At 42.0% G+C, this 70,605-nt stretch overlaps 4 protein-coding genes across 9 annotated transcripts in view; 2 read left to right on the forward strand and 2 right to left on the reverse strand.

The window, feature by feature from the left end:
• Window positions 1-2,118: 2,118 nt before the first annotated feature.
• On the reverse strand, window positions 2,119-17,198 carry pxmp2 (peroxisomal membrane protein 2). 5 transcript variants are annotated; one of them, XR_001966005.1, is made up of 7 exons: window positions 16,766-17,198; window positions 15,766-15,888; window positions 15,469-15,631; window positions 14,441-14,560; window positions 11,978-12,063; window positions 10,238-10,286; window positions 2,119-2,294 (listed from the first exon to the last, which is right to left on the reverse strand). XR_001966005.1 is itself a non-coding variant. In XM_018748955.1 (5 exons), exons 1-5 carry the CDS (start codon window positions 16,876-16,878, stop codon window positions 12,049-12,051), a joined length of 534 nt encoding a protein of 177 aa, XP_018604471.1. In that variant the 5' UTR covers window positions 16,879-17,198; the 3' UTR covers window positions 11,930-12,048. The 5 variants fall into 5 exon arrangements, 2 of the variants coding, with proteins under 2 accessions (XP_018604471.1, XP_018604469.1); XR_001966004.2 differs by lacking the exon at window positions 2,119-2,294 and adding an exon at window positions 8,429-8,541; XR_001966006.1 differs by lacking the exon at window positions 2,119-2,294 and having other exon boundaries at window positions 10,151-10,286.
• Window positions 17,199-17,345: 147 nt separating this feature from the next.
• Window positions 17,346-49,439, forward strand: pole (polymerase (DNA directed), epsilon). The gene is made up of 49 exons (XM_029246397.1): window positions 17,346-17,684; window positions 19,310-19,445; window positions 19,565-19,645; window positions 19,745-19,789; window positions 20,031-20,123; window positions 20,257-20,411; window positions 21,142-21,286; window positions 21,394-21,474; window positions 21,572-21,679; window positions 21,789-21,899; window positions 21,993-22,078; window positions 22,738-22,857; window positions 22,967-23,099; window positions 23,616-23,729; window positions 24,147-24,359; window positions 24,452-24,559; window positions 25,383-25,511; window positions 25,597-25,699; window positions 25,788-25,934; window positions 26,053-26,198; window positions 26,872-27,020; window positions 27,200-27,292; window positions 27,479-27,623; window positions 27,949-28,106; window positions 29,476-29,671; window positions 29,767-29,981; window positions 30,211-30,313; window positions 30,475-30,555; window positions 30,653-30,775; window positions 30,958-31,191; window positions 31,396-31,604; window positions 33,552-33,711; window positions 34,485-34,625; window positions 34,716-34,869; window positions 35,011-35,117; window positions 35,267-35,443; window positions 36,528-36,751; window positions 36,841-37,061; window positions 37,203-37,407; window positions 37,847-38,020; window positions 38,262-38,387; window positions 42,263-42,395; window positions 42,611-42,815; window positions 42,911-43,042; window positions 44,849-45,042; window positions 45,161-45,361; window positions 45,638-45,763; window positions 47,010-47,099; window positions 48,940-49,439. The coding sequence occupies exons 1-49, from the start codon at window positions 17,620-17,622 to the stop codon at window positions 49,057-49,059; spliced, it is 6,915 nt and encodes a 2,304-aa protein (XP_029102230.1). The 5' UTR covers window positions 17,346-17,619; the 3' UTR covers window positions 49,060-49,439.
• Window positions 49,440-52,995: 3,556 nt separating this feature from the next.
• Window positions 52,996-60,330, reverse strand: p2rx2 (purinergic receptor P2X, ligand-gated ion channel, 2). The gene is made up of 12 exons (XM_018749001.1): window positions 60,191-60,330; window positions 58,888-59,023; window positions 57,225-57,296; window positions 55,792-55,867; window positions 55,519-55,615; window positions 55,235-55,315; window positions 54,469-54,607; window positions 54,000-54,130; window positions 53,722-53,812; window positions 53,541-53,606; window positions 53,362-53,439; window positions 52,996-53,091 (listed from the first exon to the last, which is right to left on the reverse strand). Exons 1-12 carry the CDS (start codon window positions 60,328-60,330, stop codon window positions 52,996-52,998), a joined length of 1,203 nt encoding a protein of 400 aa, XP_018604517.1.
• A 1,478-nt stretch (window positions 60,331-61,808) lies between these two features.
• Window positions 61,809-70,605, forward strand: part of pes (pescadillo) — a 15,824-nt gene continuing 7,027 nt past the window's right edge. For both annotated transcript variants that reach the window (XM_018749155.2, XM_018749154.2), the window contains exons 1-9: window positions 61,809-61,936; window positions 62,121-62,200; window positions 62,305-62,458; window positions 63,015-63,124; window positions 64,204-64,375; window positions 67,437-67,526; window positions 68,648-68,764; window positions 69,137-69,214; window positions 69,498-69,587. In XM_018749155.2, the coding sequence (XP_018604671.1) occupies window positions 61,913-61,936; window positions 62,121-62,200; window positions 62,305-62,458; window positions 63,015-63,124; window positions 64,204-64,375; window positions 67,437-67,526; window positions 68,648-68,764; window positions 69,137-69,214; window positions 69,498-69,587 (915 nt within the window). In that variant the 5' untranslated portion in view covers window positions 61,809-61,912. The remainder of the gene's footprint in view (window positions 61,937-62,120; window positions 62,201-62,304; window positions 62,459-63,014; window positions 63,125-64,203; window positions 64,376-67,436; window positions 67,527-68,647; window positions 68,765-69,136; window positions 69,215-69,497; window positions 69,588-70,605) is intronic.

Raw genomic sequence — 70,605 nt, forward strand, 5'->3', positions numbered from 1 at the left:
GCTTCCAGGATTGTCTCTGGACCACCACTGGCCATTAAGTAAAGGGTTATAGATAATGAATGAATAAATGAATGATTTAGAGTAGGAAAGAAAATTATTTAAAAAAATAATGCTTAGCAGTCAAAGTCAGTTTGGAGTTGATTACCGGCTTCTGGTCCCATTAGTGTTTGTAGGATGAAGAGCCAATGTACATATATTAAGGTGATATTTTTTTGCTGTTATAATTACTGATAGTTATTACTTTATGCTCGGCTTACTTTAATTATAACTGAAGTATACTTAAATAGCGAATTATGAATTTAATGCATGTCTTCCCCAGCTAAGAACAAATTATCAGGGAAAGAAACAATAGCAGATCAAAGAGTGAAGGAGCTCCCTTTTGTTCCACATGAGCATCAACACCATCTCAGTAGAGAGTTCAGTACGTGTTATTCACAAAAGCCTTTACATCTTGTAAGTATTAGTATAATTTGTTATTTGATCTTCAGGCTGCTCCATTGGATGAACTGACTGCATCATATGATTCTTATTTTAATGTGTTTGTTAATATATTAAAAACTAGAAGTTTTTTCCCCTTGGTGTATAGATATAATTTTGAAATTTGTATCTTTAATATCCCAGGAGGAAGTAATGGAAGGGCAGAGGAATTTCAATGGAATTGTAGATATGATTGTCACTGAGGTTGTTGATGAAGAGTTGAGCAGTTTATCATCCATTGCTCCACTTTCTTCTTGCTGTAAGACTGGAACATTTTTCTCCTTTCTTCATTTTTATATATTTATTCTTAAGGTGAATTTTTTTGCAAAACTTGTATCAGTGGCAAACAATTTTAACCAATGTGACTGTTTGTGTGCAACTTACTGAGGTTTGTGACAAAGAGAAATTATAAATAAAAAGCTATATTATGTCTGCCAGTTATGAAAAGGGTACTGCCAAAAACAGGAGACCACACTCTAGCAAATGAGATCCATTTCCACTCACATGAGCATCAACACCAGCTCAGTGGAGAGGTGGGTGATTTGTTATTTTTTTAAACAATAGTGTTTACTTCTAAAACCAATGCACATCTAAATATTTACTTTATGCATAGCCAAAATTAATTTATTCTTATTTTTACTTTATTTTTTTATCCTCAGAATACTCTTAACTGCATCTATGGGATATATTTCTTACTTTATCTAAATGCTTGTAACAACTACAGATAATAATTTTTTCCTCCAAAAAATAAAGTATACATAACAGTTTGAATATACTAGATAAGTATTTATCTCTGAAATACTCCAGCATGAGATCATGGAAGGACAGCACAGTTTCAGTGGGATGGTGGATATGTTTGTCTCAGCCATAGTGGAGGAGCAGTTGAACAGTTTATCTGAAAACTGCGATTCCACCATTGAGCCACTTTCTTGGTATAATGAAGGTGAGACTTTTTCATTTGTTTATTATGAAATGTACCTCAGTAACTATAAAGCAGATTTTAAAAAATACACTGGCTTCCTGAGTTACAAAGTGATGAGTTGCAAACTTGGAAATACATGAACATGTTCCAATTTACGTATTTATAATCCTGTTGTTTTATCTATTTTCTAAAAAATTCTGTTCGTTGGAGAAACATGTGGACTGTAGTTACATTACCAGCAAATAGCTACTACTAAAGCACATTGAAATTAAACACGCTGTATTATACTTGGGGGTGCAGTGGCACGGTGGGTTGGGCCACAGTCCTGCTCTCTGGTGGGTCTGGGGTTCGAGTCCTGCTTGGGGTACCTTGCGATGGACTGGTGTCCCGTCATGGGTGTATCCCCTCCGGCCTTCTGCCCTGTGTTACTGGGTAGGCTCTGGTTCCCTGTGACCCTGTATGGGACAAGCAGTTCTGAAAGGGTGTGTGTGTGTGTGTGTTACACTTGCTTCCATAATACATTGAAACTCTGCTGTAGGAGGGGCCAAAACAAATTCAAGCATGTAAAAAGTGGGTTGTGTTGATTAATGGAAAATAAAATTTTTCAGTTGGTCTTCTACTTAGTGTGTGAAAAAGGGAAACGTCGTCAGGAACGAGGACTGGACGCAGGTAAGTTTGTGGACCCAATTGCGGGTTGGACTTTAATCTTATAGAACAGGTTCAAGGGACAAGGCAAGGTCAGAGTCAAGAACAGACAAGGGTCAAGACACGAGAGCAAGCTAGGAAGAGATGCTGAAACTGCAAAGGCACAGAGCAATTGCAAGAATCTGCACCCAAGTGTGGACGCGGAGCCTCTTTTATCCCTGGTTTTCTCGAGTGGGCGCAGGTGTCTCTGCTTTGCTCGTTCCCGGGGGCGTGACAAACATGTAGAAAACAGACCGATTATTACAAACAAAACATGCACATGACAAATTTGATTCTAATAGTAATACTAATAGAATAAAATAATGAGAGCCAAGTCCCCATTGCGTTATATTCGAATTTGCGTTATCTCTGGGTTTCGTAGTCTATAGGACTGGGGCACAGAGTGTGCATGTGCATTCGGGATTACAGAGATCGTGCATAAAGAGTATTTTGAAACAGCTATATTGTATTATTTTTTTTTTTTGGGGTGCGGTGGCGCAGTGGGTTGCACCACAGTCCTGCTCTCCGGTGGGTCTGGGGTTCGAGTCCTGCTTGGGGTGCCTTGAGATGGACTGGCGTCCCGTCCTGGGTGTGTCCCCTCCCCCTCCGGCCTTGCGCCCTGTGTTACCGGGTAGGCTCCGGTTCCCCGTGACCCCGTATGGAACAAGCGGTTCTGATTGTGTGTGTGTGTGTGTGTATTTTTTTTTTTTATGGCATGCTAGTCTAAAGTTATAAGTAGTAATACTTGTATTTTATGGAGTTATTTTGTTTTATAAGGTGCGGTGTGATATGTGGAGATTTGCTGGATGAATATGATTGAAGTCTGTGGTATGTTCTTTTTTGGTATTTACATTTATTCATTTAGCAGACACTTTCCTCCAAAGCAATTTACATCTTTCCACTATATGAACCAATGTTTATCACATGAGTAGCTGCATAAAACTTTATCAGAATATCCATGACTCCTGCTCACCTTGCTAGTATGTTTTTTTATTTAACTTTGGAATCTGCGGTTTGTGTTGAATGTTTATTACTAGTGCTTCTGCTGGTTGTTACACTACTGTGATCTCCTGTATTATCTTTTCCAGAACACACCATAGCCTCTGCACTGCCAGCTGCTCATCTTCATGGTTTTACTTTTATGACTAACCAGCTAGCTAATAAATGTGTTTCGCAAAGACAGACATACTGGGATCTAAACGGTCACTCTCTCTCTTAAGCAAGGCTCCCTTTTTGTAAGTTTGGATTTTTTTTTTTTTTCCCTCATGCTAAGCAGCCCTGTCACTTTGCTGGAAAGCCATCCATCCATCCATCTTCCTCCGCTTTATCCGGGGCCGGGTCGCGGGGGCAGCAGTCCGAGCAGAGTACTCCAGACCTCCCTCTCCCCGCACACCTCCTCCAGTTCCTCTGGGGGAACCCCAAGGCGTTCCCAGGCCAGCCGGGAGACATAGTCTCTCCAACGTGTCCTGGGTCTGCCCCGAGGCCTCCTCCCAGTGGGACAAGCCCGGAGCACCTCCCCAGGGAGGCGTCCAGGAGGCATCCGGAACAGATGCCCGAGCCACCTCAACTGGCTCCTCTCGATGCGGAGGAGCAGCGGCTCTACTCCGAGCTCCGCCCGGGTGACTGAGCTCCTCACCCTATCCCTAAGGGTGCGCCCAGCCACTCTGCGGAGGAAACTCATTTCTGCCGCTTGTATCCGCGATCTCATTCTTTCGGTCATGATCCAGAGTTCATGACCATAGGTGAGGGTAGGAACGTAGATCGACCGGTAAATTGAGAGCTTCGCCTTACGACTCAGCTCCCTCTTCACCACAACAGACCGGTACAATGACTGCATTACTGCGGACGCCGCACCGATCCGTCTGTCGACCTGCCGCTCCATTCTTCCCCTCACTCGTGAACAAGACCCCAAGATACTTAAACTCCTCCACTTGAGGGAGCAACTCCCCCCTAACCCGGAGGGAGCAATCCACCTTTTTCCGACTGAGAACCATGGCCTCGGATTTGGAGGTGCTGATTCTCATCCCCGCCCCTTCGCACTCGGCTGCAAACCTCCCCAGTGCACGCTGCAAGTCTTGACTTGATGAAGCCAACAGGACCACATCGTCCGCAAAAAGCAGAGACGAGATCTCGCGGCCACCAAAACAGACACCCTCCGTTCCCTGACTGCGCCTAGAAATTCTGTCCATAAAAATAATGAACAGAATCGGTGACAAAGGGCAGCCCTGGCGGAGTCCAACATGCACCGGGAACAGGTCTGACTTACTGCCGGCAATGCGAACCAAGCTCCTGCTCCGGTCATACAGGGAACGAACAGCCCGTAGCAACGAGCCCCGAACCCCATAATCCCGAAGCACCCCCCACAGGATGCCACGAGGGACACGGTTGAATGCCTTCTCCAGGTCCACAAAACACATATGGACTGGTTGGGCAAACTCCCACGAACCCTCCAACACCCTAGTGAGGGTATAGAGCTGGTCCAGTGTTCCACGGCCAGGGCGAAAACCGCATTGCTCCTCCTGAATCCGAGGTTCGACTATCGGTCGGATTCTCCTTTCCAGTACCCTGGCATAGACTTTCCCAGGGAGGCTAAGGAGTGTGATCCCCCTGTAGTTGGAACACAATCTCCGGTCCCCCTTCTTAAAAAGAGGGACCACCACCCCGGTCTGCCAGTCCAGAGGCACCGTTCCCGAACTCCACGCGATGCTGCAGAGGCGTGTCAGCCAAGACAGCCCCACAACATCCAGAGACTTGAGAAACTCGGGGCGGATCTCATCCACCCCCGGAGCCTTGCCACCGAGGAGTTTTTTGACTACCTCAGCAACTTCAGCCAGGGTAATGGACGAGTCCCCCTCCGAGTCCCCAGCCTCAGCTTCCTCTACGGAAGGCGTGTCGGAGGGATTGAGGAGATCCTCAAAGTACTCCTTCCACCGCCCGAGAACATCCTCAGCTGAGGTCAGCAGCGCACCACCTCCACTGTAAACAGTGTTCGTGGAACACCGCTTCCCCCCTCTGAGTCGCCGGACGGTTTGCCAGAATCTCTTTGAGGCCGACCGAAAGTCTTCCTCCATGGCCTCACCGAACTCCTCCCAAGCCCGAGTTTTTGCCGCGGCGACTGCCAGAGCCGCGCTCCGTTTGGCCCGCCGGTACCCGTCAGCTGCTTCAGGAGTCCCATGAGCCAGCCAGGCCCGATAGAACTCCTTCTTCAGCTTGACGGCATCCCTTACTTCCGGTGTCCACCACCGTGTTCGGGGATTGCCGCCGCGACAGGCACCGGAGACCTTATGGCCGCAGCTCCGAACAGCCGCACCGACAATGGAGGAGCGGAACATAGTCCATTCAGACTCAATGTCCCCCACCTCCCTCGGGACCTGGTTGAAGCTCTGTCGGAGGTGGGAGTTGAAGACCTCTCTGACAGGTGCCTCCGCCAAACGTTCCCAACAGACCCTCACTATGCGTTTGGGCCTGCCAGGTCTGTCCAGCTTTTTCCCCTGCCATCGAATCCAACTCACCACCAGGTGGTGATCAGTTGACAGCTCAGCCCCTCTCTTCACCCGAGTGTCCAAGACATATGGCCGAAGGTCAGAAGAAACGACTACAAAGTCGATCATCGACCTCCGACCTAGGGTGTCCTGGTGCCAAGTGCACTGGTGGACACCCTTATGCATGAACATGGTGTTCGTTATGGATAAACCGCGACTAGCACAGAAATCCAATAACAACTCACCGCTCGGGTTCAGATCAGGGAGGCCGTTCCTCCCAATCACGCCCCTCCAGGTATCACTGTCGCTGCCCACGTGGGCGTTAAAGTCCCCCAGTAGAACGACAGAGTCCCCAATGGGAGCGCTTTCCAGCACGCCCCCCAGGGACTCTAAAAAGGCCGGGTACTCTACACTGCCGCTAGGCGCATAAGCACAAACGACAGTGAGAGACCGTTCCCTGACCCGAAGGCGTAGGGAGATGACCCTCTCATTCACCGGGGTAGACTCCAACACATGGCGGCTGAACTGGGGGGCTATTAATAAGCCCACACCCGCCCGCCGCCTCTCACCTTGGGCAACGCCAGAATAGTGGAGAGTCCACCCTCGATCGAGTAGAGTGGTTCCAGAACCCAAGCTGTGAGTGGAAGTGAGCCCGACTATATCTAGACGGTATCTCTCAACTTCCTGCACCAGCTCAGGCTCCTTCCCCGCCAGTGAGGTGACATTCCAAGTCCCAAAAACCAGAGTTGGCGCCCGAGGTTTGGGTCGGCCAGGCACTCGGCCCCGACCACCGCCCAAATCACAACGCACCGGCCCCTTACGGTTTCTCCGGCAGGTGGTGAGCCCACCGAAGAGCGGCTCCACGTTGTGGCTTCGGGCTGAGCCCGACCAGGCCCCGTGGGCATAGACCTGGCCACCAGGCGCTCGCATGCGAGCCCCCCCCCCAGGCCTGGCTCCAGGGTGGGGCCCCGGTGACCCCATACCGGGCGGGGTAAACGGACGCCTTGATTTTTTCGTCATAAGGGGTTTTTGAACCGCGCTTTGTCTCGTCTGTCATCCAGGACCTGTCTGCCATGGGAGACCCTACCAGGGGCATGTAGCCCCAGACAACATAGCTCCTGGACTCATTCAGGCACTCAAACCCCTCCACCACGATAAGGTGGCGGTTCACGGAGGAGTTGCTGGAAAGCTCTGGTTTTATTTGTTATGAGTTAAACTTTAAGTTAAAGTGACTTTGTAATTCACTCATTGTGTGTTATCTTACATGTGTACCTGGTTGGACACCAGTCTAGTCAATCACCCCCTACACACACACACACACACACACACACACACACACACACACTTTTGTGGGTGTGCAAAGTCGATGGAAGGAGCCGTGTGTCATCGGTCACTATTTTTGAGAGGATCACGTGTGTGTGTAGCTGCACTATTTGACCTGTGCACGGCAGAGTCCCACGGGTTTTCACAAGCGCAGGACAAAAACCTCTTGGACAAAACCCCTTCTTTTGAAACACTATCTTCTCAGGTAAAGGGTAAAGTAGGAAAAAACCTTCTTAATTAGATTTAAAAAAAAAAAAAGCTCTTAAAAATAATAAACCTTAACACTCAATGTTTTTAATATTGCTTTTTTATTTTTTAAAGATACAATATGATGTTCTTTAAATTATGTTTTTATGATTGTACAAATTTTATGTTGTAAAACAGTGCACTGTAAACATAATACAATGTTTATAATTCCTTCCTTATTGCTGTCTCATTATATAAGAAATTTTGCATTTAATACCTACCTTATTGCTGTCTCATTCTATAACAAATTCAGTATTTTACAATTCAGAGACGTGCTCAGAAACTACAAACCACAACCACTCCAAAACTACAGACCAGTCTCCCTCGTCTCCTTCCTGTTTAAAATTCTAGAGCGGGCGGCCTGTGATCAACTATCTGAATTCCTCATCTGGAACCACACACACACACACACACACACATTTTCAGAACTGCTTGTCCCATACAGGGTCGCGGGGAACCGGAGCCTACCCGGCAACACAGGGCGTAAGGCCGGAGGGGGAGGGGACACACCCAGGACGGGACGCCAGTCCGTCACAAGGCACCCCAAGCGGGACTCGAACCCTAGACCCACCGGAGAGCAGGACTGTGGTCCAACCCACTGCGCCACCGCACCCCCATCATCTGGAACCATCTCGATGGATATCAGTTTGGTTTCGAAGTTGGTCCACTCCATGAAGACGGCCCTCCTGCTGGTGTCTGATGCTGTCCAGTCGGCTAGAGCCGCCACCCCTCTCCTCGATCCTTATCGTCCTCGATCTGTCTGCAGCATTTGACACTGTCAACCACCGGATTATACTTTCCTCTCTTAGTCAGTTTTGGATCAAAGGAGCAGCACTAAGATGGTTTGAGTCCTACCTTTCTAACAGATCCTATCAAGTGGTCTGTGTGGCTCCCGTTCTTCTCCTCTGCCTCTCTCAACCAGCGTCCGGCAGGGCTTAGTACTGGGTCCTGTTCTCTTCTCGATTTACACCTCCTCCCTCAGGCCGGTCATAGCCTCCCATGGATTCAAATACCACTGCTATGCTGATGATACCCACCTCTTCCTCTCCTTTCCACCTGGAGCATTACACATTTCCACATGCATTGCTGCCTGCCTGTCAGACATCTCTGCATGGATGTCTAATCACCACCTCCAACTCAACCCCTCCAAAATGGAGATTCTTCACCTCCCAGCTGGCCTGTCCTCCTGTCATGTGATCTTTTGATCAAACTGAACAACTGAGTGATGACTGACTCAAGGCTATCTTTCTCTCAGCACATCGAAGCCAGCATAATAGCTACACGATCCATCCTTACCTCACAACTGACTCTGCCCAACTTCTTGTCCAGGCCATGGTGACATCCCGTCTGGACTACTACAATGGTCTCTTGCGTGGGCTTCCTACTGCTGCCATGAAACCTCTGTAGCTGATACAGAATGCTGTTTCAAGAGTTGTTTTTGACTTGCCAAAGTGTTTCCATGTACAGTGCTGTGAAAAAGTATTTGCCCCCTCCCTGATCTTTTATTTTTTTGCATATTTGTCACAGTTAAATGATTGAGATCAAACAAATTTTAATATTACACAAAGATAACCCGAGTAAATACAAAATGCAGTTTTTAAATGATGATTTCATTTATTAAGGGAAAAAAGCTGTCCAAACCTACCTGGCCCTATGTGAAAAAGTAATCTCCCCCCCCTTGTTAAATCATGAATGAACTGTGATTAACCACATTTTTTTGGAAAGCTGAGTTAAATTTCACTTGCCACACCCAGGCCTGATTACTGCCAGACCTGTTGAATCAAGAAATCACTTAAACAGAACCTGTCTGACAAAGTGAAGCATGCTAAAAGATCTCAAAAAGCAACACATTATGCTGCAATCTAAAGAAATTCAAGAACAGATGAGAAACAAAGTAATTGACATGTATCAGTCTGGAAAGGGTTACAAAACCATTTCTACAGCTGTGGGATTCCAGCAAACCATGCCTACAAATGCATCAATAGAACTTGGAACAGTAGTGAACCTTCCCAGGAGTGGCCAGCCTACCAAAATTACTCCAAGAGCGCAACGACGACTCATCTAGGAGCTCATAAAAGAACCCAGAACAACATCTAAAGAACTGCAGGCCTCACTTGCCTCAGTTGAGGTCAATGTTCATGACTCAACAATAAGAAAGAGACTGGGCAAAAATGGCATCCACAGGAGACTTCCAAGGCGAAAGCCACTGCTAACCAAAAAGAACACAAAGGCTCATCTCACATTTGCCAAAAAACATCTTGATTATCCCCAAGACTTTTGGGCAAATATTTAAGTGACAAATATTCAAAAAAATAAAATCAGGGAGGGGGCAAATACTTTTTCACAGCACTGTCTCTCTACTCGTTTCTTTGCACTGGCTTGCTATAGCTGCCCCTATCAAATTTAAGACCCTGGTTATTGCCTACAAATGTATGACTAGAACTGCTCCCAGCTATTTACAAGACTTGATCAACCGCTACACCCCAACCAGAATGCTTCGTTCATCTACTTCTGCCGGCTTGGTGGTCCCACGCACGAAAGGTAAAGCACAGAGGTTTTCAATTCTGGCTCCGTTGTGGTGGAATAACTGCACCTTCTCACTCAAAACTGCTGAAATTCTGTCTACATTCAAGAAGGGTCTGAAAACTCAGATTTTCACTTTGCCCAAGATCTCTCAAGCTCATGTATGGTGTAAATGTTCATGCACTGTAACTTTATGATCATGCCCCGATAAGCCTTTACACAGCCACTACTTCTGTATTGTATGTAAATGTTTGTGCTTCCTACAATTTTTTTTTTTTTTTTTTAATCAGGATTCGTCTAATTTTTGAGTTTTATGCACCTACTTGTACAATGAACATCGGTACATAAAGCGGAAAGAAAGTTTACTTAAGAATCACGTCTGCAACTATATGTCTCTTTCTCCTAATGTAATGTATAAATTGTATTTCTCTGAGATGTCCATCACTTTGGAGAAAAGCATCTGCTAAATGAACAGATGTAAAATGGTATACTTTTAAAATTTACTTTTAGGCTTTTTCTTTTTTTAAGAGCACAGTGTATTTTATCACGAAGTGGAAACGATGCATAAAAAATGCCATACCTGTCATGCCTCCTGTCAAACTTGAATTCAGTTATTGTATTTTTTTTTCCTGTACATGAAGTAAAATGCAGTCTTTAGTTTTGTGTTATGCAATTATCTTACAGCTGTCAAAATATACACTGCTCAAAAAAATTAAAGGAACACTTTGAAAACACATCAGATCTCAAAGGAGAAAAAAATCATGCTGGATATCTATATTGATATGGACCGGGTAATGTGTTAGGAATGAAAGGATGCCACATCGTTTGATGGAAATGAAAATTATCAACCTACAGAGGGCTGAATTCAAGGACACCCCGAAAATCAAAGTGAAAAAAATGATGCGGCAGGCTAGTCCATTTTTGCTGAAATTTCATTGCAGCAACTCAAAAATGGTACTCAGTTTGTATGGCCCCCACGTGCTTGTATGCATGCCTGACAATGTCGGGGCATGCTCCTAATGAGACGACGGATGGTGTCCTGGGGTATTCCCTCCCAGATCTGGACCAGGGCATCACTGAGCTCCTGGACAGTCTGAGGTGCAACCTGGCGGCGTCGGATGGACCGAAACATAATGTCCCAGAGGTGTTCTATTGAATTTAGGTCAGGCGAGAGTGGGTGCCATTCAATGGTATCAATTCCTTCATCTCCAGGAACTGCCTGCATACTCTCGCCATATGAGGCCGGGCATTGTCGTGCACCCGGAGGAACCCAGGACCCACTGCACCGACGTAGGGTCTGACAATGGGTCCGACAATGGGTCCAAGGATTTCATCCCGATACCTAATGGCAGTCAGGGTGCCATTGTCTAGCCTGTAGAGGTCTGTGCGTCCCTCCATGGATATGCCTCCCCAGACCATAACTGACTCACCACCAAGGCGATCATGCCGAACGATGTTATAGGCAGCATAACGTTCTCCACGGCTTCTCCAGACCCTTTCACATCTGTCACACGTGCTCAGGGTGAACCTGCTCTCATCTGTGAAAAGCACAGGGCGCCAGTGGCGGACCTGCCAATTCTGGTGTTCTATGGCAAATGCCAATCGAGCTCCACGGTGCGGGCAGTGAGCACAGGGCCCACTAGAGGATGTCGGGCCCTCAGGCCACCCTCACAAATTCTGTTTCTGATCGTTTGGTCAGAGACATTCACACCAGTGGCCTGCTGGAGGTAATTTTGTAGGGCTCTGGCAGTGCTCATCCTGTTCCTCCTTGCACAAAGGAGCAGATACCGGTCCTGCTAATGGGTTAAGGACCTTCTACGGCCCTGTCCAGCTCTCCTAGAGTAACTGCCTGTCTCCTGGAATCTCCTCCATGCTCTTGAGACTATGCTGGGAGACACAGCAAACCTTCTGGCAATGGCACATATTGATGTGCCATCCAGGAGGAGTTGGACTGCCTGTGCAACCTCTGTAGGGTCCAGGTATTGCCTCATGCTACCAGTAGTGACACTGACCCTAGCCAAATGCAAAACTAGTGAAAAACAGTCAGAAAAGATGAGGAGGGAAAAAATGTCAGTGGCTTCCACCTGTAAAAACCACTCCTGTTTTGGGGGTCGTCTCATTGTTGCCCCTCTAGTGCACCTGTTGTTAATTTCATTAACACCAAAGCAGCTGAAACTGATTAACAACCCCTCTGCTACCTAAGTGACCAGATCAATATCCCAGGAGTTTAATTGACTTGATGCTATACTCTGATTAAAAAGTGTTCCTTTAATTTTTTTTGGAGTGTATATTAATTTATTCAGATAATTTAACAATGTACCTTTTTCCCTTTCCAGGTTTTCCTCTCCGTCAAGGGTATTTATTACCAAGCAGATGTTCTTGGTCAGCTAGTTACTTGGCTTGTCCCTAAGTTAATAAATGAAAATGTACAAATGATCAGAAGAATAAAAATTTTGCTACTTACTTGTCCTAAGGGGGTTTTTGTCCGGGGGATGACCTAGGGGGGTTCTATTCCAGAATGTCCTTTTTGGTCCACGTGAGCAGCAACACCAGCTCAGTAAAAACGTGGCTACTTGTTCTTTACAAAAGTCATCACAACTTTCAAGTATCTGGTCCTGCAAATAGTGTAATGGTTATTACTGCCTCTTTCAGATCTGAAAGTTGTAGGTTTGAATTTTGCCTACTGCCGTAGCGTCCTTCAGCAAGCCAATTATTGTAAATTGCTCCAGTAAAAAAATAACATCTATCAATTTAGCCAATATTTTTATCCAAAGGGACTTAGTGTTAAGCTACCTACAATTGCGCATGTATACAGCTACTTCCCCTATCACCCACACAATTTCTTGTTGCAGTGAAGGTGGGATATACCTCTTCTCATTCTATAGAACCCTTGAGCAAGGTACTTAGCCTAAATTGCTCCAATAACTCAGCTGTATAAATGGGCAAATAATTGTAAGAAGCTTAACATTGTAAGTCGCTTTGGAAAAAAGCATGAAGACATGTAACTTTGGTGCACCCTTCTCTCTCACAGCTATGGATAAAATATGAGCTGCAAACAAAAGCAGAACTGTTGCCTCACTTAAGCACTAGCACCATCACAGTGGAGAATCAGCCTTTTTCAGCTCATAACCTCGCCTCAATCTTGTCACATCATACACAAATTTCTCAGGATACAAAGCAGAAAATGAGACCCACCCTAGTGTGAAGCCTCAAACCCACAAGCCATGTGGCAGCCAGGCACTGTGGGTCTACCAAAAAAACCTGTCATGTCTATTTACGAAGTCCTCTGAGATCAAATCTATATGCTTTGGAATCTTCTCACAAAGCATGATTTCCTGTTTTCCGCCCCATGAGGAGAAGAAATTTCTATGTTTTATCATACCTCCACACTGACACAACAGTTTTGAACACCCTTGCCATAATGGTACATTCCTCAACAGGGGTAGGTACTTCCCATGAGACACTATAAAGCCAGTTCAAACCTATTGCTTTCGTTTGTCAGTGAGAAAACAAACAATAAGCTATAGGCCACAGAGGCAGGCTGTCGAATCAACTGAACCGGTGTATTAGAAACGTACATGGGTATTGAACCAGCAGTTAAACTTTTTACCTAACTACTGAAAAATTAAATCTGTTAACATTAGCAACATGGCCTGATGCTGTTTGTGTGCACACCCACAGCCACAATGTTGAGATCTTGTTGCCATTATTGTGAGAATGGTTCTGTGTTCCTAGAGGTATATGTAAGTGGTGATATTGGGACAGCTTACTATGTCACAAATAGCTATTATTGAACAGATACAGAACAAAAACTAATGGGGCACACATGATGGAATTTTTATTTTAGTTTTTTTCTAGGTATATCAAACTAATCAGGTAGAGGATAGGGATTGTGAATGGCAGGTCTTACTAACATGGGTACAAGTACACAGTTTTGACCTTAGCAAAAAAATTACTACTGTAATGAAGATCTAAACTATCATGCTTACTACAGAAGTGTACTAAATACGGATAGGAGTGATGTTCAGGCTTCCTAAACATGCTTGTGTACATATTTCAGAACTGACAGGTGAAATGAAAAATACATTATCAAAATGAAAAGTGTAAAGAAACAACACACCAACAGGTGAATTAAAGACTAACTGTGTATCTGAAAACATACAATGCACATATAACAATATTGCACTGATTTATAAAATCAAAAGAAATGCAGACTTTTGTTATGGTTAGCGATTTCAGTTCAGTACATGATACTCCACTTGCATGGAATACCTAAAATCCTGCTAAATCCTTGAATTAAAAAACATTTTGTCTCAATTTAACATAAATACATTCAGCAATATACCATACAACTTCCATTTTGATGTGTTACAACTTTACAACACCTTAAATTCCCAAGTTGTTTCTTTTTCACAAATCCAATACAAGTTGCACTTTGAAAGGATGAGAAATTTTATCATCCAAAGCAGAGCAGAATCACACTACCTGACAAACAGGTTCTGTTACTTCAATATTTACTTAGTACTGACAAGCTTTGTTAATGACAAACTTGGTGTTAAGGACACATTCTTAATATGGCTTCCAGTGGTCACCAGAGATGGTCCGTTTCAGGATCCTTCAGGAGGGTTTACTTCCTCACAGAGGCAAGGTAAGCATACCAGAACAGTGCCACCAGGTTAGCAAAAAGCACCCGAAACTGGGAAAACAGCCACATTTGACATGGTTATGAGTCAACTGAAACTCATTGTTACCAAAACCCTCACTGGCCACTCAGCCTTCTTACCTGCACAGGGACAAAGTTGATATTGATAAACTGGAACGGAGTCCATACTTTCCAGTTCATGATCAGGGCTGGCCAGTAACTGACTCTCAGTTTAGCTTGTAAAGCTGGCCACTTGTTTCCCTATAAATACATCAAGTTACATGACTGGATTTTACAAACTGCTGAAAACTGTAAATATTACTTAAATTCGTGAATTCCAGTGCAATCTTATTTCTAATAAACACAGAAACAGTCTTGCCCTGATGAACAGAAGGTCATATTACAAGAACACACTTAAGCAGTCTGTGTTGTAAAATCTGTATAAGAATCAGTTTGTAAATTTGCTAAATAATCTGTTCACACTTACAATGAACTCAGAACAACAGAAATTTCAGTTAAAAATAAAATTACCCTTCGTAAAACTGAGCACCATAAAAGACGAGTGGCCTCCTCATTTAAGCGTGAATTGGCTTTTCTTGTCGACCTTTAATATTGAAGCTGTGTGCGCACTCACTAGTCTCGCAGAAGTTTTCCATTCTTTTCAAAGGCTGCCGAATTACAATTGTCTTATGATGTGACTTTATTTATTTATTCCATGTGATGCTACAAATAGCTCAGCTGGGGCTAACAAGTGTTTACAGTAACTATAGGACTGCCTCTCTAGGTAGTGTTCTGATATTCTGGACTTGGCTGTGAATTTGATTTTCTCTGTTTGAAAGGCAGGAATTTGCATTTTTGGTAAAAACATTGGATAGCCTTTTGTGGCTCAGGAATGCATTCTTTTAGAGTTTGTTTTACAACAATTCATCTTACAAGCAGATTTTCAGGAGCAAATTATGAGAAAAGGTTTTTTTTTGCAGGGGAAATCTACATCAGAATCAGAATCAGAATCAGAACGAGCTTTATTGCCAAGTATGTTCGCACATACAAGGAATTTGACAGGAACCACCACATTGTGTACGTATTTACTGAAATAACAGAAAATTAATTTCTACAGTGACTTTGAGGACTACAAAACATAGACAACCTACTTCAGAAAAGTTTCTTACCTCCAAAATGTTCATGACAACAAAAAAGAGTAGGAGGAAGGCTGGGGCAAAGACCAAACGATCCAAAAGTAACCGTTTTACCATGCAGCATGGAGCACTTGATGGCACCAGCAGCTCCAGCAGTTGATAGAAGTAATGGCTTATAGGACCTGTAACACAAACTCTAGAGGAAAACAAAAAACACAAGCTAAAAAGGTTGTGTTAAGGCACACAGAATAATAAATAAAGTAATGTGACCAAGGAACTGACAATTATCCTGGAAAAATATACAAAAGTGAAGACTACTGCATTACATACCCATAAACTGCAAAGCGAGCAATCCCGAAAGTGTCAATGTCCTTTGCTTGGCAGCCGCGTTTAGCCTTTGCTCTCTTTTCTAACACTTGAGAGAGCAAGTTTCCCAAGGCTGACAGAATTCCACTGAAAAATTAAATATTACCAATTATTACACTGGATGGCATGGTGGCACAGTAGGTAGTACTGCCATCTCACAGCACCTGGGGTGTTTGGGTGTAGGCTTGGTGCTCTGATTTCCTCCCACATTCCAAAAACATGCAGTTGAGGTGAATTGGGTTAGGGTTTGGGTTAGGCTACCCTGCGATGGACTGGCATCCTGTCCATGATGTACCCCACCCCCCACAACAGCTTTTACCCACCGATTCAGTTAATGAAAATGAATGAATACATACATTGCTAGCATCAATAAGCTGACCATTCTAGCAATTATATTTTAGTTTACAGAGTAATAGAGCACAGGGTGTAGTGGACAAGGTTGAAAGGGAACCAGTGACTAGCAGTGCAGGGTACAAGAAAAAAGACACTGCTGAAGAGATCAGAGTCTAAAAGTTTAATTCACGGAAAACAACTTGCTGACATTTCTGCTAAAACAAAGCTTACACCAAACCACTACAAATAATTCATACTATTTTTATTGTTTTATGACATAACTATCCTAAAATTATGCTATAAATTAAACTTTTCTTCAGTACAACCAGGTAAAAATATATAATCAGTGTCATAATGACTGTTATTTGAAAAAGAACTTTCAGTATTTTCCCCAAATATTGTACACTGTGTGTGTTGCAATTCGTAAAATTCTATAATACATCATGACAGAAAAGAGCTATGCTATGTATGCTATGCTGAAAATGACGACAAATGGAACAAAACTGCAGCCGACTGCTAGTAGTAGTAATTAGCCCAGTTACTCATGCGCTTTTCATAAGGCATACTTTTGAACAGAAAAATCAAGAGTCAGAGAAGAAGAGAGAAGAGTAGCTGAGTAGCACTCACCGACCTAGTGAAAGATTTGGTTAGAATAGGGTATCTCTTTAATAAATACAAGTACTGCTGCAACAATAGCCGCGAATGGAAGGCTGGGTCTCGGATAACAACGCTTTGCACAGGCATTATCGAACGGAATTATATTTCCCAAAAGCACACCGACACGAAACTGTCAAGAATCCTGATAACGAGGGGTTTTGTCCTTGTGCCGCGCACGCCGCAAGGAGTCTGAAAACCCCGCCCTCTCTACGTTTTACAGACATACAGTACCACCTCAAAGTGAAGTTCCTAAAAAATGTTCAACGTCGAATTTGAAAATGTACTTTCAAATGCTGATTGTGTAAACTTTTGCAGAGATCTTTTTTTTATCAAATTCTAACATAGAAATTAGTTTAATCTATAAGCATGAAACTGACTTTGAACCAAATAAATTCCTGAATTCCTCATACAAGAAGAACAAAGAAAGGAAAAAGGGGGCGATTCTCTATCGCTTCGCCTTCATTGGCGGAAACATAAAACTTGTGGTTTTGGGGCGGGGCGTTATAGGACTCCCGCGTGTTCTCGCGAGGTTATACGTAGCGCGCCAAATTCTGTCAGACGAAGAGAGGCTGGGTGGTGGATTGTTCTGTTTTCGGTTTTATAATTTTGCGATATTTGGTCTTAAACTGACCATATTTGGCCATATATATACCCGTACAAATATAATCTTTCGATAAAAGAGTCTTTGCGTTTTGTCAGTAGTTCGTACTTCAGGGAACAGCATGATGATATAATCTTTGTGGATCGTCAGACTAGTAGCTAGCTAAAATTTTAGGCCGAAAATCAGAAATCAGTTTTGGGAAATTCAAGACTTGTTATTTGATCACAATGGTTCTTCAAAACAGTGGAAGATATAAGGCGAATCGGGAGCATGCAGGAGACCCCGATCAGCAGTAAGTTATTGATCCTAGATCGATATGTTAGCCTACTAGTCGAAGCACACATCATAATTCACGTATGCCACTGGGCCTTAGTTTTAAGTTTAGTTGTGTTAATATTCTCAATGTGGCTCTGCAACATAGATTTTCCCTCTCTATACAAAATTTACAGTGCAGAGTTACACACTGACTTTTCCAGGATGATGTAGAGTTTTTTTCACGTTTCGTTTTCTTGGCCCATTGTTGATTGTTATACTAGAGGTGCTTTTTTTATTTCATGTTTCCTTTAAAGATTTTAAAGGAATGACTCATGGAAAGACAAATCATTGTGTATTTTGCAATTTTATTCAAAGCATACCACTATCCTGCAACCTACCCAGGATATAATAAACAAACAGTAATCAACTAAATGAAAACATAGATGGACAGAGCACAGATAGACAGTTCAGTGATAAATAAATAAATAAATACCAATTAATCAGTTAAAAATAGGCACAAATCAAAATGAGAACATTCAGCCAAAGTACATTCTTGGTTATTGTTTTAGAAATCATAAGGATCTCCAGGGTCAGGTAAAGCTGTTTTTTCAGTCTGTGAGGACAGACATTTCTGAGTACCAGGAAACCACACAGAGAAGTTCCGCACTGCTTCAGAAAATGTGTCAGGTCCCTGACCGATGCACAGAAGCAGGGGGGACACTAACTCCAAACTGAGGACAGCTGGTAGTGTAGTGGTTAAAACTATTGCCTTTGGGCCTAAAGTTTGAATCCCACTGCCAGCTGTAGTACCTTTGAGCAAGGTACTTGTCCTAAAAAAAATGCTTCACTAGAATAACCTAGCTGTGTAAATGGGTAAATAATGTCAGGTAGATTAGCATTGTTAGCTGCTTTGGAAAAAAAGCATTAGCTAAATGAAAACAATGGGGGTGTGGTGGTGCAGTGGGTTGGACCAGGGCCTGCTCTCTGGTGGGTCTGGGGTTCAAGTCCCACTTGGGGTGCCTTGTGATGGACTGGTGTCCCCTCCCCCTCCAGTCTTCTGCCCTGTGTTGCCGGGTTAGGCTCCGGCTCCCCGTGACCCCATATGGGGCAAGTGGTTTCAGGTGATGAAAACATGTAACTTGGATGAGATGAGATGCCATGTTTGCAGTGAGTCATAGATGTTCCACCAGGAAAGATACTAAAAACTGCTTTCAGTGGTGTGAGTGGAACTGTCATGGTAGTAGACAGAGTGGCAAATACTGAGGTCCAAAACATGGTAAATTTAGGCCAGGAAAGCTCCAAAGTTTGGCCATAGTGATACAGTGTTTTCTGGCATGCTGATGACTGAACTGCACCAGTTATGTAAGTGTCAGCAGCAGAATGGTTAGAGCTGCTGCCTTTGGACATAAATGATCTTGCTTCAGTTCCTGCCTCCTGTTCTACAGCCCTCAAGCAAGCAACTTACCCAGAGTTGCTCTGCTTAAGAAATACCTCACTGTCTAAATGAATCACTGTAAATTTTTTGGAGAGATGCATCAGGAGGAATGTAATGTGCTGGTTTTTGAGCGGTACCAGTGATGCAAGGATTATTTGGTTGTTTTCAAACATGCTGATGTTTGAGTTATTTCGGTGATGTGAAACTGATGTGCTGTCTACTCCCAGGGAAGATGCACCCAGTCTGTCTGCTGTAAAACGCTTGGAGCGCAGCCAGTTCACAGATGAGATGGACAGCCGCTTTGGGTTCGAGAGGATGAAGGAGCCAGGGGAGAAGACAGGCTGGCTGATCAACATGCATCCAGTATTTGTCCCCTTTTTCCTCTCCTGTTTTATCAGTATGTTAGTGCCATTACATTAATAGAATATACATTTAGCTTGTGTACAATCCTAGAGATGATCTCATTTTTTTTCATTTGTTAGACAGAAATCTTGGATGATGATAAGCAAATGGTTAGTGCTGTGGACTATTATTTCATTCAGGAGGATGGTAGCAGATTCAAGGTAAGTCAATGAAATTAAAGTTAGAGATAATGTAGATACTCTTAGCTGTTGCTTTCAGGCTAATTCATTATAATTTGTGCTTTCTGTTTTTATTTTTAGGTGGCACTCCCCTTCAGACCCTATTTTTATATAGCCACTAAACAGGTAAGTTTGTAAGTAAGCAGTCTTTAGTCAATACCAGGGCAACTTTACTGTGCTAGATGCACTACAGTCATTCACCCATTTTTACACCATAGCCATGTAACACAGGCATACACTACATGCAGTTAAGAATTGCCATTTCACCTGAAACATATATCTTTGGACTGTGTGAGAAAACCAGAACACATGGAGCAATCCCATTAATTAGTATGAAACATGTTTAAACTTCTTATTTTGGGCTCAGAACTGCGAGAGAGAAGTTACGTCCTTCCTGTCCAAGAAGTTTCAGGGGAAGGTTGCAAAACTGGAGATGGTCTTGAAAGAAGATTTGGATCTGGTGAGAGATGAAAGGAATGCGGTATCTTCATGGTCCTCAGGGGCTTCTGCAGTCAAGGATCTTTACAGTGAGCATAAGCGGCTTGTCATCAGATTAATAACCTCTCAGAATTTCTCCCTTTGTCTCTGTTTAGCCAAATCACTTGGTGGGTCTGAAAAGAAACTACATCAAGCTTTCCTTCAACACTGTGGATGACCTCATCAAAGTTAAGCGCGAAATCTCACCGGTGGTATGCAAGAATCGTGAGAAGGAGAAGTGCAACGATGCCTACACTGTAATGCTAACAAGGTGCTGCTCCCTGACAAGAAAGGAAAGTGCACATGTTGGTTGGCTTCGCTGATGAAGCTTTGCAGGGTGTCAATGAAAAATTGTTTAAAAAATTTTTCAAACTCACCCCTTCCTGTTCTTTTTAATATAAAAATAGATATCAGAAGAATTTCTACATAACTGAGCAATTTTTGAGTGACTCAAGCGTAACAGTTGTATGTACTAAGGATGCATTATATTGTTACTTTACTCAGTGAAGTCTGCACACTTCATAGGTACAATTAGTTTTTTCTTCATGAAGGAATTATATTTTGTACATAGATGTCTTAATAAAAAGAACAAAGAAAGGAAAAACTGAGAAGAAAAATTAGACAAATTCATTCTAACTATCATTACTCTCCTGTCCCAAAAGGGACAGACATGTTGCTAGTAGAAATTTAAACTAGAAGAGTTATGAAGAAAAACAAACATTGCACAAACCAGTAAATGTCAGCATTAACATTACCAAAAGCGTTTTCTTAGTCACTAATTTTGCTATAGAATATTATCGATTGTAGAATATTAGAAATTGAGCTGACTTTGCAAACAAGCTAAATTAATTTTCTCCATATTTTTCATTAGCATCCTATTGCTGAGCCCATGGTTTTACATTTGTAATGACATGTTTTTGAACAGTTTTGACAGTTGCTGCTTGTCTGTTTTTTTGCCTTATTGTTTGGTGACAGATCTGACCTGACTTTCTCTTTACCAGTGTCTTGTCTGGTGGAAATGTTGTGGCGGCAGATGAGGACGGAATGTCCAAAAAGCTTGCAGACCAGATGGATAACATCGTGGACATGCGAGAATATGATGTACCATACCATGTCCGTTTGTCGATTGACCTCAAAATTCATGTGGTACGATTATTTCTTTTTCAGTGTGTAAGTTTGCACCTTATGATTGGTGTTGCTGCTGGAAAAAGCTGCCTGTAAAATTTCTACTGCTTATCTGTATTTTGTGGCAGGCTCACTGGTACAACGTGCGCTATCGAGGCAGTGTCTTTCCTCCCGAAATTGTGCAGAGAGATGATCTTGTAGAGAGACCAGTGAGTGGGCATGACGTGCTCCAACAGTCTTCTGAGTACTGCTTTGTAAATTTCAGGTGGTGTTAGCTGAGTGAACGTTTTGCTGCTCTCCCCTCAGGATCCGGTGGTGCTTGCCTTCGACATAGAGACCACCAAGCTGCCTCTGAAGTTCCCCGATGCGGAGACTGATCAGATCATGATGATCTCTTATATGATCGATGGTCAGGTGTGTGATGAGTGGACTTTTGTGGCAGCTGCATTCCTGCTGAAATTACTGTAATAAGCTTTGCATTACACATGCAACAATGTAAATGTGGCTTTTCACTGTGTGTCAGGGATACCTGATCACAAACAGGGAGATTGTCTCTGAAGATATTGAAGATTTTGAATTCACCCCAAAACCGGAGTATGAAGGGCCCTTCTCTGTGTTCAATGAACCAGATGAGGTAAGAAGTGGTGACGTGGTTTCCAAGCGTCGACTCAGTTGAGAAAGATCAGATGACTAATGGAGCATGTCCGATTACTTCCTGCGGTTGTAGGCCTCTCTCATCCAGAGGTGGTTTGAACACATCCATGAGATCAAGCCAAATATTTTTGTTACGTACAACGGTGATTTCTTTGACTGGTGAGTGCATATGAGGTGCTTTCTTTTGAATGTTTTCTGCTGTGAAAGTAACTGCTGAATCCAAGTACAGGTGGTCTTTACATCATCATATGTGACTTAGACTGACCTGGATGTACAACAGCCATCACATTAATCTTTTAAAATTATTTTCAAGTCCAAACATTTGGTCATAATGTCTAAGAACGACCGTTGCACCTGTATGTGTTATTGTTTGGATTGCAGTCAGTGTTTGGGTGTTCATCAGTGATTGTGTTTATTTACATAACTTTTCATTTATGATTCCCTTCAAGTTACTTATTTAAAATAGCAATAAAAATTGTGTTCTGGTGATGCAGAAAAGAAAAAGGGAAAGAAAACTGATTTAGAAATGGAAGTGAAATAATAGTGCAGCGTAAATATGTAGTGTTCGCACTATATCATTTTTCCATGTTAATATTATTTTAACAATGTATGAAATTAATGGAAAAAATAGCAAATCCCTTTTATATAACAGTTTTCATAGCTGTTAATTGTTTACATTTCATTGTGGTTTATATAATATAGTAAAAGGGGATTTGTGACTTAAGGTGAAGTTGACTTACAGCGAGGGTTCTTGAAATGCAACCACGTTGTAATTTGAGGACCACTTGTGCTCTGGGACCTGTTGTTGTTTCCCCCAGGCCCTTTGTGGAGGCCCGGGCAGCCCACCATGGGCTGAGCATGCACCAGGAAATTGGGTTCCAGAAGGACAGTCAGGGGGAGTACAAGGCGAGCCAGGCCATGCATATGGACTGCCTGAGGTACAGCAGTGTTGGCACAAAAATATTTGCTCGAACAACTGTTTTTTTTTTTTTTTTTTTTTTTTTCCCTGGCTCTCTGGAGGAAACTTTGAATACTTCTCTGTCTCAGGTGGGTGAAACGTGACAGCTACCTGCCTGTTGGGAGCCACAACTTGAAAGCAGCAGCCAAGGCCAAGCTGGGTTACGACCCTGTGGAGCTGGACCCTGAGGAGATGTGCCGCATGGCAACCGAGGAACCACAGGTACATCAGCAAGTGGCTAGCTAGTGTGTCGCTGTCAGTAAATACTGGTATAATTATGTGCTTATTTTTGTATATTGGTATATTTCAGTTTTTAAATCCTTTTTATAATAAATGTTTGTTTTTATCAGTTTGTCTTGGATTCTGACAAGTTTGCTGAGTTAAATTAATGTCACATAAAAGACTGTGAGCGCACACACACACACATCGTCTGAAACTGCTTGTCTTGAGCGGGGTCGCGGCGAAGAGCCTAACCTGGCAACACAGAGCGCAGGGCTGGAAAGGAGGGGCACACCCTGGGCGGGGCACCAGTCTGCCGCAAGGCACCCCAAGCAGGACTCGAATCCCAGACCCGCTAGAGAGTGGGACCCGGTCAAACCTGCTGCACTGCTGCACCACCGCACCCCCTCCTCCGGTTTTTTGAGACCAATTTCCTGAAATGTTTAAACTTCAGATGGTATTTCTGCTAAATAAAGCTGTAAATTAGAAAAATGTAATATTTCTCTGACTTGTTCTTAGGCTCTTGCCACCTACTCTGTGTCAGATGCAGTGGCCACATACTACCTGTACATGAAGTATGTTCACCCCTTCATCTTTGCACTGTGCACCATCATTCCCATGGAGCCAGATGAGGTTTGTCTGTCGATTCCTCATCACTGTTTCCATTTATTTTTGCAGTAATACCTTCTTGTTCTTATGTAGTCAATTTTAGTTCCACTATTGGTGACATCTTGAACAATAATGGCATTGTTACTGGTTTTGTTTAGGGTAGTATTGTGGTTAAATAGTACAGGCTTGTAATCTGAAGGTTGATGATTCATATTGCTAGAGGGATTGTGCCATACTTAAACTGACATTCTTCAGTGAGATTTATAGTTGTAAATAATACTTCACTGGTAGTAACTTTTTATCCTTTAGTGAAATATTCAGCTGTATAGATGGATCAAGATTGTATTTCTGGATTTGGGTTGAAAAGCAATCCAAGCAATGAATAAGTGGTGGTGATGATGATGATGGTGGTGGTGGTGCATTGTGTTGTGCATGTTTCAGGTGTTGCGGAAGGGCTCTGGGACGCTGTGTGAGGCTCTGCTCATGGTGCAAGCTTTCCATGGCAATATTGTGTTCCCCAACAAGCAAGAACAGGTTTTCAACAAGCTTACCAACGATGGCCATGTGCTTGATTCTGAGACCTACGTGGGGGGCCATGTTGAAGCGCTGGAGTCTGGGGTCTTCCGCAGCGACATCCCATGTCGTTTTAAGATGGTGCAACATCCTTCATATCCTAGACAATTTGCTTATAGTGCCAATATTTAGATATATGTTTGTTTATTTATTTGATGGGCTGGTTTTAACAGAATCCAGCAGCATTCGACTTCCTGCTGCACAGAGTAGAGCGAACCTTGCATCATGCCATAGAGGAGGAGGAGAAGATTCCCCTTGAGCAGGTCCTCAATTTCAAAGAGGTCAGTGCCATCCTCCTTGCAACACCAGGCAGGAAGCAAATATTAGGCTGTTGTGTGCAATAAGAGCTTTTTCACAGTACCTAATGTTTAGTGTCACTTAATTTCATATTATCTTTTGGTTGTTCCCCTTACATTCTGATTTAACAGTTTAGTTTAGTGTGATCTTTTTAAATCAGAATAAAAAATGTACTACTAATTTTGTATTTTAGTTACCCATCTAATGTATGTTGTATGAAGAGTGGTATTGGATTGGCTGTACTTTAAGAATTGTGTGCATCTATATATTTTCGTCTGGTGAAAGGCGCTTTTGTTTTCACTGAGTTGTATGTCACTTTGGAGAAAATTGTCTGTTAAATGAATGAGCATAAATGTGATTTCATGATTTTTGAAAACAAATCCATTATGTAGTTTGGCAAGAAGCGGTAATACAGGGTTTCACAAATCGAAGAAATTAGTGTAATGGTTTATGAACAAAGACCTAGAATGCATGCTAATGATTTTGTTTGTCCAACTTAACAGTTTTTTCCGCCATAAGTATGTAACAGTGGTCCATTAAATGCTTGCGCAGCATGATCAAATTACTAGTAAGTTAAATGTCAGTCAGAGTTTATTGGCTAACAAAAGGTGTCTTGCTATGGTTCTAAAAAGACCAATTGTTGACATGAATTACACTTTATGAAAATATTCCTGCAAAAAGTTACTAAATACCAGTTCACCTTCAATCAGTCATGTCTTCCCAACTCTACTGCACCCTGCTTTCACTCTTCTGTCCACTCATGTACTAAAAGTTTTGACTAGTACTGTATTTTTCTGTGCTCTGTAGGTGTGTGAGGAAATAAAAAAGAAGCTGATCTCCCTGAAAGAGGTGCCAAACAGGATAGAGTGTCCGCTCATTTATCACCTTGATGTTGGGGCCATGTATCCCAACATCATCCTCACTAACCGTTTGCAGGTAGGTGGAAACAGCTTCTACAAAACAAAGGTATCTAAATACTAGACAATCGAAACAATGCCATGCAGTTGTTGCTTATTGTCAGCCATCGGCCATGGTGGATGAGGCCACTTGCGCTGCCTGTGACTTCAACAAACCAGGAGCCAACTGCCAGAGGAAGATGACTTGGCTGTGGAGAGGCGAAGTCAGTAAGTTGCATCGTATCCTTTGATGGACAGCCATATTTTCCTGAGATATGTTCACATGTCCAGTTCTTACCTCTCTGTCTACATTCAGTGCCAGCTACCCGCAGTGAATTCCACCGCATCCAGCAGCAACTGGAGTCTGAGAAGTTCCCCTCCCTGATCCCCAGTGGCCAGCCACGTGCCTTCCATGAGTTGATCCGTGAGGAGCAGGCACGCCATGAGAAGAAACGGCTCAGCGGTGAGCACTTTTAGCGAACCCTCACCTCCCCTCGGTGGGTTTTTTGGCGTGTGGGTTTGTTTCATGGCTGGTTTCATTTATGCAGTTTCGCTGTATGTGTGGTTTATATTCTTGTCAGACTACTGTAGGAAAGCCTACAAGAAAGTGCACCTGACAAGGCTTGAGGAGCGTGTCACCACCATCTGCCAGAGGGAGAACTCCTTTTATGTGGACACTGTACGGGCCTTTCGAGATCGCCGCTACGAGTTTAAAGGGCTGCACAAGGTACTAGCCTGCTGAATGCCCCTGCCATTGAGCATTGGGAAAAATAGCATTCTATGATAGTTATGTGCTTGTCTGCAGCAGGTCATTTTTAGCTGGTACACTCCAAAACTGTGGAATTTCCTCCCTGAGAATATGGTCAGAATTGCTTTCAAGATACACATTTGCGTGCTTCCTTTCTGTTCCATTTTTTTCTCATCATTTGTTTCACCATTATATCAGATTTAATCATCTCAGATTAGCTTGCTGTTTAATTTTGTTGATGTTTCATTGTTGTAGTTTATGCTGACTTTTACTGTAATATTGTTCCTGTGTTATTAATGTACCTTATATATTATTGTTCTCTCTGTAATGTCCTTGTGAAGGTGCTACATAATATAATTACTATTATTAGTAGTAAAAGTAGTATTAGTATAATTGTAAGAATACCTTGTGGACCCCCATGGTGAAGCTTTTTTCTTCCATGAGGTTTTTAGGAATTGGGGGAAATGCTGATGGTGTAGTGGCAAAAGAAGCTTAAAAGTTTAAGTCCCTGGTTGGCATTGGTGATGAGTGGATTTCACTGATATTAAAATAATTGGCTAAGCTAATATTCTGAGAAAGTAACAGTCTTAGAACAGTTGTACTTAATCCTTAGTGGCTCTGATCAGTCTTCTGTCTAATTTACATGTCTCAGGTGTGGAAGAAGAAGCTGGCAGCTGCTCAAGACAGTGGTGATGCAGCAGAAGTGAAACGTTGCAAAAACATGGAAATCTTGTATGAGTCTTTACAGCTGGCCCATAAGTGCATCCTCAATTCTTTCTATGGATATGTCATGCGAAAGGGGTATGTTCCTGGCAGCCACAGGTCAAGATTTTACTTGACATTGTATTGTCACTCATGTTATTAGTGAAGTCCTAAATCTAAGCAGGATTTTAACTTTTATAAAGTATTCTGTACTATGAGTCAAACTTGCTTATTGAAAGTTGGCAGTTGCACCTACAAATTGTTTGTCTCCCTTGAAGGGCACGTTGGTACTCCATGGAGATGGCTGGGATTGTTTGCTACACTGGTGCCAACATCATCACGCAAGCCAGGGAGCTTATAGAGCAAATTGGGTGAGCAAACCTCGAGTTTTTGTGTCTAATTTGTCATGGAATGGAATGAACTCATTGCTGGTTAAGCATCTCTTTAAACAAAGTGGGCAATAAAATATATTTGTACACTCATGGTCATTTGCAGGTAATGACAAATAGGTTTTGAAGTACGTTTATTATAATGTTTCACTGCCCTCTGTGATGCAGGAGGCCTCTTGAGTTGGACACAGATGGTATCTGGTGTGTTCTCCCAAACACCTTTCCTGAAAATTTTGTCATCAAATCCAGTAATGAGAAAAAGCCAAAGGTGACCATCTCATATCCCGGTGCTATGCTCAACATTATGGTGAAGGTAAAATATTTTTTTGTACTGTGCATAGCTGAGTTAATTGAAATGTGATACTGGTACATAATGGTGTGAACATTTTAATTATACCCATATAAGGTGTGAGTTTGATTTATTAGGGAGTTGCAGGACTTTTTTGAGGGTATTTTTTTAAAATATATGACTTGGACTCTTTAAAACTTTAATTTTATTCATTAGCACAAAATGCATACAAATATTTAGCTCTAGCCATTGTGATATTACAAAAGTTTTTGGAATATGTTTAACTCTGGAAGTGTCGTTTTGCTTTGCTGCAATTTTTTTCCCCCTAGCATTTCATTTTTGCCTGCAGGAAGGATTCACCAACCACCAGTACCAGGAGCTGGTGGACCCTGCAACCTTATCCTATGAAACACGATCTGAAAATAGTATCTTTTTTGAGGTGGATGGGCCCTACCTGGCCATGATCCTACCAGCATCCAAAGAGGAGGGCAAGAAACTTAAAAAGAGGTGGGAGGCCTGAGTTGGGTCTTTGACAGTCCAGGATGGTACCACAGTAATAAGTTGTTAAAACATATGTGCTCTTCCCCCTTTACAAAGGTGATTTGTTCCTGAGAAACCCTTCATAAGGTGAATCCTCATAAATCAAAGACAAAATTACCATTCATTTTAGTGGCAAAAATTTTTATGTCTTCCCAAGACACAAGTTGACACCCATTTGTGCTAAACATAGCTAATCCAATTAAATGAACACAATTACTAAAGCAGGTAACCTGAATCAAAACAGAACAGTAAAGACATTTACATTTATTCACTGAGCAGATGCTTCTCTGCAATGCGACGTACATCATAGAAAATACAATTTGTGCATTACATTAGGAGGAAGAGACAGCTGCCGATGTGTGATTCTTAAGTACAGTTAGTTTCCTTCACCATATGCACCGACGTTCATCACACAAGTAGCTGCATAAAACTTTACCAGAATATTGCCAATTCCTATTCACATTCCTAGTAGTTTTTTTTTTTTGATACATCATACATTTATGTTACATTGCAGGAGTAACTGTGTAAAGGATTGATCCAAGCATGATCATGAACATTTATACCTTACGGGCATGAACATTTATGCCTTACATTAATTTCAGAGATGATGGGCGAAGTGAGTCCAGAAGAGATGAGTTTTAAACCATTTTAAATGTGGACAAAGATTTAGCAGTTCTAAGCGATTGGGGAGGTTGTTCCACCACAACAGAGCCAGAACTGAAAACCTCCATGCTTTACCTTTCGTGCACAGGATGACCAAGCAGGCAGATGTGGAAGAGCGCAGTGGTCTGGTTGGCGTGTAGCAAGTGATCAAGTCCTGTACATAGCTGGGAGCAGTTTCATTGATGCATTTATAGGCCGTAACCAGGGTCTTAAATTTGATCCGGACAGCTATGGGAAGCCAGTGCAGAGAAATGAGTAGAAGTAAAGTAAGTAAGTACACGAGTAGAAGACAAAAGAAATCGATGAAAACAATGCAATTGAATTTACGTTTGCCAACATTGTTTAGATAGTTTGGATGATAACAGGTGAAACTTGCAAACAAGGCCTAATAGAGGTTGACAACTTAATGGAGCAAGAGTTAATGGGTAGCTGAGAAGAAGTCCACATGGCGGCTCTGGTGTCACACTACTCAGCTGACATGTAAACGGCATGTAAATGTTCTTCTTAAACGTGAAAAAATGTATGGTTATGTAAATTTAAGGAGGACAATTAACCATTCATAATCTCAAATCTTGTAAGCCAATGGTTGTGTCTCAGAGATGACTGCATTAAAGTATGAAAATTACTGGTAAGAAAAAAAAAATACAATTGTGAAAGTACTTTCTTTGGACAGGTATGCCGTGTTCAATGAAGATGGCTCTCTTGCTGAACTGAAGGGCTTTGAGGTGAAGCGGCGAGGAGAGTTACAGCTCATCAAAATCTTCCAGTCCTCAGTGTTCGAGGCTTTCCTTAAGGGCACCACACTGGAGGAGGTCTACGCTTCTGTAGCGAAAGTGGCTGACTACTGGCTGGATGTACTCTACAGCAAGGTGAAGTTTACCCTTCATTTACTCTGAGTTATGCTGCTCTTCAAGGCCAGTACAACTCGAGCTTTGCTTGTGACATCCGTACCTCAAACCTCCAGGCTGCCAACATGCCGGATACAGAGCTGTTTGAGCTGATCTCTGAGAACCGTTCCATGTCCCGCAAGCTGGAGGACTACGGCGAGCAAAAGTCTACCTCCATCAGCACAGCCAAGCGCCTGGCTGAGTTCTTAGGTGACCAAATGGTGAAAGACGCTGGTCTAAGCTGCCGCTACGTCATCTCCCGCAAACCTGAGGGCTCCCCTGTTACTGAGAGGTGAATCCAGAATCCAAAGCAGCTTGCTCGTTAGTGCTGTTCCCATGACATCCGCTTATGAATGAATTTGTGTAGTACTGAAGTCTCTGACAAATATTCAGTGGAACAGAAAACTTCTGCTCAATAATGTCATGTAGAACCACACAAGGTAAGAAAAAGACACAGCTTTGGAAGTTCAAAGTACTGCTTAGACCTGATGTTTGTGTGTGTGTGTGTGTTTTCTGGACAGGGCCATCCCACTTGCCATCTTCCAGGCTGAGCCCAGTATAAGGAAACACTTTCTGCGCAAATGGCTCAAGATGCCCAGCCTCCACGACTTAGACATCCGCTCTGTGAGTCCAGCTCCATACCATGCAAACTTTACAGTAGAGAGTTAATTTTCCAACATTCGTACGGTTTTAATACTGTAGCTCAACTTGTTGCTCTCACTTGGTCCCATCTGATACACCTTTCTGTTGCTGCTTTGTGCTGATGGCGCTTTTATTCCCTGGAGATACTGGATTGGAACTATTACATTGAACGGCTAGGGAGTGCCATACAGAAAATCATCACCATTCCCGCAGCCCTGCAGCAGGTATAGCCAGGAAAGGGTGGGAGATTGAGCTTGTGCACTAGAGGGTGATCTCATGCACTAGAATGAGTAGCCATTCTCCTTGGTTTGTTTTTCACAGGTGAAGAACCCAGTGCCAAGGGTCCGTCACCCTGACTGGTTGCACAAGAAGCTGCTGGAAAAGAACGACATCTACAAACAGAAGAAGATCAGTGAACTCTTCACCAGTGAGGGCAGGAGACAGGTAGCTTCACAAGATCACTGTTTGTACACTTAAAATACTACATATGTACCACTTAGACCATGTCAGTGAGACATTAAAGGGCACAATGTTTGTTTAAAAGCAGGCACCTGCAATGTCCTGCTTCTGTAAGATGTGTTCGAAAATCATGATGCCACACAGTCGCCTTTCACTTCTTCTCCTAGGTGACCTCCCACCAGCCAGCCCTTAATGGTAGTCAGTCTTCAGAATCTGGGGAGGTGCCGGACATGGAGGACTTTGGTATGCCGCGGCACCCCCTGCAACCTGCCATTCTCATCAGCACTAAACGCAAGAGAGCATCCCAGGGTGGGGAACACGAGGTGGAGTCACAAGAGCTGGAGCTCACGCAGTCATGGAGGGAGATCCTTGGCCCGCCACCACCCTCTGGAAAAACAAAGGTACACAGCTCACACCTGAATGCTGTTTCTAGGCTGTCCTGATGCTATAATCACTCATTGAGACAAATTCTAGGTCTTACGGCAAAATGCATGGCCAGCTTGCAGTGTAGACCTTACCACTTAAGATCTCCCCTGGATGAGTTTCACTATGGGAGAGTATTGGTTCCACAAGGTTGGCCACTGTGCTCCTTCCTCTCCCTCCAGGAAGAGCGCCTGGTGTGGCTACGCTACCACAAAAAGAAGTGGGAGCTACAGCTGCGCCAGCGACGACAGCATCGCAAGAAACGGCGTCTGACCGATGGTGGGGCTGTGCCCGCAGGGGGTAGGGTGATCCGGGGAGGCACTGGCACCACTGATCTAGGAAACTTTCTGCGTCGGACAGCCCGCAGTATCCTTGACCTTCCCTGGCAGATGTACAGGTACGTTTGGCAGCTCAGCTGCCGGGTGCTCTTTGGATTATTTCTCAAGCACACACACACACACACACACATTTTCCGAACCGCTTGTCCCATATGGGGTTGCGGGGATCCGGAGCCTACCCGACAACACAAGGCGTAAGGCCGGAGGGGGAGGGGACACACCCAGGACGGGACGCCAGTCCGTCGCAAGGCACCTAAGCGGGACTCGAACCCCAGACCCACTGGAGAGCAGGACCCGGTCCAACCCACTGCGCCACCGCACCCCCTATTTCTCAAGTACACCTTTCAAAAATGAAAAGGTCACGCACGGGGAGACCGAATAGGATGCTCGGGCCCGACGTAGCCGGCTAGCCCGCCCCCCGCCGGCACCACTGCCGCCACTGCCACCACCGCGCGCGCCCCAACCGCCACCGCCCGGGGCAGCCCCGCGACCCCGGCCCGCCAGGACCGGCAGGGGCCGGGCCCCACCCGGGGGGCCCCAAGGCCGACCGCCCGGCCCGCGCACCCCAGCAGCGGCGCCCCGAGCAGACCCCAGCCCAGCGGCCCGTACCGCCCCCCATCCCCCGAAGGGAACGGGAGGGCGACGTAGCCCCCGCCCAGCGGTCCCCCGGCACCCGCCGCCGCGGCACCCGAACCGAAGCGATCGCATCCCCACGGGCCCCGCCGACCGAGCACCGAACCCCCGACCGGCCCGAAAGACACCTCCGGTATATACGCCCTCGGCCTTCACGAAAGTCACATCCATGTGGTCCACTCCGTCACATTCAGACCACGCCCAGAGTGGACCTCCACAGGCGGGTCCTAGCAAGCCACGGTTGGCGAGCACGAGATGGAAAAGTCGGTCCCAAGGGCCCTGAACAACTCCCCGGACGGCGGGCCAACTCCGGGAGGGGGGTGAATAATAGGCACCGCTCCACCCCCTGGGAGCGGGACTATGACAGCCTTTGGTCCTGGCAGGGCGTCACTTCTGCCGTCCCACCGAGAAGACTCGCTATTGGTTATCGCACCGCCCCCCTAGCGAGCCCGAGGGGAGCGGTCTATCCAGCACCTCTGGCGGGACCGCTTTTGGTGAGGCAGGGCGCCACTCTGCCGCCAGTCCGGTACGGTCGGGTCGCCTGGCCACGACCCGAGAGGGGCGTGGGATGCCCTCGATTCAACAACCTCCCATCTTCCGAGAGGATGTCTAGCCAGAGCCAAGGACCCACCCGCTCTGACTCCGGGTTTCTGGCTAACACTAGGTGCTGGGCTCCCCACCGTAGCCGCAGAACACCCCCAGGATATCCAGGGAGTATAGCAGCGCCCTGCGGCTAACCAGCTCGGCGAAAGCCTTAGCCCTGTGCTTCGCCAGTCCCAGTTCGGACAGGATCTCGTTGTTAAACTCGGGCCACTTCCCTCGAGCTCCCACTACCAAGCCGAAGAACTTGACCCTATCCGCAGCCGTTAACTCCGAGACCTGCGGGCCCAGATGACTGTAAACAAACACTTAAACGTTAAATAATGTAAAACATTTAATTTTGGATGTGGTGACACTAGGAGACTGTTCACTAGTGGTGCATATGTGTGTATGATGAGTCTTTTCTCCCCTCGGGGTTTGCTATAGGCTGGACTCTGTACATGCGCACTGGAGTGCATCAGCAAGCCTTCTTGTAAGATATACACGTGTGGCATCCAATAAAGATTTTGAAGGTGTTGGAAACCAACCCGGACGGGTAGCGTTTGTTGTTTTCTGGAGCCCTAAGTGTCTAGGCGAACCCGACAAGAACGCTCGGTTACAATAATTTTTACATGGAAATTAAAATCCTGGAAAGTATAACAGCAAAACATCTAGTCTGAAGTAATGTTCTGACAGGTTTTATGATGCTTACATGTTGTGTAATTGAAACAATGTGTTTGTCATTAAAATGTTAAGCAACTTTGTCATATTGTCTTGACTATTGAGAGGACAAAATTTGTGCAGATTGCAGAGACGAGTCATCCAGGCCTGTTCAAGCTCTGGGCTGTAATTGGCAATGACCTGCACTGCATGAAGCTCAACATTCGCCGTGTCTTCTATGTGAACCAGAGGGTTCCCAAACAAGAGGAAGGAGCCAACTACAAGAAGGTCTGTGATTGCCTGTTGGGATTGCCATGACAGCTTGGCCTAGTGAGTGTAGTAAAGGCTCAGATACTGGCCTTGAGTGAAAAATGAAGAATAATAATCTGGTATAGGTGATATAACTTGGTAATATACTGTAGGTATAGTGTAGGACCGTTTAAACACAAATTTGTTCAAACCATGGCAGGATCAAGGTTTCCAACTTTGTGTTAATGCAACTGGAGTCAGACTATGTAATAGCACTGAATATTTAAAATAAAGTAACATAACATTTGGCGAAATGAAATCAGTTTTTGGTTTTTGGCCATCCCATCACATGCTCTGTGGGTAAGAGCAGTCAAGGGCCTTTTTACGAGACATGGTCAGATGTGTCTGTGAAACTTTTGAACCACTCTTGCAAGTTGCTGATGCGTTGGATATTCTTCTGTATTGTGCTTTTATATGGGAAACATGCAAAAAAAATAGAGAATGATCCTTCATTCAGGGTGGAACAAATCCTAACACCAGTTTCAGAAGAGGGTGTATAATTGTTAAAATTGTACCTGATGTTTTTTTTTTTTTAGTTAGGTTTAGTTATTCGTTTATTTTTTATTTGTAATATACTGTTATTTGTCTGATCATTCTTTCAGGAATCAGTTCTGTAGTAAGCTGTGTGTGCTGCTGTCTCAGTCAACCACCTTTGGGACTAATGAAGTTCTCATTCATTCAAATGGCAAGAAAATGTTTAAATGAGCACATTCATAAATTAATCATCACTTTTTTCCCCCTGCTCACTGCAGGTCAGTCGAATGCTGCCTCGTTCCAACATAGTTTATTACCTGTATCAGTACACAGTACCTGAGGATATGTACCAGGAGCACATCAACGAGATCAATGCTGACCTCGCTGTCCCCGATATAGAAGGTGTTTACGAGACACAGGTAAAGTGTAAAAGCTGTTATTGAGTTGCTGTTGTTACCATCTCTCTTTGAACATTATTGAAGTTAGTTTCTCTCACTGTTGTCATGCAGGTTCCTCTCCTGTTCCGCGCACTTGTGCAGCTGGGTTGCTTGTGCATGGTCAACAAACAGGTGGTCCGCAGCCTAGGTGGCCGTGAGACAGACACTTTCGACCTAGAACATCTGGAGATGAGGTCCCTAGCTCAGTTTGGTTATCTGGAGCCTGGTACGTCTATACCTGAATGCTTAGAATTAATGCTTCAGTGCTGTCTGTTTGAATAAATATATGTTGTTCTATCATGACTGAGGTTGTGATTGGCATCACAGAGTTCATTCCCATGTTGATGTTTCCTTCTTCCGTCGGTAGGTAGTGTGCGCCATATTTTCCTGTACCACCACAGCCAGGGTCACAAAGCCCTGTTTGGTCTCTTCTTCCCATCCCAGCGCAAGGCCAGCATCTTTGTTCTGGACACGGTGAGTTTATCAGCAGTCAGCACAGCACAGCAATCCACTAATCTTGGAATTGTGGCCAATGACTTGTGACTTTTAGTCCCAAGACTTTTCTTACACTCTTAAGTGAAGAACTGAACAGCCCAAGTAGTGGAGCAATGCTACCCATTCAGGTCCGCAGTAACCAGATGCCCAACCTGAGCGCCCTGTACGAGGCTGAGCGCACTGCCCTACTGGAGAAGACCAGTGATGATCTCCTCCCTCCGGAGAAACACACATTCGAAGTGCGAGCGGAAAATGACGCCAAGGCTGTGGACCGTGCCTTACAGCGTCTGCTGCTCAACTACAAGGTCTGACCTACTTTTATGTAATATAATTTATCACTATGACTTTTTTTTTTCATACTGTCAATTTTTCAATTCAATATATTTTTATAGAGCGCTCTTCTCACGCAGTGACACAGGGCGCTTTAACACAGGCATTAAGGCAAGAAAAACAAATACATCAGATGAAGAAGCAAAGAAGACAGTTGACTACCGACTATCATAATATAATACTTTTATAGAGCTATAAGTATGCCTACAGGCCACGGAGGAAAGGAACAAAAACTCCCAACTGAAAATCAAGGGACAAAAAAACCTCTGGCTGCCCACCCCTCCTGGGCATTCTAGATTAACTAACAATTCTAAGCCAGTTTACAAGTAACAATGATATTGTTGCTGTATGGTAGCTTGAATCCCCGGCTCAGCATGGTATGTCACGTCCATCATGGCAGTTGGTCATCATCTTCAGTCGGCATGGGGTGCATCTGTGACCACTGGTCGGCCTCCTCAGGTCTTATGTAGGGGGACTGCTCAACAAGAAGAAAGACTTAGTAATTTGTAAGTTAAACAAGTAAATTTAATTTGCATTGTATAGAACTGGGAAAAACAAACACAGTCAAGTGGAATTACGTTTCGAGGTGGAATGCCTGAGTAATGTAATGTTAAATATAATGAAAGTAATGAAACTAATACCATTTGTTGTAAAGATTGGCGTGATTGTGTCAAGAGCATCACCACCCACCAGAAGTACCTCTGATTTACTGGCATTTAGAGAAAAAAAAAATTTTTACTCATCCGTAATTTTATATTGGTAAAACAATTAGCTAAAGACACTACATGTGATGGATCATCAGGCTTAAATGGTGCATATAGCTGTGTGTCATTGGCATACGAAGGGAAATTCACATTATGTTTGCGAATAATGTCACTTAATGGTAACATATACAGTGAGAACAGTAATGGACCCAACAGAGAGCCCTGTGACACACCATACTAAACCGTAGTTGAGATGGCGGGGGTGCAGTCATCAGATTTAAAATTTTGAGTACAGAGTTGTTCTCAATCCAGCCTGAACCTCATCTGGGCCCTGTTACTCATTTGTGCTGTCCAGGAAGAGCGCCGGGGTCCCACCCTGATCGCTGTGCAGTCCAACTGGGATTTCCGCCGTTTGGCAACAGGAATGCCAGTTCTGGAAGAATTCCCAGTAGTGTCAGTACATGTGGTGGATGACATCAGCTACAGTGTACTGGACTGGCAGCGCCATGGTGCACGGCGCATGATTCGACATTACCTTAACCTGGACAGCTGCCTGTCCCAGGCATTCGACATGGCCAGGTTACTGCTCTGCTTTGTGTCCTTCCTCTCACCCAAGGAGCATTGTGCTTTGAGTTCTTCTCCAGCTTCACACACTCTGCCCCCCCCAGGTACTACCATTTGCCTGTGGGGAACCTCCCTGAGGACATTTCCATCTTCAGCTCTGACCTGTTCTTTGCTCGACACCTGCACAAGCACAACCACCTGCTGTGGCTGTCACCAACAGCACGGCCCGACCTGGGAGGCAAAGAGGCCGATGACAGCCGCCTAATCATGGAGACTGAGGATCGGGGCACTGTGGAGATCAACACACCAGGCTGTTACTCCGCAGGTATGTCCAGTGTGGCTAACACAGTAGCTAGCAAGAGGCAGTGTTCTTTTTTAGCCTGTTGGGCAAGCCTAAGCCTTTATGGTGTGTGTCTTTGTCTGTGTGTGTATTTGTGTATGTGTGTACTAACAAATGTGTGAGCAGTGTGTGTGGAGCTGGACCTCCAGAGCCTTGCCGTCAACACCATCCTGCAGTCCCAGCACGTCAATGACATGGAGGGCGGCGCTAGCCTGGGTGTCAGCTTTGACGTCCTTCAGCAGGCCTCCTTAGAAGACATGATGTCAGGAAACCAGGGTTCCCCTGCAGTTGCCAGCTATGATGAGACAGCGCTCTGCTCCAGCACTTTCAGGTGAACAATCCACATAGGTATGACAGTCAGGACAGGTGGCTCAGTTTTCACATTCTTACTATAATAAGTTGGAAGGATTTAAGGAACTCCAAAGTGAAAAGGTATGGAGCTCAACATTAAAGTATGCCCTTGGATTAGAGCTGCTGCTACTTAAGATGAACTTGTTATCTTGTTTAAATACCTCCTGGTTGTCTCCCATAGGAGGAACATCAGGTACTCTGCTAGTCAATACTACCTTCACCAGGATAAGAAGTTTGTGAGAACAGAAAACCAAGTTATGAATTGTGTAATAAAGAAATAGTTGAATGTAAACTATGAAAATTGTATTTAAGGAGCTCGAGTTGTAACCAGAAGAGGTGTAGTAGAGAAAGTGTTTTGTTACAGCAGTATTATAACCAACCCCACTGTCCTCCCGTTAATCGTGTGTCACTACGTACAGGATTCTAAAGAGCATGGTGGTAGGCTGGGTGAAGGAGATTACGCAGTACCACAACGTGTATGCGGACAACCAGGTGATGCACTTCTACCGCTGGCTGTGCTCGCCTAGCTCGCTGCTGTACGATCCGGCACTGCACCGCACACTGCACACCATGATGAAGAAGGTCTTTCTGCAGTGAGTGTGCTACCTTTTCCTCTTGGCAGATGGTTTTAACAGTTTAACGAGAACATTATAACTCCAGTCCAGTTTGTGCTTTTAGTTGAATGAAGCATCAATGGGATTTGAACATAGTTGGGAAATATTTACTCTATATCAGTAATATGTCACCCTTTTGATTGGATAAGTAGTTATGAGAAATGGATGTGTGGATATGTTGAATATATTGTTTATCCTGCTTATTTGTTCTTTTCATCAGATTAGTTGCAGAGTTCAAACGTCTGGGCTCCTCTGTAATCTATGGGAACTTCAATAGGATCCTGTTGTCCACCAAGAAGCGGCGACTGGATGATGCTCTTGCCTACGTGGAATACATCACCAACAGGTCAGGTGCCATCTGATGTCAGCAGCATCATACAGCTTTGGAAACTGTTATTGCCTACATGTTCCTAGTTACTGGTTGTCATTTTTCTAGGTCTGTTGCATTAAGTTTATGGTAACATTGTAATGTATAGAGATCTTAGAAAAGTTAGACTTCCTTATGAATCACTGTACTTTTTGCTGTTTAGTGAGATGAAAAAGTAAGTACAGCCCTGATTTTAAAGATATTGTGGGTTATCAAGAGATGAAACAGAGATCAGGAGAGACATAATACAATGTCTGTGGAAGGCCCAGTGTCTTTAATGTGATTCCACTCTCAAACAAGCTGTCAGAAAAGCAGGAACAACTTAGAACACAGTTAGCAAACTGTCCACACTTAGCAAACAAGTCCATGCAGGGGAAAAAAAGGCAAGGGAAAAAAGAAAGTCATCAATCCCTGGTTTGGGAGCATCGTCCCATACCGGTTCTCCTGGTCAGAAGGTAGGTTGTGGTAGTTGTGTTGAAAACCAGCTCAGTCGTGACTCACCAGATTTGTAAGCAGTCATCTGTGCTGCTCTCTCATATGTCGTCCCTGGTGCTGCCGCTTGACATGCTTAGGTTGCGGATTTCACTGGGAGTGTCAGGGGAAGCATCAATGTAGGAGTCTTCCGTGTAGGAGTGCATCTCACCGACTGCATTCCCCAGCCTTCTCCAGTGCCCTTTATCCCTCAAGGTGATGGGAGGATTGGGTACAGATGTGTAGGAATGCCAGCTGTCCCAGGTGCTGAAGGCTTTCCCTCTCACTCCATCACAACATTAACGTGTATGTAATATGCTTAAATCATATCATTGTGTAAAACTGACTGGATTTAACAAATAACACTGGAAATTTTACCTTTGCAAATTTGTATTCAACAAAATTCAGCATAAATGCAATTTCCTGTGGTGGAAAAAGAAAGTACATCTCTAAATTCAACATTGTATGTTGCCTGCTTTGACTGGTAACTTCAAGTAAACATTTTTGAACTTTGGTCAACTCTTCAACACAAAACTGCTACAGTCATGTAATGTTTGAAGGCTTTGTATCATGCACACGTTGCTTCAAGTCCCTCTAACATTTTCCATTGATTTAAATCTCAGAAATTGACCTGGCTGCAGGAGTTTCATTTGCAATTCAGCTTTAGTTTTTTAAAACCAGACTCACATTCTGCTCCAGTACCCTTTGGTACATTGTGGAATTCATAGTTCACACAACAGTACTAAGCTGCCTGGACTTTTAAGCAGCATAACAGCCCCATGGCATTATGCTCCTGTTTGGTTTCATCCAGATAGAAGTTTGAAATGGTAAATCAGAATCCATCTTATTTATATGGGACAGATGATAGCGTAGGGGTGAGTGCTGTTGTCCTTGGGTCTGAAGGCTGTGATTTGCCTGTGTTGCCGGGTAGGCTCCGGTTCCCCGCGACCCCGTATGGAACAAGCGGTTTAGAAAGTGTGTGTGTGTGTGTGTGTGTGTGTGTGTGTGTGTGTGTGTGTGTGTGTGTGTGTGTACTACTGCTATAGTACCTTTGCTATATGTACTTCGGGGGGCACGGTGGCGCAGTGGGTTGGACCAAGTCCTGCTCTCTGGTGGGTCCTGGGGTTTGAGTCCCGCTTGGGGTGCCTTGTGACAGACTGGTGTTCCGTCCTAGGTGTGTCCCCTCCCCCTCCAGCCTTATGCCCTGTGTTGCCGGGTTAGGCTCCGGCTCCCCGCAACCCTGTATGGGATGAGCGGTTCAGATGATGGATGTGTGTGTGTGTGTGTGTACTTCTCCAAAATTTCTCCAGTAAAATTACCTAGCTGTTTAAAAGGGTGAATACCTACAATTATTTACCCGTTTATACAGCTTTCCATGGTTTCTTCGCTATTTTGGAGCTTCTGCTTTTTTCTTCAATTTTTGCTTTGCAGGTGTCTGATACAGTTTGTTTCTTAACACAATATTCCTCACAAACACTGCTAAATTCCAGTCACATGTGACCAATAATCATTTCTTTTGTTTTACATTCACAATTGTCGCTTTACTTTTTTGTTCATAGTATATTAATTACAAAAAATGTAGCACAACACAACAAACGGAATTTGCGATAAAACGATCCATGTTCCAGATACTGTATACAGCTAACTCTTCAACAACATGGTTTGAACTGCGTGTGTCCCCTTATACGTGGATTTTAATAATAAATATATTGGAAAATTTTTGGAGATTTGCGACAATTTTAAAAAACTTGCAGATGAACTGCATAGCCTGGGAATATCGAAAAAAATTAGGAAAAAGTTATGTCATCAATGCATAAAATATATGTACAGTACTGTGCAAAAGTCTTAGGCACTTAGATGTTTCACAAAAATATTTGTTTTAGATGGTTATTTAATGTCTTCTGCATTAGTGTCAATGGGAAAGAGCATATTTTAGATTTCCAAGCATTCCTTTTGCAAAAAGTTACAGTATTAGAGTAAGGGTTTTGTATGTTCTTAAAGAAAGAAAGTAAAATAGTAATAAACCACTTTCCAAATAGAGAACTTGAGGTCTTGTATGGCAAACCGATTAACTGAAACAGAAACAACTGTATAGAGGCAATAAAACTGGGCGAGGGACAACCATACTGAAAATGTGAGGTTTTGTCAGATATGGCAGTTTAACTCTCAGATCTTACACCATGGCAAGAGTGAGTATAGCAACAAGACATAAGGTGGTAATCCTCGGGTCAAGCGGTTGTTGACGATGGATGGTGACTGAACTTTGTAGGAAGTTAATTAGTTAAGTGCATTGTTCTTAATTCATTCATGTTCATCATTCTCACTATACAGCTTTTTTCCCCCAAGTGCCTGAAACTTTTACACAGTACTGTAGATACTAGTCTATTTTATCATTTACTACCATAAAATATAAACGTAATACGTATAACATCTACAGTCTTTTGTATCATATAAGACAATATTGATGTAGGTACTGACAGACAGAAGATTCATTTTGTAAACGGATGATATGTGAACTTACAGTATCGATAAATACAGTACAGTAAATGTATTTTCTGTTCTTTTTGATTTTCGTAACATTGTCTTTTCTCTAGCTTACTTTATTGTAAAAATATAGTGTATAATACATATAACATACAAAATATGTGTTAATGGACTGTTTCGGTAAGGCTTCCAGTCAACAGTAGGCTATTGGTAGTTAAGTTTTTGAGGAGTAAAAAGTTATACACGGGTTTTCAACTGCATGGGGGATCGGTGCCCCTAACCCCCGCGTTGTTCAAGGTTCCACTGTACTTTGCTTTAACAGTATAACTGACAAAATACATGCATACCGGCATATCAACCAGACTACTCTGGGGAAGTACCAACAGATTAATTGTAGAATTTGTTGAATCTGTTAAATAAGAGTCTGTGGGCAGCAAGGTGTCAGAGTGAGTAGCACTGCAACCTCTCAGCACCTGGGTTGTTTGGGCATAAGTTTGAATCTGGCTCAGTTTTTGTGACGTTTGCATGTTCTTCAGTTTCTTCCTGCAGTCCAATGACTTGCTGTCCAGGTTGATTGGTGATACTAAATTTGGTTTAGTCTGTAAAAGGGTTCGTGTGTGGCTACCCTGAGGTGGACTGCTGTCCCTTCCAGGCTGTATCGCTCTCTGCTTTGTGCCCAGTAATTCCAGGATAGGCTCCGGACCACCATGACCCTGATCAGGACAAGACATTATTGAAAATGGATAGATGGAAATAAGTCAGCTAAATTGAGCTCTTACTGTATTAAATCAGGCACTTTTTCCCAGAGTACAGTACACTGCTGTGTATCACCTAATGTATTATGGGCATGTTCCTTTAATGTAATTTTACTGAAGTTTCGCTACTCCCTACATTCTTAGCATCCACTCAAAGGAGATTTTCCACTCGTTGTCCATCTCTTTCTCACGATGCTGGGAGTTTCTGCTGTGGATGGATCTGACCAACTACGGAGGGGTGAAGGGCAAACTTCCTTCCAGCATTCTGTACCAAGAGGTACCTCTGCCTGTGCTGCTCTAACTGCTGTAGTGTCTCTGCTGTGAAGTGGTTTGTAGAATGAAATGTAAAATGCCATAATTTTTAATGTTGGATTGCTCTATGTATTGTTGATGTAATGCACCTACAATACTACTGTATTGTATTCTCAAAAAACGTGCATCGCTTTGGAGAAAAGTGTCTGCTAAATGAATAAAATGTAAATGTGAATGTAGGATGGAAAGGTGCAGAAAAAGCTTAGAGACAAGGAGGGAGCAGAAGACTACAGTGATGATGAAAATGAAGAGGAGGATGCTGAGCCAGGAGGAGAGGATGACATAGAGAGCGATGTGGAGGACCTAATTGAGAGTAACTGGAATATTATGCAGTATCTTCCCCAGACAGCCTCTTGTCAGAAGTACTTTCTGATGATCATCTCAGGTACTCTTAAACTTGAAAGGTTCCTTTTACAGGGTTGTTTTTCCCATACAGTTGTGGTGTTTAATTTGTTCTTATGTAATCTGATTGGTTCTTAGCTTACATCGCAGCTGTCTATCATAGCATGAAGGAGGAACTGCAACGCAATGCCCCTGGGGCCACACCCATTAAAAAGAGGGGGGTGAGCGAAGCCTCACAGCAAGCAATGGGAGACACCAACGCCTTGCCTGGTAAGGACTTCAGGATCGGTTGTCAGTGTTGACTATGTTTAAAATCATCACTGGAAGTAGCAACATTAAAGAGTTGGATTTATAATCAAAAGGGCCACAAACTATTTTGTTGTTGTTAATGCATGTTTAGATATGTCTTTATTATTTACATGTTTTAAAATTGCTGCAGTGGCTTATGTTTTCATACAACAGCATGTTTGCCTGCTCTGCAGTCATTCTCCTTCTATACATTCTTTGTGCACGATCTTGATAGACGAAATACAGTACAATACCACACATGTATGTAATCAATTCCATGTAGGTTATCATGGCAAAACAGCTCCAGTTCCTGATCAGTTTATTATAAGTTCAGAGTGATCATCTGCATTTTTATGTTACTGTGTTGAATGAAGATTAAACACTCATGGGAACATTTAAGAAAATCAAATTATTGTGGTTTTTTCATTATGTACAGAAACTTAATCATGCTTGTTATGAGGGAACTCTGAAGAACAAGCCATAAAGATTAATACATGTGGCACGAGTTGTCCAATGCAACGCAGGAGAGGGGACTGTCCAAATACAATGGGAACATTCAACATACACATGGCAAGATATTGTATGCCATGTGTATGTTACAATGGCTGTACACAAGGACCCAGTCCAACTGTGAACCCATAAAGAAAAAACATCCAGCATTGCCATTATACATCTCCATGACTCAAGACCAAGCAGCTTAGTTTCCTCCCCCAACCACCAGATCAACCACAGAGTGCCAACATGGATATTTCATTGAAGTTGTCAAGTGGGCACCTCCCTTCTTGGTGTTTCGTTGAATTAGGCCCATGACACCTCAGGGCGGCTCAACAGCAAAGTCTGGCATCCCAGACCCACCCCCCTCCACACATGTTAGATGCCCTTCATCCTCAACAAATGCAGCAATTCCACAAACTTAACCACCCCAATTTAATAATATCACACCTCCACACATACCATAAAATGCTGAAAATGCACCAACTACACAAACTTAAACCATCTCAGATTACTCCATTCATGCAAACAACAATAGCTGCAAATGCACCACTCCACAGACTTAAATCAACCTACTTAACAAGGCCATGCCTCCTTACATACCAACAGCTGCCTCCATAGCTAGCCACCTGCTACTGATTTTAACAACCACTGCACACCTCCCTCTGACCTGTAACTTAAGTACCCTGCTCTCAACCATAACCACTGAGTCGCCTTCTCAGCAGCCTCAGACATGTCATTCACTGCCATCCTTAACGAACGTCCTCTGATACCAAATTCCCCCAACAACAATGTGGCGGATTAAGCCACAAACCCCCCGACACCTACCTCTACTGGTCTCACATGAGCCCACCACCCATGGTCTTTTGCCTCTGCCACCAAATCTGCATTCTTTAACATTTTCAGCTCATATGCCTCCCCAATAGCATCCTCAAATGGCACTGTTAATTCTACAAAGTACACGATCTGCTCACACACTGAATATAATACTATGTCTGGACGTAATAAAGTAACCATAATAACGTGTGGCACCTGGAGCTGTTTCTCCAAATCAGCCAGCAGCTTCCAGTCTTGTGTGTTACCCCACCTACTGAGACACGTCCGCTCTTGCACAGTGTTACTTTCTCCCGCCCGCACAAATCCAGTTGTACTATTTATACTGCCAGCAGCAAAGAATTTACCAACAAATGCTTAAACACAACAATGAGCCCAAAGGAAAGGAAACAATGAACCCACTAAGAACTGTCTGTTTAATCATAACTGTAATGTAAGTGGCAGTGTCTCTTGATCTCGCAGGTATGATCACCTTTTCCCAGGAGTATGTGTCAAGTGAACTGACACAGAATGTCTTCACCATCACTCAGAAGATTCAGAAGAAGGTGACAGGCAGCAGGAGTGGCACGCTGCTGTCGGCTATGTTCCCCAGCCTGCCTGGTTCCCATCTGCCCCTCAACAACCCTGCACTGGAGTTCATCAAATATGTCTGCCAGGTACGTGGCTGGCTCGCTGGGCCTTCTCATTGATTTGTGTCTGATCAGATGTGAGGGTGTGTGTTACCACTGTAGCAACCTTTTTTACTGATTGCCATGTCTCTTTACACTCATCCAGGTATTGTCCTTGGATGCCAACATCACCAATCAGGTGAACAAGCTCAAGAGGAACCTTTTGCGTCTAGTAGATGTGGGCGAGTTCTCTGAAGAGGCCCAGTTTCATGACCCTTGCAAGTCCTTTGTCCTCCCAGAAGTCATCTGCCGCCACTGTAACTTCTGCCGGGACTTAGATCTTTGCAAGGATCCTTCTGTAGCACCGGTGAGAGCTCAAAACTGTTACTGGATTAGGGTCTGGAGCTTAGCTTGATTTTGTATATATTTAATAACATTATATATTGTGTAATTTTAGTTTTTGATTAGTACAACTGCCTGGATTCCAGAGTAATTGTATTAGTGATAACTATCAAGAAAATTGGAAAAATTGCAACTTGCATAAATAGTACTACTCAGTGTAACCAGGGTACACAAATGCAATGACTCGGGTGGCTTTGTTCAATATGCTAAGCAGGATTTTTGATATTGTACCTTCCCGCAGGATGGCTCAGTCCTCCCCCAGTGGTTCTGCTCCAACTGTCAGGCACAGTACGAGACAGAGGCCATCGAGATGACATTGGTGGAGTGTCTTCAGAAGAAGCTTATGGCGTATACTTTGCAGGACTTGGTGCGTGTGGCCCTGAATGGTGTATCAACAAAGACAGCACAGTTTCAGGGAAAAGCTGTCCTTGTGTTTCTTTTATAAGAGCAAAAGGAACTTTTTTCCCATTATTTGGGTAACAGTGGTTGGAGCTGATGCCTCTGGCCTCAGCAGTTGTAAGTTCTAATCATATCTCCTGCTATAGTACCCGTGAGAAAGCTGCTATGCCCTAAATTGCTCTGGTGAAAATTTACCCAGCTGTATAAATTAGTAAACATTTGTAGACATCTGAACATCATAAGTTGCTTTCAAAAAGAACATTAACTAAATAAGCAAATGTTTTATGGAGCATTTGTGCTGCACAATGCCATAGTGAGTAGCAGTGTTTTGTCACAGTGGCTCGATGATGTGAGAGAATGTGGGTTCAGATCCATCTATTTGTGTGGAGTTTGCATGTTTTTTCCTGTGTTTGCACGGGCTCCTTCAGGTGCTTTGATTTCCAACCACACTCCAAAGATGTGTGACAGATGAACTGGTGACTTTCAGTTGCCAATTGTTTGTGTGTATTTGTGTTTTTGTGAGAGAGCGAGAAAGTGAGTGTTACTTTGCTCTGCCATATAAAGAGGTGTATGTTTTGGTATACCACCTGTATAGTATATGTAACAGGGGTGCGCGGTGGCGCAGTGGGTTGGACCGGGTCCTGCTCTTCAGTGGGTCTGGGGTTCAAGTCCCGCTTGGGGTGCCTTGCGACGGACTGGCGTCCCATCCTGGGTGTGTCCTCTCCCCCTCCGGCCTTACGCCCTGTGTTGCCGGGTAGGCTCCGGTTCCCCGTGACCCCGTATGGGACAAGCGGTTCTGAAAATGTGTGTGTGTGTGTGTGTGTGTGTGTGTGTGTGTGTGTGTGTGTAGTATATGTAACATTGTAAATCACCTTCGACAAAGTAATCAGCTATGTACTACTTGATAATCATTTTATGCTTGACGAAAAGTGTTGAGTAATTGCATAAATATGAACATGAACCTGGATTTTTAACATGGCTTTAGGCATGTTTCATGATACCCATTTTCAGTGGGTCAGATATTTGGAATCAGGAGTGTAATTAAAGACTAGGTGACAGGAAAGTTAGCAAGCATTACTCTGAACTATAGTGTTTTCCCCTTGTTTTGTACACCAACCGTATTTTTAGGAAGGTGCTCAAAAACCTAGGCAGTTATAAATGAGCAGTGCTCCATATACATGTGAATCTAGCCCATGGATCTCATTCCCTGCCAGGTTTGTGTGAAATGCAAAGGTGTGAAGGAAGCCAACATGCCCATCTACTGCAGCTGCGCGGGAGACTTCACGCTCACGTTCTCCACCAAGGTGAGTAGAAGAATCCCAGACACCCCCCATGCCAAACTAATTTTTTTTTTTAAAAAAAAAAACGGGAGTGGTTTGTAACTACAAGTCGTATGCAAGTCAGATGTTCGTAATCCGGGGACTGTCTGTACTACTGCTACTACTACTACTACATCTAAGCAGTACAGATTCATCTTGATCCAGTTTAACTGGTATTTTCAATGTCTGTAGTAAATTCGGTTTGGGTGAACTCAAGTATTTCTCAGCTTCAAGTTTGCCAGCTTGTGATACAACTGCACACGTGCACTGGGTCTGTGTCACCTAGTTAACTAGGAAGGTGATCAGGAATCGTGAATATTCTGATAAAGTTTTATACAGCTACTCGTGTGATGAACATTGGTTCATACAGTGGAAAGAAACTACTTGCACTTAAGTATCTTTGCTACTTTGCGACACTCGTCAAATAATTGCGTGTCTACAGCGGTTCATTGGCGCGTTGGCCCAAGGTAGGACAAAGACTTTGTTCTTTCCAGTCGAACTGTCACACCCATGACCTCGCCCCAAACATCTGCACCTGCCCAAAATCAGAGCAGTGGGGTATAAAGAACCTGCACACCCTGGTTGCGGAAGAAACCCGTCTCTCCAGCGCTCTCAAGTGAACCCACGACAACCTACTCGTCCTTCGAAGTCCCTTGTTCTCCTCACTCCCTTATTCCCACTCCTGATGTCCACGGGTCCCGACACTTGCATTGTCTCCTTCACCTCGACATCAGATTCTCCCCAAGACCTACCTTTGTGCATCGACTGGCCCACACCTGTCCCTGACCACAAATCTCACCTGCTTCCTTGTCTATCGACAATAAATATCCCGTGATTAGGTACACACACACACACACACACACACACACACACACACACCCCCCCCCCCCAGTCTCCTGCGCGCTCAGTATGACACGGACCACGTTGCTGTTAACAGTATCTCGTGTGTGTTACTGTATTTGGCTTTAATTAAAAAAAAATCAAAGCCAAATACAGAAACACATGAAAATGATCACGACTGAAACTAAAGTGGAAATAATAATAATAAAAAGTCATCGGCAAACACTGGAAAAGTGAACATTAAAGTTTCTTCAATGTTTTTATACCTACACGCACACATTCTCTCTCTCTCTCTCTCTCTCTCTCTCTCTCTCTCTCTCTCTCTCTCTCCATTATAAATACTGTAGTTACATTATTATTATTACTTTACATCATTGTATTATTGTATTGTTATATGAAATATGTTTTAGTGTATATGGAAGTGTTTCTCCGATGTTTTTCACGCTTAGAAAAGTACACAATATGAGCAAAGAAACAGACAAGGAAACTACAGAATGTAAATGTATAAAATAGATCTATATAATATACTGTGTGTGTGTGTGTGTGTGTGTGTGTATATATATATATATATATATATATATATATAAATAATGTATGAAGCTTAAAGTATTTATTGATTTGTTTAAATATATCAAATATAAACAAATCAATAAATACGCTTTTCAAAGGTTCTTGTTATGTCAGGTGCAGATGGATTCTGGTTTCTGTTGCTCACATCACACACTGCTCTCTTGCTTCCAAATGTGTAAGAGATTCTTTTTGCATGTTTTAAAAGATATTTTCACCATTATTAACTTGGCTGCGAGAAGCAGTTCAATCTGGAATCTTTTATGGCATTCAGGACTTGTGTTGTTATTCCGAGTAGTCTTACAGTAGGTGTTATTATTATGGTAAATGAAAGCCTTATGGAAGATAAATACAAATAAATGAAAGTGTGTGATTCTTCTCTGGACCTTTGCGTTTAAGCCTGCTTTTCTTGTCTCAGAGCTTCTGGGAACAAATCGGAGTGTTCCAGAACATCGCAGCCCACTACAGTATGCACTTCCTGCAGGAGACCATCGACTGGCTGCTCCACATAAGTCCAGAGCTGACCAAAAAGATGTAGACACAAGTGTCCTCCTGACTTCCTGCCAAAGAGGCATGTGGATTCTTATAGCAAGGAGCTTTTACTGTTCTGGTGAGAAATTGAACGTCCCAACATAACTGAAGGCTGTTGATGATTGCAGTGGGTTCCTTCTTGCTGGCCATCCTTCAAGTGTGGAGGATCTGTGAACATTTTTTCTTTAAAACTCAGATATAAGAACAGCGATACACTTTTTTTCAGCATCAGAAAAGAACTTTGGTGCTTTGTAAATACACAACTGGAAAAGCTTGCATTTTGGGGCAAGATGGTCAGGGTTTAAAAAATTGGGATATGGATGTGTTTGCAACAAAGTTACAATGAATGATGTTTTGTCTGTCTTTGTACTGAAATTAATAAATATATTTGCACATGAAGATGCTGAGTTGTCTTACCTGTGGCTGATTTCTTTATAAAGTACAATTTGCTTTTTGGCTATTGTTTTCTTAGCTTCACTGTTTTCAGAACTACTTTTGGCTATTTGTTTTTGTAATAGTAACTAGTGTTTAATAAGCTTTTTGTTGTCAAAGTCTGCAGATATGTTAATCTGAGTGGATAAATCATAATGTTATCGTAACAGTTGACCACAGAATATCTTCATGCATCAGATTTGATCTTACCTATTCATAGGAGGGGGCGCGGTGGTGCAGTAGGCTTGGCCTGGTCCCGCTGTGTGGCAGGTCTGGGGTTTGAGTCCTGCTTGGAGTGCCTTGCGGCGGACTGGCGTCCCGTCCGGGGTGTGTCCCTTCCCCCCTCAGCCTTGCGCCTTACGTTGCCGGGTTAGGCTCCGGTTTGCTGCGACCCCACTTGGGACAAGCGGTTTCAAACTGTGTGTGTATTCATAGGAGATGTGTTATTAGGTTTGCTTGCCTGCTCTCTCTCCCCACTAATCTCATTTATTTCTGGGATCTCAGTCAGTCTGCTCTGAATTAGATTTCTTAAAACCAAATTTAATTTGTCTTGATCACATTAGGAAGCTCCCCTTAAGTAATGGAATTATGTCAAATTTGTATAAGACAAATTTCTTGTCATTTCCACTACTTAATCCTTGTTATGCAGTTATGGCAGCTTGGCTGTGTAAAATACCAGTTAGATACAATGAGGAGCAGTGACTTTTTAGATTTTTGTTTAATTGTGGAAAAATATTTCCACAAATACATTATTTTGACCCAATCTATTTGGTGCCAATGTATCTTGATATATGTTTGACAGGCCTGAAGCTGGGTGGTTTTTTTGTTTTACAGTTACGCTGCCCAAGTATAACAGCTTCTTGGCAATAACACATCACAGCAGAACAGACAAATCCAATAGACCGCAGACCAAAAGACATTTTCCGAATCGATGTGTGGCTGGCAGTCACTTGGTTAAGAAAATACTTTCACTCCCACTTCCCTGAAATCTTTTTAAGAGCAGTCCTTTTAGCGTGAAACATCCTTATTAGATTATCTTGAGCCAAACGATTTCTTGGACACCTTTCTATGTCCATATAGCTCTGGCAGGGAGTGTTATCAAAACAGGAAAAAAAAAGCCTTCAAAGCTGTTATGGTTGTCTGTTTTATTACAGTATATTGGTGCTTTTTTTTTTCTTTTACATATTTCTGCATGTTTTACACTTTAAGTTCAACGAACTCTGTTGTGTTCCCTTTCAAAGGAGCAAAGTTACAATATGTAACTGTTGTGATTAACTTTTACCATCTTTTCCAAACAACGTTTAATGACTGTCAGTGTTCAATCTGATGTGCATTACTGTACCTTGTTATAGCTAAGTGACAAAGGTGAGGGGAAGGTTGTTTCTAGAGGTTACATTCATCAGGAAATACACTACACTGTACCTTCATTCAAAAATGTATTTATGAAAATGTGAATTTTTAAAGTTCTTTATCTTCTGGTTCATACCTTTATTTTCTTCTGAATTGAAGATGTAGGTAATGATACATTACTACACTTCTCATTCTGTGAACTTGTAACTGAAGTCTATAAATATCACTGGTACCAGAAGTCTAAGCATCATGTGAGGTACAGAATGTTTATATCAGATTCAAAGTAAACTTCTTATTGTTAATGACCATATGAATCCCTTAGCATGAAAAGCTGTCTGAAGTTTTCTCTCCATGCCTCTAGAGTTCTTGACAATTACTGTTATAAAATAATTTAAATTAATTAATCACTAGAAATTAACACTAACTATTGTACCATCAAAATATTTAACATTTCCTAAAATCCCATGGAAACAGAATTGGCTTGTGCAGTAAAACAAATCATTTCCTATTTTTAATGTAAAATACAACTTGTGTCTCTGCTCTTCACCACAGATATATATTCAAATAGGCTTTCATAGCTCATCAGAAATTTTCAGAACCGTTTCAAAGCCATATTCATATATCCTGAAAAGTATGATCAGTTTCCAGCCAAACCCTCTACAGAACATCCTGTGGAAACCAATATTTATAAGGGAGTAACAGTGTCTTTTGAAAATGTCTACACAAAACCACAAAAATGAAACTATAACATAATAGGTATAGATAGTCTCTGGCTGCAAACACGTGCTTTTTAACTTGTTTTAAAATGTATGTGTGTATGTTTTTTATAATCACTATCACCCACATGGTCACATTGGTATTTATTTTAATTGTCTCATAGAATTTTTGGGCGTGACTTATTCTACAAGTATTTTTTTCTTACAAGCCATCCTGTCAACTTTTGACAACCGTACAAACAGTGCCTTGCAAAAGTATTCAGACCCTTGACAAAATCATGCATTTTACTGAATAACAGAACAGCTTTAATATTGCTTTCCATTTGTTATTTGAACTCAGAACACCACTACTCAAGTGAATTATTTTAATGTATTGAGTTTTGCGTTGCCCTTCTTTTTTGTTTTCAATAAAAACTGCCCACATTCCACCTCTAAGTTACTTGAGAGAGCTTGAACAGCAAGGATGGGCAAAAATTGCACCAAGCTGGTGTAAAGGACTGGTACACACCTACCTAAAAAAGACTTGAAGCTGTAATTGCTGCCAAAGGTGCCTGCACAAACTATTGGCTTCATGGGTTTGCATATTTATGTAAATGGAATATTTGTTTAAAAAAATGTGATGCAAAATTAATGTTCACAATTCATTTTGAGCAGTAGTGTCCTGAATTCAAATATTGCATGGAAAGAGATATTAAAACATCATTTTGTTATTCAGGAAAATATTGTGTATAATTTTGTCAAGGGTCTAAATACTAACCATAAGGCACTATATGAGAGAGATGTTTCATGTTTCTTATAAATGGAACTGTACACATTTAAGTGTAAATATATATATTTAAATACAGGCATAAGTATATTAAAATGTTGGTATGTGCAGTGAAGTAGGATGATTTTACCTTTAATGTAAATCTTTAAACGTATTCAGTTTGACGTCTTCATTTGCTCAGGTACCTGAAGAATCTTTTTTTTTTTTTTTTTTTTTATTTTATACTCTTCAGTTTTCCCTATATACATAACTGATATTGCTGAAGAAATTTTTAATTTGTCTAAAAATTAATATCTGGAAAAATGTATTTGATGTCAATTCAAATGTTTTCTGCTTCTTTTATTTAACCTTTTCTGATGTTTTTTTTATGATTATACTGAGACCAGACATTTTTAGTCAGCTGATGCAGTTTTAACATTCACTAATTCTACCATTCTTGTCAATTCTTATTAATATAGTACATTTAATTCCTTCCATTTGAGTATTACATGAAGTCTCAGCTTTACTAATGGTGATATTTCTCTAAAATGGATGCACTAAGAGAAGACTCCTGTGAAATGTAAGCTTTACATTAGTCTCACTTTCTCATTTAGTCCTCTATCAGAGCTGTCCTTGGCTAAGAAGACACTGCGTTCCCTCCGAGTACTGTCACCCACACCTCCATGATCTGGGGTGGGTGTCATAGTGCCACACCCTCTGAAAGGTCTGAGTGGATTGAGCCATAGCTTGTGAGAGTGATATCAGTCAATGTGACAGGAGGAGATTCTTCAGAGACCTGCAGAAATAGCACCAGGGTAATGCATCAGTACTTTGGTCACATGGTACCAACACAGTATTAACACTAGTCCAAGAGATCTATAGTAAAATAAGACTGTACAAGGATTCTACTCTTGTGGTAGATAAAGTGAGTAAAACATATTGTTATTGTAAATTAACATTGTTAATGCTCCCTAATTAGAGGAAAATTTGTACAAAATTAGCATTTTAACTCAAACAGATTCGTGCTACAAATTGAGTCAATAAGATACGGCAAAAATATTCTCACCTCATCAAATTTTTTTTCACTGTAGACCTCATTCTTGTCAATAAAAGTGAGCAAGATCCAATCGCAAATGAGAGAACACTGACAGGAAAAATGGAATAAAAGGACAGATTCTTAATAGTGTTGCAAAGAATGCACTCACTTCATAATGTGCTTTAGATAATGGCTTTTTCAGAACTTACAATTCCAACAGATGTCATTGCAGTCACCATGTTGATGATAGTTGGGATGATGCTAAATTTTCCAGCCTTTAAAGAATCAGTTATTGTGCATTTTGGTTATGTCGTAATACATTTACAAAAAAATAATTGCTTTGTAGATACTAGAATTTTTCCACAGAACACTGAAGACTGATTAGCTTACATGCCCATGGACGATGACATCCAGACGAATTCCATAGGCTTTGATGAGCGTGCGAAACTCTTTGTCATTTCTACTGTAATACTTAGCAAACCTGGGGGAAGAGAGTTAGGAAAAAAAGCTCATACACTGAGAAGAATGCCTCCATCTTTCCACCAGAATGCTGCACCTATAGTGCCACCATGATTGTACAATTGGTCCCACAGTGGAGAAGACTCTGCAGCCTCAAGTTGACCTGCACTGCACGCCAAGTGCCACAAGGTTACAGAAGGCCCACTAACCTGTAGTTGTATCCTGAGCTGGGTAGATTTTTCCGGACATCCAGCCGTCGGAAAGAATATGTGGGGATGCATTTGGATGGATCCATATCAAAGTCACAGTTCCAGTTAATGAAGACCCCAATCACTCCTCCCTGACAAGGCCACAAATTGCATGCTTTTAATATTTCTCTCCAAATGATCTCAGCTTTTCATCAGCACAACAAGATATGTGGCAGTAAATGGAATACAGGACAAATTACCACGAACCTTAAAGTCTGTTTTTAGTAATTTCCCATTGCAGATTAAATCACATATTTGATTACATTATGAAGTAGCTATATATTGTTTGAGGAGCATCAGAAACAACTCGGAATTTTAATTTGGAACCTCATATCTCTGTTCTATCAGAATTTGTTGAGGTGTTCAGTCTTCTTTTTTACAAGTCTTGGCTGCAGGATTGGTGGCATAGCGCACTAGAAGGAGGACTCACCGTTTGGCACAGTTCACTAAAATTCTCCCTGGCCTGCTCTGCAATGTAGCCCAGCCGGAAGATGGGGCAATAGGGGTCCGTCTCCTCATTGTATGTACAGCGGCTCAGATATTTGCCTCTCTTTGGCTTGATGTTCCCTCTGGCTCAGATTAATAAAAAACACAAATTGTTAATTAGGTACAGCTTTTAATGAGGTACAGCTGGTACTGTAGTGGTTAGAGCTGCTGCATTTGGATGCAAATGTTGCCAGTTTAAAACCCACCTCTGACCGTAGTACCCTTGAGCAAGGTATTTACCCTAAATTGCTCCAATAAAGTTACCCAGTTCTGTAAATGGGTAAATAACTGTAAGTAGCAATTTTTACAGCTGGGTAGTTCAGGGTAAGCACCCTGCTCAATGGTACAAGAACAGCAGGTAGGGGTTCAAACCTTGGTCACTATGCCATATGCTGCCCACACCCAAGTCGCAGCATGGATTGTAATAATCTATAAAAATGTCATTCCTTGCATTTAACTTACAAACTTTTTTGTTTGCCAAATGAACAAGACTGGCAATCCAACAAGTCTTCCTGTATTCTTGACATCGTACTATCGATTAACCTTCAGATATTCAATGTACACAGGACAAGATGTTATACCCTCTGAATGTATTACAATGGCAGTGCACAAGGATCCATTCAACCAACTTCACCATGAAGCCACAGACAAAAAACATCTGGCATTGCCATTATACATTTCCGTGACTCCCCCAGTCACCACATTCTTACCTGAGAACTTTAAACTTTGGGAAGTGAATAGTGTTCTTGATGTATACAGTGAAATTTATGGCTTCTTCTAATGCCGGCTCTCTGAGGAAAAATTGTGTAGTCTTCAGTCAACACTGTCATGAGAATTAATTACCATAATTCCGTACAATGTACACTCAACTCTTAGATCCTCAGAGAAGATCTCAAGGAAATGATGACAGCAATGGGTGACAACACAAACATCAGCTGAACAGCAACTGTGTGTACGAGCTTTCCAAAAAAAAAAAAAAAAACCTAAAACTGACCTGACAGCTGCAAATTCCTCAATTGGACACCAAGTTCTGATTTCACAGGTCTTGAAGGTGTAGTTGTAATATGGTATACAGCGCCCTGTTCTTTGACCTGCCGACATAATATCTGTGTAACTTCTTAAAAATGAACAAATTCCCTTATATTTACTGCTTCTATTACATGTGTTTTTTATCAGTTTTTGAAAATATACAATATTTGCATTAACAATTTACTTGTTATTCAGTGAAGGTGGCTGATTTTTTTTTTTTGTTAATAAGATCCCATACCATGGCCTTCAAAGCTGACCTCTATTCCTGTGCAGTCCAAATCTGATGTGCAGTTGGCGTGAGGGACAGAGTAATGCTGAACAAAACAGAAGTTGCATTGTTACCGTAGCAGAAAGCAGTTAGAATGATGAGATGTTCCTCACACTGGCATATACTGTGTGGTCACTACATTCTGGCACTGAAATGCACAGGAATGCAGACCCACCTTCCTCGCTATAGTGTTGAAAATCCAACTGTGTTCAGGTGGTCCTTCAGTTACGACATATTTGACTTACGACCACCCAGACTCACAATGGTCATCCCATCAACCTTATATTATTTTTCAGTCCTAGCCATAATGTTTAAGAATGACTACTAGTCCCCTTCCCCCTCCGGCCTTACGCCCTGTGTTGCCGGGTAGGCTCCGGTTCCCCGTGACCGGTTCCCCGTAAGGGACAAGCGGTTCTGAAAATGTGTGTGTGTGTGATCAGAAACCTATCCTAGTATCACAGGGGGTGAGGGAAGGTATCTATTGTTGGGACATGAATTTATTGTGTGTGTGTGTGCTTCATACTATATGATAACAGATGGCCGTGCTGCCACAAGGCACCATATTTGCTATTCTCTGGGTCTCAGTCAGTGTTTTAGTGTCTAGCAGTGGCTCTGTTTTGTTCAACAAACTTTTTGTTTGTGATTCCCTTGAAGTATCTTTTGTTTAAAATGTCCAGCAAGTGCAAAAATGAGTATTCATTATCCATACAGCATTCAAAAAGAACTACCGGTACTGTATTTCAGGATTACTACACTATATTCTGTTAGTGTTAACATGAATAATGTGTGAAATTCTTGAAACATAACAAAGCACTATAATACAATGTATTCATGTTAATTGTTTATATATCTAAGGCCGGAGGGGCCGGGTAGGCTCCGGTTCCCCGTGACCCCGTATGGGACAAGCGGTTCTGAAAATGTGTGTGTGTGTGTGTGTTTATATATCCTTATGGTTGGGGTGGCACAGCAAATAGCACTGCTATCTCACAGTGCCTGGTTGGAGCGAAAGGATGTGGGTTCAGTCCCTCCTCAGTTTGTGTAGGGTTTGCATGTTTTCTCTGTGTCTGTGTGGGTTTCCTCCCGCACTCCAAAGACATGCTGTTCAGGTTCACTCATAGTGTGTGAGTGACAGAGAGAGTATGTTCCACTGATGTATGGATGAGTGACTCATTGTAAGTAGTGTATCTAGCAGTGTAATTCAACTTGGTGAATGAGGTGTGTGGGCTGAAAACACTACATAGTATCCATTGGAAGTCGCTTTGGAGAAAAGTGTCTGCTAAATAAATAAATGTAAATGGCTTGTGTAGCAGTATACAGGGATTTAACAGGGTTGTTGAAATGGAACCTTGTGTTAAATTGAGAACCACCTGTTCTGGAATGCACATAAAGTACAATTCCCTCACCTCGGCACATACACCCTGCCTCTGGTTATATGTCACCTCTCTGCGCAGTATTGTGCTGATGACATCGCCACCCTGGAAATGGAAAAATACAAACAATGAGATTAAAAAAACCACCTGTTGAGAACTAGAGCATTTCTCTTATTTCACTGGTCTGGGAGTGACAGTTTACTTGCATCTCTGCATCTCCTAGCACATTGATGCCATAACCCAGTCCTGCAGATACATCCAGCATAACATCTACAGGACTCACCCTTATCTCACCACAAATTTGACACAGCTTCTGGTCCAGGCCTTGGTGATAACCCAACTGGACTACTGCACTTCTCTTCTCTCTTACCTTCCATCCTCCTCCATCAAACCAGTGTGGTGCAGAACACTGCTGCACGAGTTGTTTGACCTACCAAAGCATTCCCATGTATCCCCCTTCCTTGTCTCTCTCCAATGGCTTTGTGTTGCTGCCTGCATCAAGTTCTGGTTATAGCCTACAAAGCATCAACAGATCTGCTCCACAGTACCTACAAGACTGATTGTTTGCTCTCCAACTAGACTGTTACGCTCTTCCACCTCTGCCTGGTTGGTGATCCCAAGCACAAGAGGTCCAAAATCAAAGACTTATATGTCCTTGGTCCTGCTTCCAATAGGGTGGAATGAGCTCAGAACTGCTGAATCCCTCTCAACATTAAAGAAGGTTCTAAAAACTATAAATGTAAATTTATAAATATAAATTTATAACAGTATGCGTTTGTTGTAGTTGTACTGCACCTATCCTTTCATAGCCCTTGAACCTCACCTTTCAGTTAAATTAAAGACAATGAGGATTCTCAGTAGCAGCCCAACTATATCAAATCTCTTTCAGATTCACTTCTGTCTAGATCTCTGTGTGCTTCAAAAATAATGTCTACATCTACAGTGCTGCTTGAAAGTATGTGAACCCTATAGAGATAGCCATTATTCTTGAGTAGAATATTAATATAAACTTATAAAATCTAAATCTTGATACTTTCAAGCAACACTGTACATTTCTACATTTGTTGGTGAAATGCACTTTTGTTTTCTCAGAGTTGTACGTTGCTTTGGAGAAGAGTATCCAGTAAATACATGTAAATTTATAACAGTATGCGTTTGTTGTAGACACCTTTGTACTGCACCTATCCTTTCATAGCCCTTGAACCTCACCTTTCAGTTAAATTAAAGACAATGAGGATTCGCAGCAGCAGCCCAACTATATCAAATCAAATAATTAAATAAATTACATTATTTGCCTTTCCTCATGGTGATCTTTTGTTTGTATAACTCTGGATGCAAAGGGAAGCCAAAATATTTATTAATTTTTTAAAATTTTGGTTGAATATTAAAGCTGTTATCTTCTCTTTGTGGGGGCACAGTGGCGCAGTGGGTTGGACTGGGTCCTGCTCTCTGGTGAGTCTGGGGTTCAAGTCCTGCTTGGGGTGCCTTGCAACGGACTGGCGTCCCGTCCTGGGTGTGTCCCCTCCCCCTCCAGCCTTACGCCCTGTGTTGCTGGCTTAGGCTCTGGCTCCCCACAACCCCATATGGGACAAGCGGTTCAGCTGATGTGTGATGTCTTCTCTTTGTAGACAATAATTCTCTCAATTTTAACTATTTTTCATATAGAGGATAAGTTCCCTTCCAGCCTGTTTCTCACCTCTGTGGGTCTGACGTACTCCACCATGTCCTGCATTGTGTCACCCAGCAATGCCGTCCCTTTCATTCTGGTGTAGACAGAGCTCTCTGGCCGTGTTTCGCTCTCCTGGTAGGCCTTCTGACTGATGAAGACATACCTGCAAATAGGAAAGTACACAACGTGATACAAAGCACATCCTCTTATTGGAACTTTCTCACTGTCACATTATACCCTTTTGGTTGGCACAGAACAAAAATACAACTTATCAGTATCACACACACACACGCACGCACGCACGCACACACACATTTTCGGAACCACTTGTCCCATACGGGGTCACAGAGCCTAACCCGGTAACACAAGGCGTAAGGCCGGAGAGGGAGGGGACACACCCAGGATGGGACGCCAGTCCATCACAAGGCACCCCAAGCGGGACTCGAACTCCAGACCCACCGGAGAGGAGGACCAGGTCCAACCCACTGCGCCACCGCGCCCCTCCTTATCAGTATCAAACTGTAAATATTCTAGTAATATTTTAAATCAGATCCAAAAGAACTGTTCTCAAAAAAAGACACCAATTTAAATCATATGTATTTTAATGCAACATGCCTTATCATTATAATCTAGTCCCCAGAGGGAAATTATATTTCCTTCGATAGACATTTAAGCATGAACATTCAGTAAATTCTTACAGAGGTATAACTAACATACCATTCATTGTTGAGTCAAAGTGGGTATAGACTATTGTCATTTTGAAATCCTTTTAAATCTTTTCATGTTATTCTGCAATATAAAACACAATACCTTCTCTGACCTGCGGAAGAAACATTAGGAAAAGAAAACTCCTTGAAATGGACTTATGGGTTTCAAATTTCAAATTACACTGTAATGTCTGTAATGGTGAGTAGCACAGGACTGTACTCATCTATCACTTTAGTGAAAGTATTACCAGCATCACTACAAATGATCTTCACAGCATTTGAAAACAAATCTGTGTCTAGTTGGTCCTTTCTAAATGGAAAGGTGCAATTTAGAATAAAAAAAATAGTTTGACGTCACTTTTTTTTAAATTAAACACTATGCGTCTAGTAACATAAAGAAATTGTAAGGGCTGAATTGACAGCATTGTTTCTCACACAGGCAGAAGAAATGAAAAAGCAGCTTTTGACAAAAATTTCTGCAATTGCAAAAGCAATATTAATCAGCATACAGCAACAGTGGTGCAGATTGCTGACATTCACAATTATAATTTTTTTTATATAAACATGCCTACATGAACATTTTAAATCAGATGGACAAAGAATGAAATTGCACCAGCGCTCACCATATGAAATAAGTGGTCACAAGCAAGTACACGCTTCTGTAGATTATCCCAAGCGTTCTGTTTTTAACCACCATAACCTTTGGTGTCTCATAGTCCCAGAAGCCTAGAAAAAATGTCTTGACAAACTCCCGTAACCCCATGTCTGTGATCTACCGCCTCAAAAATTTTGCTACCTTCTCTCAGGAGAGATGAGTTGCATGAGCTGAGTGCTGACGTTCCAGACCTGCTCTCCTCGTGTCAGTGACCAGCATCATTTGGTGATAACAACCTCTTGTCTTTTGCTCTGGACAATCCCCTGTCCAGATTTGCATAGTAGTAGACCTCCTCCTGATATGTCATGATGACCTCACATTCCCTACCCTGATACATTGTGTGACCAACTCATATTACAGTTTATATATGACACATATTTCACAGATTTTTGCGGTAATTCTATTAACTGATTTCTAAATTTCACTTTATTTAGGACAAAACCTATGAGTGCATTACTTTCAAACCCAGAGGTTACTATATGGGTGCCTATAAAAAGCACCCAACGCTTGAATCTTTTCATGGTCTGTTATTTTACAGCACTAAATTACAATGAATTTAATTAGGCTTTTTGACAGTGGTCAGCATTAAAAAATACTCTAATATGTACAACTGTGAATGTCAGTATTTCCACCGAGTTAGAGCTAGTGATTACTTTTTGAATTCAGTAATTTCAAGGACTAGAATTTTAATGTCATTTTAAGTTAATAGAAAATAGTTAAAGTGTTATATTGCAGTTGACTGTCTTTCCAGTCTTGTACTTTTCTTTACGTTCTGGGCTAGGCTCTGGACTACCAGGACCCTGTAGGCTGCATGTCAACTGGTTATTCATTTAGTCCAAAACAACTTAAAATTTTTTACCAATTTATAAAGCTGGGCAATTTCATTGGAGCAATTTAGGGTAAGTACCTTGCTCAAGGGTACTACAGCAAGAATTGGGTTTGAACTTTATACCTTGGGTCCAAACGCATACCAAAACACATCAGCTAATTGATAATTGATGGATGAAAACATTTATTATGGCTTTTATCTGAGGTTTTTCCATAACATCTGAATTATTAGAATCATCTACATGATTATAGCTTTACTGAGTGGAACTTAGTGGTAACAATGACATCGGAGTTATGCACAAATCGAGTCACAGACCCAATCACCCAAATAAGACCCGAGTCACAGTCCCAGTTGAGAGTGCACCCTAGGCCTAGTGCAACTCCAACCCAATTAATAGTAACATACGGGATAGGCTCCGCTTCACCGCAACCGTGCGTGCTCAGGACAAGGGGTTACAGAAATTGCATGAAGAATGAATTATCATATTACATTTAATAATGGAGTGTCTGTGGACATCTAAATAAGTAATTATATCGACAAATCCACATATGAGATAACCTCTGGCAGGCGATTTAGTGTATGTGATCATATGCAACTGCAAATACAATTGTTTTGTTAACAGAAATACTGTATTACAGACATTTAAAATACTGTCCATTTTCAGTCAGGCATCCAAAAGCAGTCATAACTGGGGGCCGTCATTATTTGCAATCAGGCGCGTGTGCGGGCAGCCTTTGACCCTCTGGGTCCTTGAGCTGCAGCTCGTCCAACACGTGTGTAATTAGAGGACAGCTGCTAACGTGTGTGCGAGGGTTGTTCTCTAGACTAGTACTCCGCATAGCTCGATCTGGTCGCTAAAAAATGGGTGGTCAACAGCAAAAGAAGGTAAAGTATATCATGTGTATTGAAGCTGTTCACGAGCTAATTAGGTTTTGCTTCGTACGGTGTGACCGGCGGCGCGAGGCTGGAAGTTAGTTTAGTTAGCCGCGCAAGATGAGTTATCTTCTAAGGAAGTGTGTGGAATCCATGTTACGATATTGTCATGCCTTTGCATTGTCTGTTCCTACAGTATGAAAGGGGGTCTGCTACGAATTACATCACCAGGAATAAAGCTCGCAAGAAGCTGTCCCTGAGCCTGGCTGATTTCAGGTATGAGACTCTTCTTGATGTTGCGGATGCAGTCTGACTTATGTGAGATGTTTCACTTTCTGTGGACATGCCATCACATTCTTGTGCTGTGTTTCTGTGTCCAGGCGCCTTTGTATCCTGAAAGGCATCTACCCCCATGAGCCGAAGCACAAGAAGAAAGTGAACAAGGGCTCTACGGCTCCTCGCACCTTCTACCTGCTCAAAGACATTCGATTTCTCCTGCATGAGCCCATTGTGGGCAAGTTCAGAGAGTATAAAGTATGTGCTCATATTCAGTGCTCACCTGATTACAAGTGCTGTAACTTAGCCACTGTGTCCTCTGCATTATTACTAATGACTGTAGTTTTAAGAGCCTTACAGTGGTAGATCACTAGTTTTACCATAATTTACCCATGATTTATACAAACACACACACACATTGTCTGAAATTGCTTGTCCCAAGTGGGGTCGTGGCTAGCCAGAGCCTAACCTGGCATCACCAGCCTGGAGGGGGAAGGGACACACCCAGGATGGGACGCCAGTCTGTTGGAAGGCACCCCAAACAGGACTCGAATACCAGACCTGCTAGAGAGCGGGGCCCAGCCAAACCCGCTGTGTCACCCGCCCCCCTCCCATTTATACAGCAGGGTTTTTTTCATGAACAAAACTGCATCTTTCTGTTTTATGTTGCTGTAGCCAACATGTTGTGACTATATCCACATATATAACGTAAGGGGGAAAAAAAACTGCAGTATTTAAAAAAGTGACTAGGTGGCATTGGCAGAGAAGTCTGCTATCCAAAAAGGCCATGTCCTCATTCCCTGTTTGCCTGTAGATTTTTGTGCGCAAACTGCGGAAGGCCTATGGGAAGGGAGAATGGGCTGGGGTGCAGAGACTGAGGGAGAACAAACCCAGCTACAAGTTGGACCACGTCGTCAAGGAGAGGTGAGAATCACCGTGCTACAGCTGACCAGCTGCAGGGTACCTTCACACCATAGAGTTTGTGTGTCTTAAACTACCATGAAATATCAGAACTAACTATAAAGAATCCTGACAGTGCAGTCTATGAAATTGACATACTGGGGGGGGGGGGGGGGCAGAAGCTACTCTCAAATTAGACTAAGAATCCAGTTAAGGTCTTGAGTGCTCATACCCTCCTGGTATATCTGAAATTGATGCAATGATGGGAGAACACACTCTAGCTTACCAAAATAGTTTTTTTTTTTTTTTTTTTGGTAATGGGATGGATGTTTTTCAGTGGGATGCTTTCATCATCACAGAATTCTATAACCATTTTGGTATGCTCGTTTGTGCTCTTTTTGAGAGAACCTAAGCTAAGCAATAAAGTAATGACAAAGCATTAATTCTTTTTGTCGGAAATGTAAGCTTGTTACAAATTTAAGATGTTTTACAGATTTTTTTTTAATTTGCATTTTTTTTAAATCGGTTTTCTTGTGGAGCGAAAGTGAGCTGCAGTCTTACATCAAGCTAGTTAGTTGGTTGTAAAATGCATTGACAAGGTAGGATTGTAAAGGCACCTAGATTCAACTCCTGCTGTTTTTACAGCTTGTGTCTGGTGTTCATTGGACTGTAACAACATCCATAGCAACATGAACTTTGCACACGTTTAAGAGCGAGTCAACAATTAGCATTAAATAAGAGCTTATGAAGGCAAAGTATTTGTCTTTTCAGGAACTTTAAATTAGTTTTAATTTTAATAAAAATATGAGATGTCAAGGATTTTCCTGATACATGTGTTCCAGCTTTATAAAATTCTTTGAGAGAAGCTAATAATAAATACTGAAGTTGAAAGTGTCCTGAAACTTACTGACTTGATCTGCTGTCAGGATTGTTTGGGAGATTTTGGGAAATTACCAGGGTTTGTATGGGTCCAGGAAAACACAAAGTCATAGATGATAAACATGGTGAAATCCAGGACTGGAATATTTTTGAAAACAAGTAGAACATAAAAAGGTACTATCAAGTGATGGAAAATATTATGTATGTTTGTCTTTGATTTTCAGGTACCCAACTTTCATTGACGCGATCCGTGACATGGATGATGCCCTCTCCATGTGCTTCCTCTTTTCCACCTTTGCCCGGACTGGCAAGTGCCATGTTCAGACCATCCAGCTGTGCCGTCGCCTCTGCGTTGAGTGGATGAATTACGTGATTGCATCTCGTTCACTTCGGAAGGTAATGTCACAGAGCGATGTTAAATACAGTAACCCTTTTTCGTGTTTCTCTAAGGAGTTTAGATTTTTTTGGCATATCTTTTACAGACTGTCAGCTGTACAGACAGACAGCTGTACCGATAACAGTAGTTTTTCCATAGTACACCAGGGTCAGTATTGTTTACAACATTGTTTATAACATTGCCTTAGGATTTTTCAAGGTACAGAGACAAATAAGGGAAATGTAGGCAGTTAATGAGGGTGTCTTTGGAGAAAACACCTCTGCTGATCAGTGGTGAACTAGGTCACACTAGGAATACGCAGTGCAAAAATTGGGATTGTGTCAGGGTTGCCTCTAACTTGTGCTCGCTGTTGTTGACATTGGCTCCTCGTGTTTCAGGTGTTCAGCATGTGCACCTTTTACCATTTGTTTTTAATTATGCTTTTTTTCCTCCTCTTGTTTCTATAGTTTCTGCAGAACAAAAGTAAAACACACTCGGACAGAATAATGTGGGACCTCTTTGTTCTACAGTGTAGTCTAGTGTTCATAGTTGCTGGCAATCCATAAGAAATTGAGGAATGTTGCAGATGTTTATGTAGTGAATAGTCGGCACAGAATTAGTTTAAAGCAAGTTTTTAGTTTTAGGCATTTTATATTAATTTTAATACAAAAATAAACATGCTAAAATATGGAGTATATGTAGTATTGTTTTTGCACAGTACAACCCTTGGGGTGTTTCAAAAAAGTTGGGATGGTATGGAAAATGCTAATAAAGACAAACTGAATGATTTATAAATTGACTTGTATTCAGAGGAAAAAACGGTATAAAGACAAGGTATTTCATGTTTTACCTAATCAACTGCATTGTTTCTTGAAGATACATGTTTATTTTGAAATTGATGCGTGCAACACATTCCAAAAAAGTTGGGACAGGGATAGTTTCGGACTAATCACAATGTGACAAGTTTAAATAACAGGGTGATGTTAAACAGGTGAGGCAATAATGTTACAGTATATAAGGAGCTTCCAAAAAAGGCCTAGTCCTAGTCAAGGGCAAGGATGAGTCAAGGCTCACCAGTTTACCAACAGATCTGTAAGCCAATAATCTTTGAGAAACAACTTTCCCCAAAGACAAATCAGTAAGATTTAAGGGCATTTCATGCTGTATAGTGCACAAGTGCACAATATAGTGAAAAGAAAATAGAAATTTGACTGGATTCCTTCAATCTTTTCATTATATTGTGCACTATAGAGCATGAAATGCCCAAAATCTTACAGATTTTTTTTTTAATATTAAATAGTACATAGTACATGTGGTGTTTACACCACAATAAGACTGCTATGCTCTTCCCCACGCATAAAAGGCAAGACTGAAAACAACTTCTGAATGTGTGTGCTCTTCGATCCCTTAGATTTCCGTCTTAAGACCTGTCATGCATCTGTAATGGATATGACATGGGCTTGGCAATACTTGAGTAAACGTTTGTCACCACTATTCTCTGTTGCATCCACAGATGCAAGTTGAGGCTTTACTATGCAAAGCAGAAGCCAAACATCAATACTGTCCAAAAGCACCACCGATTTACCTGGGCTTGGTCTCATCCGAGATGGACAGTAGCATAGTTGAATCATGTTTTGTGGTCCGAGTTTTGGGGGGAAAAAAGCAGTTGTCGTGTTGTCCGGTGCAATGAGGAAGAGGACTATCCAAGCTGTTATCATTATCAGCACAGGTTATTGGGTGGTGGGGGGTTTTTTTTTTTTTTTTTTTTTTTTTTTTCTTTCTAGCTGTATTTTAGGTTTTTATAGAACCTAAGATAAGTAAATAAACTGAGAGATGTTGGGTATTATAAAAATTGCATATTTTGTCGATTATGAAAGCTGAAATTGGCCATAAGCTAATAAACATTGCACATGCTGATAGAATGAATTGGTCAACAATAAGGATTCAGTGGGTTTTTTTTTTTTTAAAACATAATTTTGGTTTTAAAGTCTGAAATTACTAAAGAACAGTTTTAGGGAGTACTTTTATTTGCAGCTCTACATAGTTTAGATTTTTTTTTTCCCCCTTTTTCTTACTCAGCCACCAGAGTAGTCATGGGACATCCATATAATGTAACTTCGCTTCTTTGTGTGAAAGTGACTTTTGAATTTCAAAAGATCTTCTGCTCTTAATTGTGTTTGTAAGGTGCAGATCTGGTGTGTTTTGTGCCAGGTGAGAGTAAAACCATATTTACAAATTCATTATTACATATCCAAAGAAATTGCAACACAGTAAACTGTGTAGTATTTTTTTTTTTTTTTTTTAAATAGTACATGTGGTGTTTACACCACAATAAGACTACTATGCTCTTCCCCACATGTAGAAGGTAAAGCACAAAGGTGCTCCGTTGTGGTGGAATGACTTCACGCTTTCACTCAACTGCTGATTCTCTGTCCACATTTAAAAAGGATCTTAAAACTCATCTCTTCTGGACTCACTTCACCCATGATCGCTTAAGTTCATGAAAGGTATAAATGTTCATGCATTATAACTTTGAGGTCATGCCTGTTAAACAATGAAAAAACATTTATGCAGCTGCTCCTTTAATGTAACAAATGTGTATATATATTTAGAAGAAATTACTAGGAAGGTGATTAGGAGTTGTCAATATCTGGATAAAGTTTTATACTGCTACTTGTGTGATGTACATTGGTTCATATGGTGGAAATACTGTACTTCAGAATCACACGTCTGCATCTAAGTCTGTCTTCTAATGTAATCTACACATTGTATCTTTGGTGGGATGTATGTTGCTTTGGAGAAAAGCATCTGCTAAATTAATAAATGTAAAATGGTACTTTTTTAAAATTTACTTTTAGACTTTTCCTTTTTAAAGCACAGTGTATTTTACTGTTGTTAGAAAGTGGAAACGGGGCATAAATGCCATACCTATCATGCCTCCTGTCAAACATGAATACAGTTATTGTAATTTTTTTCCTGTACATGAACTAGAAGAATGCAGTCTTTAGTTTTGCTTTATGTAATTATCTTACAGCTGTCATACATTAATTATCTGAATTATGTACCTTTTTCCCTTTCCAGGTTTTCCTCTCCATCAAGGGTATTTATTATCAAGCAGATGTTCTTGGTCAGCTTGTTACTTGGCTCGTTCCCTACCAGTTTGCCCATAATGTAAGTGTGTCTGTCACACCTCAGATATATTGAGGACATCCCCTTTAATAACTTGGGAGGGGGAAAAAAAAAAAAGCTTCTGCAAATTTCCACAAGATGGGATGGGATGACAGGTTTAATTTCAATAGTCAATCATGAAACACTTGCTGAAGTAAAACACGCTCTGGTGAATTTTTACGTATAGTAAATTCTGCTATAATGCAGTTGATGTTTTCATATGAAACATGTTAATTTGTGTGTATATAAAATTAACAGTTGCAATGGGAAAATACAAGACCAAATAAAATGTGAAAACCTGAATCAAACTTGAAACAAAACTTAAATACAGTACTGACCCTACCAAAAGCACAAAGTTTTACAAATAAATGAACATTAAAATATTGAAAGAATATGCAGCTTATTACACTTTCTTTCAAAGTGCTTCACAACATCCTACTTCTGCTCTATAGATGCAGTATCCCCCCACTTCAGACATTGGTGTTTCATCACACTCATCACTTTGGCCAGCCATGTTTAACTGTAATACTGTAAAAATTAAACACAATTAAAAAAAAATGTATCTTTTCAAACCAGCCATTCAACCACTAAAGCAAGTCCCACACACACGTTCTATCTCGCACATGAATATTTGGAAAGGGATCATATTATTCTTGAATCGCACTTCCAGAATGTCTGTAAATTGACACAATCATGTGCCTGTGTTCATTATGTTATATGAATGAAAAACTTAATCTTAGAGGGAAAATTCTACTTTGTTGCTGCAACCTGCAAAATACCTAATATTTGTATGTACATAAATACAATGACAAAACAAATAAGTAAACAAGTATATCCAGGGACCTCTAATTATTGTGTTATATCCAAATTGTGTTATAGCAGAGCTAAGTGTATGGATGTCTCTAGTTTGGTACTGTTAAAAATTAACGTTTTAGAACTGTTCTTTTTTTATGAATCTATGAAATACTTCAGGTAAAGCTCTTCACAGATAAAATAACTATAGTAGCCTTTCTGAAATATGCATGTTTATGTTGTCTAACTTTAAACCGAGGAATCAGCCTTATTGTAAAAATGGATTAGCGATTTTAATTACTATTTAATACTATTTTCTTTTTGACCTCCAGCATCCAACTGATGTGGATTATAGGGTGATGGCTACATTCACAGAATTCTACACCACCCTCTTGGGCTTCATTAATTTTCGCCTTTACCACAGTATTAACCTGGCATACCCTCCAAAGGTAAAGCATGGTCCTGATGTCCATTCAACAGATATGGTCTGTTGTAGATATGGAATGTACTACAAGTCTCACCTGTCCATGTTTTCAGCCTTTTTTTTAAATTTTTTTTAAATATGTTTAGCTGATCTTTTGCAGTGCTAAGCCATGTTTAACCCTTTTCTACAGCTAGGTAATTTTTACTGTATAAACTGAAGGTAATTACTCTGCTCAAGGGTACTATTACACAGGTGGGAATGTAACAGGGTCTTTCTAATGAAAGGCGACAACTTTAGCCACTACATTACATACCGTCACCTTCATACAATTGGGTCCAGTGGCACAGCCTTGAAGGTATCCCAGTTGCTTGAAGGGTCTTTGTCTCTTTCTGTCCAGTTGCACAGCAAATCTGAGACAGAGCTGAAGACTGAACACGAGGAAGACTATGCCATGGAGAGTGAGAGCTATCTGGAGGTAGTGTGCTTGTTGTTTGTGAAAAACTTTGTAATTTGTACGTGGATTAGTTAGGCAAACAAGTGATGTACAAAACAGCTGCAGAGAGATGGCATTTTTATTTATGGTGTTTATTGGTTGTGAAGGCCATTATTAGTGTGTATTTATTCAAAATATTTTTTGCTCAAAGTTTAACTCATGCAGGCTGTCCTTCAATAGCACAGTTCAGTCCAGCCATAGATGATGGTTTTGCTGCTGTGTGCCTGATGTTGAGTGTGTCGTTTCCCCCCACTTTTATTCTCAGAAACTCTCTGCTCTGAGTGCCACCTTGTCACGAGTAATCTCTGCTCCTGAGGATGAAGATGCAGAGCTGGACCACTTCCCTGCAGAAGGGGTAAATAGATGAGGCTAGCTCCATAGCTTATTGTTGTAAACCTCTACTCTGCTCAGGCCTGTGGGAAAGGAATTCGAGTATAACTCGGTACAATCATTCCTCAACTTGTAAACATAATTATGAATGGAAGTCTGATCATAATTTGAATTGTAAATTCAACTAAGTTGCAGTTATTGAAAGCTTAGTAATGAATTTATTCATGGGTTTTTTTTTGTTGAACTTGTGTCTTTAAGCATTGTTACAATTAAGTTTGCTGTACAGGTAGAAATAAAGTCCATCTCAACAGCCTCCTATTTGTTTTGTTCTGCTTCATACAAGCAATGCTGTGTTCCTCGTGCACATCAGGTGCTACAGGAGAGTGAAAGAATGGAGTAGAGAAAGTGTAATGGAGGCTAGCATCAGGAGAATGTAGTAATAAGTATTTGACCTTAAATATCAACTGTGTGTGTTATTTGCAACTGAGGGCACAGCAAAACTGGCAGTGAGGATGGGAGCAACTTGTTACATAGGTTTGTGGCACATTACTTTATTTTTCCTTTATGCAATCAAAGAAGGATGTACCTCGATTTGTTGGCTAGGTTTCATAAAAGTCTTGGATACAGTTAAAGTGGGGAAGAAAGAAGTTATAAGCCTTTTAACATTTTTACTAATGTACACCTGAAACATGTCTTCGGACTGTTGGGAAGAAACACATGCGGAAATGGGGAGGATATTACAAACTCCAGTACAGATTGGAGATTACAGCTATTACAGCTCTCACACCATACAGGTGCTGGAAGACTACAGTGATATTTGCTGTGCGTTTGAAAATAGACCATGAACGTTGTTGTACAGTTTGCTTACAGTTAATGACTATTAATAAACTGGTTAATCTTAGTATATTTAAAAATGTGCAATTTGAATGTTAGTAACAAGGACCCCATCTTTTATTACTGTTTCTCCTGTGTTTACTATCATCGTTTTCACTATTGAATGCAGCCCATACAGATATGATACATGCAGAATGCAGACCTTTATA

Source organism: Scleropages formosus, chromosome 19, assembly GCF_900964775.1.
Source record: "Scleropages formosus chromosome 19, fSclFor1.1, whole genome shotgun sequence".
In the NCBI taxonomy this organism is placed as follows: domain Eukaryota; kingdom Metazoa; phylum Chordata; class Actinopteri; order Osteoglossiformes; family Osteoglossidae; genus Scleropages; species Scleropages formosus.

What these genes read in the sequence shown, in the direction of transcription:
- pole (XM_029246397.1), top strand. Translation starts at nt 17,620, where the DNA reads ATGGTTCTTCAAAACAGTGGAAGATATAAGGCGAATCGGGAGCATGCA. An exon ending in AGGATGGTAGCAGATTCAAG is followed by an intron (nt 19,646 to 19,744) that starts GTAAGTCAATGA and finishes TTTTATTTTTAG; the next exon opens with GTGGCACTCCCCTTCAGACC. An exon ending in AGTTTAAAGGGCTGCACAAG is followed by an intron (nt 26,199 to 26,871) that starts GTACTAGCCTGC and finishes TACATGTCTCAG; the next exon opens with GTGTGGAAGAAGAAGCTGGC.
- pxmp2 (XM_018748953.1), bottom strand. Translation starts at nt 16,878, where the DNA reads ATGCCTGTGCAAAGCGTTGTTATCCGAGACCCAGCCTTCCATTCGCGG. An exon ending in CTAACCAAATCTTTCACTAG is followed by an intron (nt 15,889 to 16,765) that starts GTCGGTGAGTGC and finishes TTAATTTTTCAG; the next exon opens with TGGAATTCTGTCAGCCTTGG. An exon ending in TCAACTTTGTCCCTGTGCAG is followed by an intron (nt 14,354 to 14,440) that starts GTAAGAAGGCTG and finishes CTGTTTTCCCAG; the next exon opens with TTTCGGGTGCTTTTTGCTAA.
- p2rx2 (XM_018749001.1), bottom strand. Translation starts at nt 60,330, where the DNA reads ATGGGGTTACGGGAGTTTGTCAAGACATTTTTTCTAGGCTTCTGGGAC. An exon ending in GTGACCACTTATTTCATATG is followed by an intron (nt 59,024 to 60,190) that starts GTGAGCGCTGGT and finishes TCCTATTTGCAG; the next exon opens with GTATGTCTTCATCAGTCAGA. An exon ending in ATGTCATCGTCCATGGGCAT is followed by an intron (nt 53,607 to 53,721) that starts GTAAGCTAATCA and finishes GATTCTTTAAAG; the next exon opens with GCTGGAAAATTTAGCATCAT.